At 43.7% G+C, this 70,541-nt stretch overlaps 2 protein-coding genes, 1 long non-coding RNA gene and 2 other non-coding genes across 5 annotated transcripts; 4 read left to right on the top strand and 1 right to left on the bottom strand.

Annotated features, from left to right (window-relative positions):
* The first annotated feature begins 20,056 nt into the window (after positions 1 to 20,056).
* Rnf149 (ring finger protein 149) lies at positions 20,057 to 45,475 on the top strand. The gene is made up of 7 exons (XM_021172305.3): positions 20,057 to 20,634; positions 31,429 to 31,679; positions 32,626 to 32,694; positions 36,075 to 36,157; positions 38,431 to 38,527; positions 41,154 to 41,346; positions 44,271 to 45,475. The coding sequence occupies exons 1-7, from the start codon at positions 20,187 to 20,189 to the stop codon at positions 44,312 to 44,314; spliced, it is 1,185 nt and encodes a 394-aa protein (XP_021027964.1). The 5' UTR covers positions 20,057 to 20,186; the 3' UTR covers positions 44,315 to 45,475.
* Positions 23,618 to 23,747, top strand: LOC115032439 (small nucleolar RNA SNORA33). Its single transcript, XR_003838116.1, has one exon. It is a non-coding gene; the product is annotated as a small nucleolar RNA SNORA33 (small nucleolar RNA).
* Positions 45,476 to 48,117: 2,642 nt separating the features above from the next.
* Positions 48,118 to 48,228, top strand: LOC115032524 (small nucleolar RNA SNORD89). Its single transcript, XR_003838180.1, has one exon. It is a non-coding gene; the product is annotated as a small nucleolar RNA SNORD89 (small nucleolar RNA).
* Positions 48,229 to 51,606: 3,378 nt separating this feature from the next.
* Cnot11 (CCR4-NOT transcription complex subunit 11) lies at positions 51,607 to 61,102 on the bottom strand. The gene is made up of 7 exons (XM_021159339.3): positions 60,431 to 61,102; positions 59,245 to 59,409; positions 58,372 to 58,524; positions 56,698 to 56,900; positions 54,586 to 54,788; positions 52,018 to 52,114; positions 51,607 to 51,937 (listed from the first exon to the last, which is right to left on the bottom strand). Exons 1-7 carry the CDS (start codon positions 60,927 to 60,929, stop codon positions 51,740 to 51,742), a joined length of 1,518 nt encoding a protein of 505 aa, XP_021014998.1. The 5' UTR covers positions 60,930 to 61,102; the 3' UTR covers positions 51,607 to 51,739.
* Positions 61,103 to 61,161: 59 nt separating this feature from the next.
* LOC147006026 (uncharacterized) lies at positions 61,162 to 67,209 on the top strand. Its single transcript, XR_015046920.1, has 3 exons — positions 61,162 to 61,271; positions 63,092 to 63,329; positions 65,876 to 67,209. It is a non-coding gene; the product is annotated as an uncharacterized LOC147006026 (long non-coding RNA).
* Positions 67,210 to 70,541: the final 3,332 nt, after the last annotated feature.

Below are 70,541 nucleotides of genomic sequence, written 5' to 3'. Positions count from 1 at the left end.
CTTTTTCACTACTACATCCCCATCAGGGTGGTCCATGTGCTACAGGCCCGACACTTGGCTGTCCCGTACTGAGACATCTGTATTTACCCAAAGCAATAGCTTACATTTGAGGAGAAAGCAGATAACTGGATCAGTAAACTGCCTGCCATGAAGGCACTAGAGCCTGAATTCAGATCCCCAAAACCCATATAAAAAGTGTGGCATAGTGGAGCATGCGTGTAACCCCAGCCTTGGGCTGATGTGGCAGAGGCTGGTGGCAGAGGTGTGGAGAGAGGCAGATGAGGAGCTGGTCCTGGAAGACCCTGGAGAGTGATGAGCTTCTCTGTGGAACAGCCTGTTTCCAAAGACTTGGAGGGCAATGGAAGCAGCCACCTGATGCTCACCTCAGACCTCCACGCACACGCACAATTGTGTGTCCATACGCCGCCCCCCCCCATGCACATACCATACACATATACAACACAACACAAACATGAAAGTATAAACACACACATACACAAAGAAAGTAGTTTGGGAAGTTTATAAATTTGACAACTCATTCCTAAGTAATCAATGTATCAAGTAATTTTTTAAAAGGAAAATTAGAAAATACCTCTCAATGAACAAGGTGTGGTGACATGGGTCTGTAATCCCAGCCCTTGGGAGGTAGAGTCAGGAAATCCTGATTCAATAACATCCACACTATGTATCAAGTTCAAGGGTAGCCTGGGGTACATAATATGTTGTATCAAAAAACAACAGCAGAGCCGGGGGTGGTGGCGCACGCCTTTAATCCCAGCACTCGGGAGGCAGAGGCAGGCGGATTTCTGAGTTCGAGGCCAGCCTGGTCTACAAAGTGAGTGCCAGGACAGCCAGGGCTATACAGAGAAACCCTGTCTCGAAAAACCTAAAAAAAAAAAAAAAAAAACAGCAGAAAGAAAATACAATGACTCAAATGACAAAATGAAACTGTTATACAATGAAGGCAGTACTTAATGAGAAACAACTTTTATCTTTAAAAATATAGAAGAGCTGGGTGTAATGGTACAGGTCTTTGATGCCAGCACTTAAGATGCAGAGGTAGGCAGATCTCTGTGAGTTCAAGGCCAGCCTGGTCTGCATAAAGTTCCAGGACAGCCAGAAATACCCTGTCAGAGAGAGAGGGAGGGAGGGAGGGAGGGAGGGAGGGAGGGAGGGAGGGAGGGAGAAAGACAGACAGAGAGAGAGAGAGAGAGAGAGAGAGAGAGAGAGAGAGAGAGAACACAACAAACTCCAAAGCAAGTAAAAAAAAAAAAAAAGACTTATCAAAATCTAAAACAGAAGCCGAACAGTGTTGGTGGCGTGGTGTTCCAGGACTTGGCAAGCAGAGACAGGTGACTCTGAGTTAGAGGCCAGCCTGGTCTATAAAGGGAGTTCCAGGACAGCCAGGGAGCTACACAGAGAAATTTATCTTGAAAAAAATTAAAAAGGTAAAAAAAAAATTTTAAACCTACAACAGAAATAAGTGAGTCAGACAAAAGAGAAAAGCCACCAGAAGATAAACCTTCACCCATCCTGACAAAACAAGAAGATTCCAATCATTATTATTGCTGAATGGGTTATCACCACCAAACCTGCAGAACTAAGAAGAATTCTAAGGATTAGCACTAGCAATTATATCACGATAATGAGATATTCCAAGTGGAACAGATTCTTAGAAGTACAATTTTAACACATTTACACAATGGAGATGTATGTATCTGCCTGGCCTTAGACATGTGTTCCCAAGGGTGTACATGAAGAAGCGTTGGGCATATTCTCAAGAGTGACTAGTGACAGGTGACGATGTGGCTCTGTTTATCCTCCGTGTGACTGCTCACTGACTTCCACTGCAGAGTGGCTCTCTCTCTCTCTCTCTCTCTCTCTCTCTGTCTGTCTGTCTCTTTGTGTGTGTGTGTGTGTCTCTCTCTGTGTGTCTCTCTCTGTCTCTGTCTGTCTGTCTCTCTCTCTGTCTCTTTGTGTGTGTGTCTCTGTGTGTCTCTCTCTGTGTGTCTCTCTCTGTGTGTCTCTCTCTGTGTGTCTCTCTCTGTCTCTCTGTCTCTCTGTCTCTCTGTCTCTCTGTCTCTCTCTGTCTCTCTCTCTCTCTCAAAGAGGGTATTCCTGCCTGTCCTGGAACTTTATGCAGCCCAGGCTGGCCTTGGACTCACGGAGATCTGCCTACCTCTGCATCTTAAGTGCTGGCTAAACACGACAGTGTGACTCCAACAGCATGCTTGCTTTCTCTTCTCCTCTGTCTCCCTCCTGGCTGATGTGGAGGCTTCCGGCTTGCTCATCCTGCTGTCTTACTCACAGACTCATGAAACCATCCTCAGGCTTAAAACAATACTTTTTAAAAAAGTTATTAAGCTGAATAAAAGAACTTTGCCTTTTCTTCTAAGCGGCCTCTGCACCAGTGGCCCGTGGCGTGAGAATAAGCGACCAGATGCATTTCTTATTCCAGGTCAGCCATGTAGCTCACACGGTTGAAGAGAAACAAGTTTCCCACCACGGTGAGCATTGCACAGGGCTTTGCTGAGACAACCTATCATCAGTAAGTGACTTAGAGTGAGGAGCTGAAGAATTTAACAGATTACAGCCCTTTTTATGAGCTTCTGTCAACCATTTACAAACCTGCACCTTGATGGGTTACATGGGATGCTGCAACCTTGTCTCACCAGGATAAGAGAGCCTTTTACATCAGCATCTCATTAAATACTCAACCTCATAATTGACAAAGTGTTTATGGATCCACTTGGGGCCATTTGCGAGAGACTCTTATTTTCACGAGTAGAAGCTATTAAACGAATAAAAATCGTAGAAACTAAGGTGATTGGCTCTTAAAGACAAAGCTTAGGTCTCCAGCGCATTCCAAATAGGTCTTATAAGACCTCTCTCGTGTGGGACATCAAGGTATAGCTGGGGTCTAACAACAAGTAATATGCTCTTGTTCGACCCAGTAGCAATGTCTTAAGAAACCCACTTGTGTTTGCCTGGTCCTGCACTGTTCAATAAGCTCAATGTGGCTGCTGGCTGTACACGAAGTGAAATTCATTCTAACAGAGATGAGTGGTGTGTACAAAGCACATCTTAATTCCCAAGTTGTTACCAAAAAATTTTTACATTGCCCACCTGTCAATATGTTTGGAATATGGTGGGCTGAGTAAAATGCATTGCTAAGAACAGATTTCATCAACTTCTTTCTGTGTTTCCACGTGGCTACTAAACACTTGTGTTACACACAGGGCTATATTATTGCTGTATTGGATACCCAAGGCCTAGTCTTCTCACAGACCATTTGGCCTGGCTAAGGAAGGACACAAAGATATGCAGAGCCAAAAGGTTCATGTAAGCATGAAGACTCCACATGGAGAACTAATGCAGAATGAAACGAGGGATCTCCGAAATTTCCTTTTTCTTTCTTTTTTGTTTTCTTCTTCCTCTCCTTCTTTTGAGAGAGTCTCACTATACCCTCTCAAAAGGTAGCCTTAAACTCTCTATATATAGAGAGAGGCATGGCCTTGAACTCACAGAGATTCTCCTGTGTCTTCCTCCTGAGTGCTAGGACTAAACACACACACCAGTGCAGCCAGTTCGCCACCATCTATCCTGCCCTTCTGCCCTCCCTTCTCTTTTTCTTTCTTTTTGTGTTTTGTTTGTTTGTTTTGTTTTTCAAGACAGGGATTTTTTCCATGTAGCCCTGGCTGTTCTAGATCTTGCTCTGTAAATCAGGCTGGCCTGAAACTCAGAGATCTGCCTGCCTCTGCCTCCCAAGTGCTGGGATTAAAGGCCTAAGCCACCACCAGCCTATCTCCATCATTTCTGGACACAGGCAATGTTCATAAACTAAAGAGTTGGTTAGCAAGTTTATATGTATGTGTGTGTGTGTGTGTGTGTGTGTGTGCGTGCATGCACACACACACACACACACACACACACACACACACACACACACACCATGAAAACAGTTGCCCAGGCTTGGACTTACCTAATTATAATTTGACTCAGTTCCCTCAAACAGATGTTTGAAAACGTCCCAGTTTGTGTCCTAATGTCCAACATCACCAAATTACCCCTTTCTGTGATTTAGTGCCACATTTATGAGCTCTTTTATTAGCATTTATTTTAAACAGAACTGGGATCACTGAGGGCCCTCTCCTTACCTTACCCTATGGTCAAGTGCAGTCCATCTAGATCTACTGTGGACCTGGACTCCTCACAAGTCTCAGGGCCAGCCTCGACTGTCCAGTTTGTGTACAACCCAGCAGAAGTTCAGCATTCTCTTCTGACACCCCCACAGAAGATAGAAGGTTGGAATCTTTGACCGGCTCACTGTGTGACAGCCTAGAAACACGGGACCTTTGGACTCCCATGTGTCCTTTGCTCTCTCCCTCCCTCCCTCCCTCAATACACATTTACACAGTCTGAACAGAACCAGAGAGATTTTTTAGCACTACCGATCTAGATTCAATTAGGTTTGTTACATTCTGTTAGGGAAAAAAAAAAATTAAATGCGTCTAAAATTAGACCTAAGCTCAGAGAAATTTTATTCAGAGTCAGACCAGCAGCACAAACAGTTAACAATTATACATGACACTCACTGAAGTCCTTTCTCATAATGGGTTGGTGAGGGTGTTTGTGGTTTTCTGTTGTAATATATTCATTTATTACTGTTTCTCGGGGCATAGAAGTCATCCCTCAGACATTTGGATTTCTTCCTCAAAAAACAATTTTTTTTTCTAATAGAAATAAAGTCTACATATAAATGTGATCAGGGCATTTTATTAGTAGGACCCAATTTTGTAATTCTAAAGTGTTAATATTAACTTTGAAATACAATCTCATTCTCCCTGAGCCCATAACACCCTACAAGCAGTCCAACCAATGCTGGGCTGAGCCATCATTTTGCCTAAGGGACTTTTGTAGAGCAGACAGCCCAGGCTGTTAAAGATTCTTCCATCCTGCTGGGCAGTGGTGGTGCATGAGGCAGAGGCAGGTGAATTTCTGAGTTCCAGGCCAGCCTGCTCTACAGAGTGAGTTCCAGGACAGCCAGGGCTACACAGAGAAACCCTGTCTCAAAAAAAAAAAAATATTCTTCCATCCTTTGAAAGGAGGAGGGCAAGGTTGCAGATCCTCCCAGGAACCTGGAGTTAATGAGCCCTGCCCCACTTACAGCTCACAAGAGGAGGTCCCAGAGCCTTCTAACAAGTTCTTCAGGTAAGGCCTGTGCTCATAAGGTGTGAGAACTGGCAGAGAAGACGAAAGGGCTCCAGAGACCTGAGGTGGTGCATCTTGGACAAGAGGAAGGGGAGAAATCAGCCCACAGGACTTACAAAGCTCAGGGCCACTTTGTGAGGAGAGACATTGAGCCTACTGATCTACCACCTAATTACATTCCTAAGTAGAAACATATTCAAGTAAATGTGTAAATATAGAGAGCGCCGGAGGGAGGTGCGGGGCAGGGGGAGGACTAGGATTCCTGACCCATCAAAATCATCTCCTGTTCCTATATCCAAAGATAACCAGGAGACCCTTCTCACCTGAGACATCCAGCGTAGCATGCAGCCACAAGCCAGTTTGTTTTTATATAAAAGAATCCAAACACCACCACCGCTCAAAGGCAGAATCAGAAGCTATTTGCATATCCGATGCTGTAGACTGAAATTCTTCCTCCAGTACACATAGTATAAAGTCAACAAAGGCTGTTGAGATGCTGGAGGGAGACGGGGGGGGGGGGATGTCAGGCTCTCCAAAGCCTGACAATCTGAGTTTGATTCCCCAGTGGTAAAAGGAGAAACTCAACTGTCTCCAGATGTCTACTGACCACCATACTTATGCCATGGCTATACAATATATTTTTTTAAAAAAAACAATGAGACAATAGATGATGTCGATAATGTTTAAATTTTTCAGTTGGGGATTGTGAATGAGTCTCTCTAACTTAAGCCAATCTCCCTTTAAAGGCATTTCTTTGATTACGAACATCAACCTAAAATGACTGTCAAACAACTAGATTGTCTCCGAAGACTGATTAGCTTCTTTAGGAGTAGTGCTGACTGGAAACGCATGTGGTATAACAAAGTCCAAGTGTATTCAAGTCTGAGTCTATTAAAGCAAGAGGAAGTTTCTGAAAGCCAAATGGGGAAGAGTGTGTAGGTCTTTCTGAAACTTTACCCTTGGCTGGATGGGCCCATAGCAAGAGTCACTGCAACCCAAGGCTGGACAGGAAGTTGCTGAACAGTCATCATTGCAGAAGGTTTTTGTGTGTGTGCAGTTAGGGTGGCCTCTGTGCGAAATCCTGGTTGCGGCAGTCTTTTGTGGATAGCTTTTTTGTTTGTTTGTTTTGCAGAGAATGCATGCCTGAAATCTGCTCCTTTTTGAATTCCCGGCCTCACTCATTCACCATTTGTTTTCTGAAGTTTCCTGAAAACCAACAGCATCTCCGTTCTCACCGCTTTTACATGATGACCAGAGTGGTTGGAAGAGAAGTCTGTCAAGTTGCTCCATGGTTAAGAGCATTTTCTCCTCTTGAAGAGGACTCGAATTTGGATCCTAGATCCAAAGTCCTCTTCTGGCACTGATGGGCAATTCGAGTACGAGGTGCACAGGAGCACGCATGGGGACGGGGGCAGTATCACAAACAAAATAAACTTTAAGACTTAAAGAAAAAAGGAATGGAAAGGATTAAGGTCTAGGGAAGGAGCCACGGGCACCGCGTCTGGCACAGAGACTGGTGAAATGAAGCCCTTGGAAGCAGCCCAAGAAGATGGGAGAAAGATAAGGTTTTCTTGGAGCAGCCCCAAAAGCATCCCCAGAAGATAGGGAGCCAGATGAGGGTTTCCAGCGAAAACAAAGAAGAGGAGCAGAAGCAACTCTGGAGCTAAAAGCTAAGGCTGTGGGGACAGACCCCTAGCCATAGAAGGAATTAAGAAATCTGGGGGGAAAGTAAACTATTCCTTGTACATTTGATAGCAGTGACCATCTTCCATTCCTATTGAAGCAGCTGGATTCTCTACCATAATATCTTTTCCCACCTATAGCTTGAATGAAATTTGAGCCTGTTGTGCATTTAAATTAACTTTTGTAAAAAAAAAATTCCCCAAAATATGACACAATGCCTGGTTGTCTCTCGTTTTCATCATCCAGCTGCACTCAGCTAGGCTTGGAATTTAGAGTAAACCCAATCTGAAATCCTTCCAGAACCTGCTCATTCACCTCTGTAGCACTCTGAATTCTGGGGCACCTCAAGAAGGAAGCAGGGGGAAGGGAGGAGGGGAAGGGAAGAGGGACTATTTTGGCAGTATAATTAAAGCCTCCCCATGAAATAATGTTTCTGCCTGGAGCTGTAGTTCAGTGGGATAGCACTTCCACAGAAGGCACAAGGCCTGGGTTCAATCCCCAATACAGGGAAAAATATTAAAAGTGAATTAAGGGGGCTGGAAAGATGGCTGTTCCAGAGGACCCAGGTTCAATTCCCAGCACACACATGGCACACACAAATATATATCAAGCAAATATATATTACCCTCACACAAATATATATCAAGCAAAACACCAATGCACATGAAATAAAAGTAAAGAACTTTTTTTAAAAGAAAAAAATGAGTTACATTTTTAATTACAGTTTTGACAGTTGGCACTCTCAGAAGAGTGATAATAAATTCCAGCTAATACAGGTGATCTTCCTGCCTCAGTCTCCCTAACAGGTGGAGTGACAGACACATGCCACTATGGCTGAATGAAAGTCAGTGTAAAAGCTATGAAACTTACATTATTATTATTATTATTATTATTATTCATTCTATGTATTTGAGTACACTTGTAGCTGTCTTCAGACACACCAGAAGAGGCCAACAGATCTCATTACAGATGGTCATGAGCCACCAAAGAGTTGCTGGGAATTGAACTCAGGACCTCTGGAAGAGCAACCAGTGCTCTTAACCGCTGAGCCATCTCTCCTGCTTGGTCCATACCCTTTTAAAGCACTATGATAGTTACTGTTTTCATTGCTTATACAAAAATGCTGGACAAAGGCAGCCTAAGGAAGGAAGTGTTTGTTTTATCTCATATTTTGAAGATACCGTCCATCACAATGAGGAAGAAATAGTGACGGACTTGAGGAAGATGGCCACATTGCAACTACAACCGGGAAGGACAGCATTGATCTTCAGCTCAATTTCTCCTTTCCATTCAGTCCAGCATCCCAACTCACAGGTTGCAGCCCATATCCAGGGTGAGCTTTCTCTCTTCGATTAAACTTCTCTCGAAAATCCTCGAGGACACAACTAGAAGTATGAAGAACTAGAAGTATCCTTGGCAATCCAAAGTCTGGCAAAATTGACAAAGCAGATTAGCCATGACGAGCTCCATGCACATGTCAACTTGGAATCTGAATGCTTCACTGAACATCACAACATTCTAACCCCACATAGGATCCTGGCTGTCTCACAACTTGCAGTATATCCACCCTACCTTCAGGAGTTCACAGAACCTGCGATTTCATCAAGAACATTCAAAAGCCTAAAGTCAAGACAGGGAAGGACACTACGTGCTCATTAAAGGGAAACCCACCCAGAGGAACTTTTTGTTCTAAACGTGTATATACTAAACGCAAGGGCGGAAGAGAAACACTACTACAGCTAAGCTCACAGATGATCAAGTCCAGTCCACAGATCAAGTCCAGTCCACTGATACTGCTGGTCTTCAGTGTCCCACTCTCAACAGCTGGTGGACGAGAAGGTGGGAAGCTAGATGGAGAAACACTGCAGTTAAAGAACATCATGAATCAGATGGACATAATGGATGTCTACAGAACACTCTACCCAAATATTAAAGAATAACTTTCTTCTCAACAGCCCACGGAACTCTCTCCAAAATTGAGCACACATTATGGAATGAAGCTAGTTTCAACAGATGTAAGACAAGTAATATCCTCCATTCTGTCTGATCACCGTGGATTAAAGCTGGATATAACAGCAGTAGACACAGAAGACTGTACATACACTCATGAAAGCTGGCCAGTTCACTGCTGGATGAAAATTGGGTCAAGAAAAAAAGGTTTTAAAAAATGAAAACTTTTTAGCATTGAATGAAATGAAAACAAGATTTACCTAGACCTATTGGACACAATGGATAAAGACAGTTCTAAGACAGACACGAGCCCAAGGCACATAACACTAAGTACTTACATCAGAAAATTGGAGAGATATTGTTTTAATAACTAAATGACACACTTGAAAGTGCTAGAAAAAAATGAAAAATTATTTCATTTTATTAATTTGGGTTTTCTCTCTTTGCTTTTAGTTAATTTGGCTAAAGTTTTGTCAATGTTATTGATTTTCTAAAAACACAGACAAGCAAACCCAATAACTTTTTGTCTCACTGATTTGTGTTTGTCTGTTTCTATTTCATTGATTTCAGTCATAAGCTGAATATGGTTATTTATTCCAATGTCTTTCAACTTGTGGGTTAAGATCCTTTTATATATCATATATATTGTATATCAGGTATTTACATTAAAATTAAAAATGGTAGCAAAATTATAGTTATGAAGTAGTGTCTTAGTTAGGGTTTTACTGCTGTGAACAGACACCATGACCAAGGAAACTCTTATAAGGACAACATTTAATTGGGGCTGGCTTACAGGTTCAGAGGTTCAGTCCATCATCATCAAGGTGGGAACATGGCAGCATCCAGGCAGGCATAGTGCAGGAGGAGCCGAGAGTTCAACAGCTTCATCTGAAGACTGCTAGTGGAAGACTGACTTCAAGGCAGTTAGGATGAGGGTCTTAAAGCTCATGCCCACAGTGACACATCTACTCCAACAAGGCCACACTTACTCCTAATGGTGCTGCTCCCTGGGCCAAACATATACAAGCCTCCACAAGTAGAAATAAAATAATTTTAGGGTTGAGGAATCACAACAACTAAGCTATACTAAAGGGTCACAGCATTAGGAAGGTTAAGAACTACTGATTTAAACAAACCTATACGCACAGTGAAATAGAAGTACTGTCTAAAACTCTACTCCCCTTTGAACCAAAAAAGATGGAATTAACACAGAATGGATTTTTGTCAGACTTTCAAAGAAGTCTGTCAATATACCTCAAATTATTCTACAAAGTAGAAACTAAAGAACATTTCCTAATACTGTGGTGTGTGTGTGTGTGTGTGTTTTCAAAACAGTTGTCTCTGTGTAGCCCTAGCCGTCTAGAAACTCACTCTGTAGACCAAGCTTGCCTCAAACTCACAGAGATCTGCCTGCCTCTGCCTCCGAGGGTGCCACAACCACATGGCTTCTTAATTCTTTTTATGAAGTATCCCGTTACCAAAACTACACAAAGATGCCCCCAGAAGAAAACTCTACATCAATATCCCTTACAAACAGAGACGTAAATGTTTTTAATAGAATACTCTCAGACCAAATTCAAGAACACATAAAAAGATTACCCAGCAAGATAAGGGTGGCTTCATTCCAGAGGAAAGGGGATGGCTCATCTATCACAGAAACAGCAAGGGAGACCGAGGAATTACAAACAGGAAAGGAAGAAGTCATAGTATGTTTGTTTGCAGAGGACATAATTTTATGCATTAAAGTCTCCACCAGGAAAATTCTACAACCTTCAGCAAAGTAGAAGAACATAAAACATAGAAATCAGTGCCTTGTCTATTTACGAATAACAAAAACTGAGAAAGAAATCAGGGAAACACTACCTTTTACAACAGCATCAAACAATCGTCTTGGGATAACTGGAACCAAGCAACTGAAAGATTTGTGTGGCAGAACTTATAGACGTGGAGGAAAGAAATGGAAGAAGACACCAGAATATGGAAAGACCTCCTATACTCATGGATTTGACATATCTATAGATTCAATACAGATGCCCATAAAAATTCCTACACAATTCTTTTGAGAAATTGAAAAAAAAACCTTCAACTTAATATAAGAACAGAAAAACAAAAACCCCAGTAGAGTTAAAATAATCATGAATAATAAAAGACTTCAGGCTATATCACCAGGTTTTAAGTTGTATTATAGAGTTATTAATAATAACACGGTATGGACATAAAGACAGATATGTTAATTAATGGAATAGAACTGAAGATCCAGGCATAATTCCACACACCTCCAGAGACCTGGTTTTTGACAAAGAAGCCAAAAATACACAATGTAGAAAAGGCAGCATCTTCAACAAGTGGTTCTAGTTAAACTAAAGGCTTCATATAGAAGAATGTTTATCACTTTGCACAACACTCAAGTCCAACTGGATCAAGAACCCCAGTGTAAGGACAGACACCCTAAATCTGACAGACAAGAAACGGGGAGTGGGCTTGACCTCATCCTCACAAGGAAGGACTTCCTGACCAGAACACCAAGCACAACACTTAATAAACAGGACCTCGCCTCCAAGGCTTCTCTGTACAGCGACTGATGCCAATGTTCAAACAAAGAACAGTCTACGGAATGGGGGAGATCTGTGCTAACTATATGTCTGACAGAGGGTTGGTGTTCAGAATATATGAAGAACTAAAACCCGAACAGCGAGGAAAAGAGTAACCCAATTTAAAACCCATTTTAAAGTGAGGCTTAGAAGAGAAACAGAGGTCTCCAAAGATGAAACCCGCTTTAGATGAGCATCACTTTAACAACGCTCAACGTCCTTAGCCAGTGGGAAAACGCCAACTCAGACTACTTGGAGAGTTCATTTTCTTCTACTCAGCAGGGCCAAGGTCAATAAAAGCAAAGGACAGTGAACGCTGAGGACGATTTGGAGGAAGGGGAACGCGTGTTCATTGCTGTTAGGTTTGCGAGCTGACACAGCCACAGTTAGTGTGGAAGTCCCTCAGGAAGCTGTAAAAATGTCTTCCTCATTAGGCACATACACAAAGGCCACCAGGTCTTCAGATACACACTTGCTCAGCCGTGTTCATTACTGCCCTGTTCATAATAGTCAGAAATTGGAAACAGCTCAGACGCAATCAATTGTTTAGTGGATAACAAGAATGTGGTGCATTTACATCATGGGATATTTATTATTCAGCTCTTAAGAAAGATGAAATTTGGAGGTAAAGGGATATATCTAGGAATACTTATTCTGAGTGAGCTGGGACCCCAAGAGACAAATATTGCATGTTTTCTTTTATAGGTGGGTGTTAGCCTTTGAGGTTTAGATGTCTGTGTTTCCATCACAGTAACCACAGATGTTAGGGTGGCCTAATGATGCTTGTATTCTACTGCTAACTTGGGTCCCCCAAAACTGTTTGCCCCAAAGATGAAAAAGTCTGCAGCGTAAGACATGGAGGGACCCTGGTCCCAGTTAATTCTGATTGGTAAATAAAGATGCCAGCAGCCAATAGCTGGAAAGAAGAGACATAGGCAAGTTTGCATTTTTCAAGGGCTTGGAGAGAGAACAGGGAGGAGCCTCCACTGAAGAGGAAGATGGTTGTGAGCCATCATGTGGTTGCTGGGAATTGAACTCAGGACCTCTGGAAGAGCAGCCAGTGCTCTTTACCACTGAGCCATCTCTCCAACCCCACAAGTAGAACTCCTTTGCCACCAAGTAAAGCCTCCAGTGCCAGGAATGGGTTATCTTACTGAGTTGTGTTGACCAGAGGGGTCCCATAGACCTCTCTCTGAATATCACAGGCTGCTGCCAAGGCTACTCTCCACAACCTAATGGTATGGCCATTTGAGCAGAAGGCATCGTTGACTTGTGTCTTTGAACATGGAGAGATCAATCTGGGGGCTCATCTGGAAGCTTCGCCCCTACTGACTGATATTCATGTTTCTTTTCATGCTACTGGAGGAGAAAAGAGACCACCCAGCTGCAAACGCTGAGATCTACAACAGAGACCTACTAAAAGGTATACTCGTGAGATATTGGTACAACTGATACGGGAGTTTCCATCCCCTTCACTGCTTGACTTTAGGGCTGCAGTGTGAGATGGAGCACTGCTAAAGTGACTGAGAACCCGAGACCACATAAGTCAAGGACCTTAGGGAGAACCTATTATTATAATTCTGCTAAAGGGACTCCTAAAGATAGATTGCTATACCTATAGATCAGCACATTGCTGGAATCTCATCTGAGAAGCTTTTTCTTGAAGGAGATGCTAATTAACACAGAGACCCACAACTGGACAATGTGTAGAGAGTGGTAGACTTTGGAACACTCAGTCCTAGATGTAATGTCGTTATCAAACCCCTCCCCTTAAGGCTTTGGAATCTATGAGGTAGAGGAGGCAGAAAGACTGTAAGAAGATGAGTTGATGAATGACTCCAAGGAACCAGTATCTTCCAGACACGACTGGACTGATGCACAGAGGAGCTCAGAGAAACTCTGACAGCACGCACAAGACCAGGTTCAGACCAGACACAAATCCCAGAGCTGAGAAAAAGATTCGGACACAAAGCTTAACCAAGACTCACACCTGCTGGGAAAGAAAGACTCAGTTTTCTGCACTGGGAGTGTCAATGGGTATGTTAACCTCACATCAGGGTAGGCTCCCTGACCTGGAGTGGCTAGCCAACACAAGGCAGACTCCATGTTTTTTCTGTGGTTTTTGGTTTGCTTTTGTTTGTGTGTTTGTTGATTGGTTGGTTGGTCTTTCTGACTGGCTTTGTTTATTTGTTTTGATTTTCATTTTTTTGTTTGTTTGTTTGAGAGAGAAATCAGGAGGTGGAATGGGTAGAGGGACCGGGGAAGATCTGAGAGGAGTTGAGAGAAAGGAAGAAATGTTCAAAATATATGAAAAAAAATTGAATAGTCTGAAGCCTCTTCTGAAAAACCATCTTTAAGTTTTGAACTCCAGAGTAAACATTCCCTCTCCAAAGGGGAAGAGTGGAGGCAAAGCAAGGAAAGACAGGACCTAAGCAAGACTGGAACCCAGGGGAGCAAGCAGTAAATCCCGACTATTCGGGTCCTGTGGCTGAGACTCATGACGCAGTCATCTGGGCTCCAGATCATCTCAGCCCCTCCAGTTCTGCTTCTTGAGGCACCCACAGCCTCTCTTTTGGTGCCACCCCACTTAGGTCCAGCAGACATTTTTCACCTGACAGCCATGTTCTTGACATGCCTGTGCATCCCGACAGCCATGTGCATGACACCCTGGGATTCTGTCGAAGCTTGGGCTCCATCTTCCTGGCCTTTTAAGCCTATCAGGTCATCCTTGCTGGAATTTAACCATATGGCACACTATCTTGTCCCATTGGCCTTCTGAACTTAGGTGTAAGCAACTAGAACTCTCTTACTTTATATGTTGCTTGCCTGCAAAACAAATACTGCATAGATAACACTGCCCAGATCTGCTACCAGCTTGAGATGTAACCTGCCCGGTCCCTTGGACCACAGCTGCTGTGCCAATTGTAAGCCTTCTTGACTTGCTCTTGGGAAACACACTGTTAGGTAAGCATTTTAGAGCAGGGGAGTGCTAAGGTGACTACGTAAGTATAGACTCTCTTTGATAAATCATTTCTCTGTGGGTGAAATGAGTCGATTCAAGCCGAATTAAAGTCCATAGACACAGGTTTATTGAGAACTGCTCTTGGGCAGGTTCTCTGGCAAGAACAAGGCCAGGGAAGTTGCTATGGGGAGGGAGACAGAGGGGAGGAGGAAAAGAAAGAGAGAACGAATGTTTACATGAAAGAAGCAACAGAGGTGGGAGTGGGGGACCAAAATGTCTGGGTTATATAGGAAAAAGCCTCTGGGGGAGAGGAAGCCCAGCCTGTGGGGTGGGAAGTTCAGGGTAGAGGGTGAGGTGTGCCAGGTAGGGACTGAGGGATGCTGGGAGAACCTGGAGGCCAGGACCACTTTGGTCTGTTAAATATGGACCTCAGCTGTTTGTCTTGGGTCTGAATCCCAACCCTCTTCTTTCTATTAATCTACATTTTCTCAGGTTGGAGCCTTTGTTGATGAATGTGGTCTTGCTAAGGAGCGATTGTCTCAGGGAAAAATGTGGATTTCTTTTTAGTGTTGCCAATCTCATTAACAACTACAGAGGTATTGTTGGCAACCCTTGGTCCACAACTTCAAATCTGCCCTTAGCTTTCCCTCAGCAAACTGCATACTTCTACATCATTCTGTGCTCACTGTAGAACTGTATGAAAACTGCGAGTAGCAGATGCACCGCAGCCTGACTGCTTCAGCCTAATATAAACTTGAAGGGATGGGCAGAGTGAAGCCAAATTGTTGGAGTAGAACACCAATGGCCTCTAGCCCAAGTCCTGAGAGCCTTTGTCCCCTGAAACATGATTTTTCTCTAAAGTCCCACAAGCCTGGCCCATGGAACTCAGCTTACAGAATTCCAGGGATTCTGGATTTCTTTTTTTCTTGTTTAAAGCTCTAAACTCTTCCACATTCCTCCCTCAAAGTTTCAAAGACCTTCAATCTATAAGGTCGGGTTGATCACAGCCACAATCGCACTTTTGGTACTGCTTTTCTGCGACATACACTTTTCTTGTTGCTGTGACAAAAGTCCAGAGTCTATGATTATATGGTAGTGGCATGCGCAGGGGCTGGGAGCACCTGACAGTCCCATGCCAAGGTGCCCCCCCCTCCTTGAGAAATCAGGCCATGCCACTGACCTTGTGTGAAGGAGGCTTATTTGGAGGAAGGGGAGAGAGGGCTTGGAGGAGAGGTAGAGGCAGACAGAGGGGAGCAGAGCCAGGAGGGCAGAAAATGGGGGTAGAGAGAACAGAAAGAAGAACATATGGGAAAAGAGGGGGGAGGGAGGAGAGGGGAAGGAAGGAGAGAGGGGGAGGGCGGGAGGGGGAAGAAGGGAGAAAGATAGGAGGAGGAAGGAGGGGGAGGGAGGGGGAAGGGGGAGGGAGGAGGGGGAAGGAGGGGGAGAGAAGGGGAAGAGGGAGGGAAGGCGAGGGAGAGGGGGACAGAGAGAGAGAGAGAGAGAGAGAGAGAGAGAGAGAACTGGTGGGGAACAGTCTTTTATCTGATGCCACTGCACTTGGCAGCAGCTATTGCTAGGTCCCCAGGAGGAGCCTAGAGGAGTCTCTGTATCCTAACACAGATGAGGGCTACTTAGAGCATGAAGGGCTTCCGCTGCTCACAGTTGAGGGTCCACTCTGTTGTGTATATATGGGAAGTAACAATGTTAGCTGTATGGGGCAGCTAGTCCCACCATCTCTGCAGACTGGAAGCAGAGAAAGATTCACTTTATTGTTCTGCTTGCTTTCTTACTTTTTAATTCATTTTGGGATCCCGGCCCATGGGTTGGTACCACTCACATTCAGTTAAACCTCTATCTTCAGATAAACCTTTCTGGAAACACGTCACAGGCATACTCAGGGGTGTGTTTACGCGGTGATTCTAAAGACAATCAACTTAACAAAAAGTAATACTCATGAGTAAGTATTAAAATTATTATAAAAAATTATGTGATGTTTGGTGTGTCCTTCAGAGTGATGTAACAAGAAAAAGGAAGTACATGCCAACCTAAAATTGACAGCCACACGCTGGTCATTCTTGAACCTAAGTTAGGAGTGTGGACAGCTTCATTCCGTTAGCTTCTCTACTCTGAGAACTATTTGAATGCTCCTGTACTAAAAGGCAAGGATCTCTCTGTTCTTTCCCTTCCAAAAATAAGGGTTGAGGATAAGCCTGGTCAGCTCTTCCACAGAGGGAGAATTGGAGTGGTATGTGAAGTCAGGATACAAGAAGGTCTCGGAAGTGTGAGTCTGAGGCAGCACCTAACAGCAGGGAAAGCCAGCTGGGGCTTGGTTTGATGATCAAAAAGTAAGAACCCAACAGGAGGTAGTGGCGCATACTCTAATCCCAGCACTTGAGAGGCAGAGACAGACAGATCTCTGTGAGTTCAAGGCCAGCCTGGTCTTCAGAGTAAGTTCTAGGACAGCCTGGACTATGCAGGAGAGGAGGGGAGGGGAAGGGGGAGGGGAGGGGAGGGGAGAGGGGAGGGGAGAGGGGAGGGGAGGGGAGAGGGAAGGGGAGGGGAGAGGAGAGGAGAGGAGAGGAGAGGAGAGGAGAGGAGAGGAGAGGAGAGGAGAGGAGAGGAGAGGAGAGGAGAGGAGAGGAGAGGAGAGGAGTAAGGGAAAGAAAAGAACGAGTAAAAACCAAGAAGTTGTGCAGGGACCAAGAGCTCAAAAGCATTAAAGGCTGCCTCATTAGTCCATTGGACTTCTTTGAGTGAGTGTTTAATTAATCATGAGTTCTGTACCATGGAATAGTAAAAATCTGCTTTATTCATATGACAAGTGTTTGCATTCCATCTAACCTCTACCCAACAGTTACCTGGCAACAGCCAGGTAGGCCTGACCCACTATAAAAGGGACTACTTGCCCCTTCCCCCTCTCTTGTTCTCTTGTTCTCTTGCTTTCTTGCTCCTGCTCTGCCCCTTCCCCATTCCCTTCCCCCTTCTCTTTCTCCATGTGCTCATGGCCTGCCTCTCTCTCTCTCTCTCTCTCTCTCTCTCTCTCTCTCTCTCTCTCTCTCTCTCTCCCTTTCTCTGCCTCTACTACCCTCTTAACTCCCCTCCCCATGCCCTGAATACACTCTATTCTATCTATTCTATACTATACCATCATGTGGCTGGTCCCTCAGGGGGAAGGGTTGCCTTGGCATGGGCCTGCAGAGACACCCCCTTTCCCCACACCTCACCACAAACCCCCATAGAACATATCCCCTCTTCTCTTTATCTTTTTATAAACACATCATTGGTGGGACTGGGATTTAGAAACTCTGCAGGTTTGCATCCCACTCCAGCTATCACATGGAGATTCACACTCACTAGCCTAGAACTTGGAAGCCCCCATTCCCCACTGGTCAGAGTAAACTTACATCTGCATGCTCCCAACATACTGCTAGTTGAAGCTGGCACTCGAAGAGAGCAAGCAAGAAATCCTGGCCCTTATGAAGGCCCCAAACCTTATTTCGAAATCAGTATTGGTAGCATGAGATTAATGTGCATACATATTATGCACAAGTGACATGGGAAACCGAGCTTCTGTTAGCCCATGGTCAGCCAAGACAGGTTTTACAGAAGAAACAGCTGAGGGGTTAAAATTTCAAAACCAATGTAGTGTTTGCCAGAACAAGAGGCAGAAGGAAGAGGTCATTTCAGGAAGAAGGAAATAATGTGTCAGACAGCAAGAAACCACAGCGCTGTGTTCTGGGAACTTCAAGCCTTTGCATTGCTGAAGCACAGCGCCAGGGGTTCTCGGGAGTGTTCCTCAGGCTGAAACACACCATCTTATTCTGGGTCTAAAACATGGGAAAGGCCTTAACCTGGAAATCCTATTGGCCTTTAAAACGCGCTTTCCTAGGGCTGGGGCAATGGGTCAGTGGTTAAGAACCTACGTTTGATTCTGAGCACCCATATAGTGGCTGGCAATAGTCTATAACTCCAGTTCCAGGGCTACTCAAGGGGCATAAAACATACATGGTGCACAGATATATATGCAGGCAAAACACTCACATACATAAAATAAAAATAAATACATTATTTTAGTAATGGGAGTGGGAGAAGAGGTTTAACTTTAAAGCTACTCCTAGCTGGAACTCAGGCTGTGTCTCATACCACAGATGCAATCCAAAAGATTAAAAAGAATCAGGTCTAACCTAAAACATATTGGTCTGGGCCCCAACAAACTACTTCTTGTAATTATAAACTCTTGCACAAAGAAGGAAGACTAGTGAGTCCATCAGAAATCAAAGGCCTGGACTTCATTTCCAGCTCCTTAGTGGTTTGTTTGGTAGAAATAAAGAGACGGACGATGATTTCACGAATCACACAGTTTATTGCCACACAAAGGGGACTTTTGGCATTTGCTCACACTGAGTAAAGGGGGGGAAACAACATGAGCAAGCCTCACAGGGAACATGGTTCAGAAACTCGGCAGCACAACGGCATAGTGAGTGAGTTTTGAAATCATGAGTTCAGTTGCTCCATCAGAATCGAAGCAGGCCTCTGCTGAAAGTCCAGTGTAATTAAAGACTTGGTGTTCCTTTATAGAACTGGTTCTCAGGAGAAACTGGTTTGACCAATACAACAGAGATCTGTGAGGTGACCTGAGGCCCCTCAGATAAAAAGGATAATGTAAATCAGGCTTAGGGATGAGTTGAAGGTCTTTCACAGTATATGCCAGTGTGTGTATGTCTTCAGAATAGTGCCTAACAATGTATAGCTATGCATTAAGCCCATCACTTTAGTGTCCACTTCTTAGGTTTAAATACATTTTGATATTCAGTAGCTCATATATGAAGAGGTATTTTAAATGTCTTTTGATATTTGGTAACTCGTGTGTGATGTCTCCTCAGCGTTATGGAGAGATCTCCTGTGTTTATTCGGGTCTAGTCAGACTTCATATTCTTCAAAGGAAATACCTTTCAAGTTCGCTGGGGTTGATCTACCAGAGCATCTCAAATCTCAGCTCTACTCAAGATTTTACCGGAGCAGAGTTACCATACATGCATTTAACTATGTTTAGTGTGTTCAGGATCTTTTAATGGTACACTGAAAGTATCCACCCACTGTGTTATCGAAGGACTATCTATCAGCCACCATTTATCTCCAAACAAATCCTTTCCCTTTTTTTTCCCCCCTTTTAATTAATGTAGCACCTTTGTCTTTGTCCAAACAGAGGCACACATAAACTAAGGAGAAGGAAGAAAGGGCTCGAAGGGAACCATTGAGAAAAGAGCAACAAAGAACTTAATCTATTACAGAGTTGGTAACAAAAGGCATCTGGACAACTTGACTTAGAGGTTTTTGTTATTGTTTGTTTGTTTGTTTAAGTGGTTTAGGCAGCCAGGCCTTTGCCGCGTGGCTTGCACAGTCAACTCCACCCTCTGAGAAACTTTACACAACCGCAGTCCCACGCTGGCCGACCCGGAGCGCACAAACTTCCCCAGACTTGGGGACTCTGGCAGCAGCGTTGCACAATGCTCAGCAGCATCTGCAAGCTTCAGCTCGGCCGCCCACAGCCCTGCGGCACAGACCCTGGCGCCTGCGCACTCCTCACGCCCGCGGGCAGGGCCCCACCCCTTCCGTCGCCACGCCCCGGCCACGCCCCTCCAGGTGCGCGTGCGCCGCGGGGCCGCCCCCGCCGCGCTCGGCGGTCTCTCGCGGGCCGCCGCCGTCTCCTCAAAGCTGCGGGCCGGCTTGGAGCGAGCTGCCTCGTTCTGCCTCGCGCTCTTCTTCCTCAGTAGCCCGGCCGGGCGGCCATGGCGGCGCGGCGGCGGCCCGCGGCCGGCGTGGGAGCCCGGGACGCACTCGCGGTGCTGGCGCTGGCCTTGTGTGCTCCCGGGGTGGGCGGCGGGGCGCTCGAGTGGTACTCGGCCATGGTGAGAATCGAGTACGTGGACCCGCAGTCGAACCTGACGGTGTGGAGCGAGTCGGAGAGCGGCCGCTTCGGAGAAAGCTCGCTCCGGGAGGAGAGGCAGGGCCTGGTGGGCGTCCCGCGCGCGCCCGCGCCCGCGGAGGGCTGCGCGCCCGACACGCGCTTCGTGGCGCCCGGCGCCCTCGGCAACTCGCCCTGGGTGGCGCTGGTGGCGCGAGGCGGCTGCACCTTCAAGGATAAGGTGCTGGCGGCGGCGCGGAGGAACGCCTCGGCCGTGGTGGTCTATAACCTGGAGAGCAACGGGAACGCCACCGAGCCCATGTCGCACGCGGGTGAGCAGGCCGGGCGCTGGGCCGCTGGCCGCGGCCGGGGCGAGCCTGGTGGTTCCCCGGGTGGTGTGGAGAGGGAAGTGCGTGCACACGCTGCAGGATCGGAGCTTCACCTCGGGAGGGTGCGAAAGCTGGGAAGGGCCCTCGGCCGGGGAGTAGCAAACACACTGGAGGCAGGTCCTACCGAGTTCAGTAAGTCTCCAGATTCCCGAACCCGGGACGCTTCCTAAGGTCGACTCACCGACTCCCAAAGTTGGTTGAGTGGGGAGTGTGTAGGAGTGGACGGCTGGCGCCGCCAGGCTCGCATTGTCTCTTCACCAACCTAAAGTGATGGCTTCGTGGCTCTTCGTTGTGGTTTCTTCCTCTCGATGAGGCGAATCTGAGTGTTTTCAAAACCCTGGGTCAGAAAACCTGGGTTTTCTTGCTGTAGTTTCTCTCACGACGCATGTAGGATGATCGCACTCGCTCCTGGTTTGGACAGTTTGAATTCAGATGAAATCTTTTTTTACTGTTTTCATTGAAGGAAAGAAAGGCCTTGCTACCTCTGCCAGGAGGCCACCCCTAAACACGCTGTTCCAGGGACAGACAAGGATGAGTTTGCAAAATGTCATCCTTGGGACAGAGTTCTCTCCGGGGACCCAGAATTTGATTGTGTTTCTCTTGTGCCTTCTAAGATCACATTAGCTTTAGGCATCACACGGTTGACTCATTCTGAATTTCCTGTGATTAGGGTTTTTAAGTTTCTGCTGCTAGCTAAGACACCCTCCTCCCTGTACTGCATTTTTGTTCTCGTTCTGTTTCAGTGTGCATGGGACACAGAGCTTATAAAGACAGAAAAGTGACATTGGACTTGACCAATTTTTTTTTTTACACGGTTGGGAATGATGGCCATTTGATGACAAGGAAGTGAGCTACGAGTACAGATCAACTCTTTTTTTTCTTGGTTGACTCCAGATTAGGAGAGAAATGGGTATAAATTGCAGAAGCATAGAAGGGTGAAGTAAGAGAAGGTAAGGGACACTTGAAATGGTGTGAAAGTAATCTGCTAGAATGGAGAAATGTCCAGAGAAGTTGGGTCTTTAAGAACCCAAGAGTTTGTTGGCTGTGGACCACGGTGGTGGGTGAGAATAGACTGATGTCCCTGCGGTGGTGTTGACTCAGGCAGTTAGTCCGCTGACTGCAAATCAGCCTAATTGTCACTGTCCACACACCATCTTTCCACAAGGCTCCTGAGAGATCCTAGCATTCCAGGTATATGTTCCCAAGTTAAGTCTGTCAGCGAAGATAGGCCAGTGTGCTGTGCTGCAGCCGACTCCTCGATGTTGGGTGTGTACATGTGTGGGTGCACGCACATCTAATGTAGACAGTTTTCTTTTCAGTGACAAGCTCATTACCCTACAATTTTCTAACTCTACCCTTCTGCATTTTTCGATAATGACATTGACATCCTACCAAGCAGACACCTCTTGTTCTAAACATGGCTCAGCAATCTTTCTTGTTTATATTGTTGACATATAATTTATCTGGACCCAGGAAAACACCTCAATCATGTTGACTAGAATCTTCCTGTGGGGGGACACTTCTTTCCCCATTATCTGCCTTCTTTATAGTTTTCTTAGGATAATAATAGTTGCCGTTTTTTGTTTTGTTTTGTTTAAAGGGAGGGTTATTACCTTTTGGAAAATTCATGAAAGTACCCATGCAAGTGACTGAATCTTCCTGGAGTCCCTTTAAGTTAGATCCCTAAAGAAACATGCAAAAGCATTTTAAAACGTGGTCATTTATTGCTTGGTGACCTACAGGATGTTTAGCTACATTCCTGTCTTCCCACATTCTAGAAGTTTTCCCCACATTCGTAACAATCAGAAATACCTTGAGATTTTGCCAGAACTACAGGGAGCAACAAAATTATCTAGCATTTTGAACCACTGGCCAAAGGAAAATTAATTTGGTAGCAGTGTGATTGATAAACAGGAAAAACTAGAAATAAAGTTAGACCCTTGATCTTCAGCTGTAGACACTGCAAAGATGGAAAAGTTAGCTCTCATAGGACTTAGTCCATTTGGGTACCAGGTATTGATAATCTGGCACTTGAGAAGAATTAAGATGGGAGAAGCCAGCTTTGACAGACCTTATTTAAATTTGATTGAAGGTCATTTTTTAGAGCCACTGAGGCTGTTTAGACTTAGATTGGTTTCCTCTGTTTAGTCAAAATGTAGCTGAAGCCTGGAAAACCCACTGATTGAGCTGTTCTTAGTGCTTACGTGTAACACTGGATTTCTATGAAACAGGTAGAAGTGTGCTTCTGAAAGTGAATACGGATAACCTTCCTAAGTTGAAGGGAATAGTTTTCCAGTTCTTCTGAAACTCATTGCTTCTCTTACTGGAATCTAGCACTACATAGCTTTTACATTTTAAGTCATTATTGAAATGGAGGATTTTAAAGAATCAGTACTTTAAGATCACACTCTCAGAACAGCAGTAAGGACTTACAGTTATACCTTACATTCTAACTTTAGCAGACCTAGGTTTAGCAGCTCCTTTGGGCCAAGCATTGTACCTGCTTGTTGGAAATACTTAGGTGTCTGCCTGTCATGGGTTTATGGTCTGTCAGTAGTGATAAACATAACTTCACAGGCCAGAAAAGTTTATACTGAACTGAACTATAGGCACAGGTGCTTAGAAAGCCTATCGAGTGGCTGGGTGTTGGTGCCCAAGATAAGTTGTAGAAATTATCTTGACCAAGATAGGGGAAAGCAGATAAAAGCCAAGCCATTAAGGTCTTAGAGTTGAACTTACTGTAGTTCTTGCAGGTTAATAAGTAACACGCTCCTCCAGCTGAAATTTCTTCGCCATGACGTTTTAGGTATGACATTTTACATCCTTGAATCTTACTTACTATGTGCTAAACAATTGGCAGGAGGTTGGAGAAAGGGCTTGAATTGCATCAAGTCAAAGGGCGTTACAGAGATACAGAAGAGTATCTTAGCCAGCCCATTAATCTGTTTACCTGAATGGTCCTGCAGACATTTAGAAAAAACTGGCAATGGTAAGACCATATTACAAACCTTAAAGATTACTCAGGTCTTTTAAGACCACTGAAAATGGCCACAATATTGATGGGAAGCATAAGACATAAATTAAAATTTCACTGTGACTAGTTCTAAGAACTTAGTTTTAGAAAAAAGGAAAAGAAATAACCAACTTTTAGAGAAGCCATATATTAAGAGATAGTCATTTTGTACCGGAAATGCATATTAAATGGTCTTTGATGCATAGATAATTATTGATTATATGTAATACCATGCTCTCAAATGATCTACAATTTCACATTTGAATTTAAAATATATCTTGGTGCCATACGGAGCCAGAAGTGGCATCCTAACAGCCTCATAGAAGATGGGGCCAGCTAAAACAGCTCCCCAGAAAGATCTTGACTGACAGGTTCAGGATATTAGGAAGTCGTGTATATGTGTGGTAGGTGGGCTTAGGACTTGTGTGTAGCAGAGGTAGTGTTACAAAAGACTAAAAGGTCTGAAATAAACTCACATGGAAAAGCTGCAAAAGAGTTCTCTCAGCAAGAGTGTTCTGCACTATTTACAAGAAATCCATTTTTCGGGAGGAGGTAGAGGTAAAGAGTTTGTTGTTTGGTGTTTTTATGTTTACTTAGGATAAATAGCTCATGCTGGTCCTTAGCTTTTCTCTTCATCTCCTTATTAGTTTATTTTTATTTTGTGTGATGAGTATTTTGTCTACATGTATGTCAGTGTACCACATGCATGGCTGATGCCTGTGAAGGCTAGATGAGGACCCTTGGAACTGGGGTTATGTCCTGGGACTCACCAGGCCTTCTGCTGAAAAGCAAGTGTTCTTAACCACAGAGCCATTTCTACAAGTCTCTTTTCCCTGAAAGCCCCCAAATTTTTGACAAAACCAAATTATACAAAATATTTATGATTATATAGTGTTCCATTGTGAATTTTGTCCTCCTCATTCAACCTAACCCAACCATCCAAAAATTTCTATTTTGTATAACAAGACACTTACTTTCCAGATTAATTTCCTCTACCCTAACTCCTCTTGCTAGGTCATTTCAGTTGTAGCCCTGGAAGACAAGCCTGTTTTTCAAATCCACTCATTCATAAAGAAACCTTCCATGGGTCATCCCTGCTGTATGCCTCCAAAACCTGATAAATTGGACAGGAGGTACTTGTCAGTGAGGAGAGACCTATAAAGAAATTAGACATGGTGTGTGGAAGAGTCCTGCCTGAGGCTGGGGAGACCAGTGGTTAACTGTGAGTGCTATTTTGCAGAGGCCCCCAGGTCACGTCCCACCTCCATAACAGATGACTCACAGTACCTGTGATCCAGCTCCAGGAGGTCTGAGTCCTTCCTCTGGCCTCCTTGGGCACATCACTTGAATGCATGTGTGTGTACTCAACACACAATTTTAAAAATTGATGACAGTGTCTACAGGTGGAGCAGGAGTCACTGTAGAGGTTAAACTGGGCTTGTGCTACACCTTGGTTTTGTTGAGGATGCTCCAGGGGAAGAGAAGTGACTAGAATGTGGTAGTTTACTTATAAAAAACCCTGAAATTATAGGAGATTCTTTTACTGGAACTTTAAGATCAATTATAGCTGCTAAATTAGTTTTCTCCACCAGAAATTTAACCTTCTACTTTAAATATTTCAGTAGTTCTTATCTTCTTCAAAACAATACTAAAGTAGACGTTAAAGCTATTGTACAAGTGTAAATCTTTACCACTGTGTTTGTTTAGTTTTTGACAAGGTAGAAAGGAGAACACAAAAATGTGAGAAGAAAACAGTTACCATTTATTTTTGGCATGGGAAAACTTGAAATTCTGTTAATTTGGCCTGGTAAAAATACTGTTCTGTATCTGTTACTCAAGCAGGTTTATGGTGATACTATGTGCAATGACCCTGTGCTCAGACAGAAATAAAACAGAAACTCCCCCCCCCCCCCCCCCCCCCCCCCCGGGCCTGTCTGCCTCGGGGAAGGTGTAGAGATTACTTTGTGGGTGAGATGGTGTAAGATGACCTTTTTAGTCAAGCAAGAATAGATAACAACACTAAGCCCCGGGGAAGAAAAAGAATAAAGGCTTGCTTCATCTGTTTCTTCTCTATGCTTTCTGTGAAGAAACTCTCTTGTTTAGCTGGTCTTTTTTTCCCTTGTACCAATGTAGGCACAATTATACAAAATTACCTGAGCAGATTAGCTCTTTCAGTGTGTGAGGGAAGGTAGAGCTTATGCATGAGCTAGGTTTTGTTTTGTTTTTTAACCCCCTTGCCTGCTGCTTGCTCAGCTGCCTGCCCTGCTTTGAGAATTGTTCTGGGTATATTGATCAGGCTGGCTTTGAGAACTCCTCTGCCTCAGCTTCCTGAGCAGCTGTGATTACAGATGCTGGGGCACCTGCAAATGTGAAAAGCGAGTCCCATCAGAGTACAAAAGGTTGCCGTGACTTTTACCAATTTACAGTAGGTCCTGAAAGCAGTCTTGCTGTTGGCACTGTTTCACAAGAAGCCAGCCCTAGTCCTACTTAATGCCTCTACAGGCCACAGCTTTAAAAAATACTGTATGTTTTTCACTCAGTGAACTAAGTGTGCTGTTTTCTCATCTTGGTTAACTTTTCACTTTCTTCTTCATTCAACAAAATGGCCTGTTTTTTTAGTAACTTGCTAAGCTAGACTCATCACGATCTCAAATATAGTGTTTTAAAGATTTATTTTCTTTTATTTGAGTTTCTTTTTTGCATACTGTATTTGTGTACTGTATGTCTGCAGTGCCTATGGAAACTAGAAGAGGGCATTGAATCTCCTGAAACTATAGTTACATAGATGATTGTGAGTTCCTTGTGGGTGCTGAGATTTGAACCTGGGTCCTCTGGAACAAGAACCAGTGTTCTTAACCACTGAGCCATCTCTCTAGCCCCTCAAATACAATTGTAAGATGATTTTATAACCTAGAAAAACTCCTTTCATAAAACTTTTTCTATTCTTGAAGATAAAATGTAAATATTCCTCTCAGGGAAAGATTTCCCTCCAAACAAGATTATCCCTCATATCTATAGTTATTTGTGTTCTAGTTGCTTGTTAATAAGTAAGTGGCAGTCCAAAGAAGAATCATCCTCAAACTAATTTCAAACAAACAAACAAACTGAAAAACATTCTCTGAGCAGTTTGTCCAGGAACACACATCACCCTCTGGCAGTGAATGACAAGGTGAGATTTGAACACAAGTCTGGCTCTGCAGCTGCACACCCTTTGGAGAAGATTCAAGGAGCGAATACTGACTTGGACTTGAGTTTTCTGACCATGAGAACCAAATAGCATTTCCAGGTGGCGTGTAACACTGAACATCTCCCTGAAGGTTTTAGAATGACAAGATAGCAGCTTTCTCCTTTAAGTGAAATGTTCAGTAATGGAGGTTGTTTACACACACACACACACACACACACACTCACTCACCCCTCTGCTCACCTCGTCACAATATTATTGTGATGATACTGGCACCAGAAATTGTATCACCTGGTAATTATAGAATGGAAGTCACTTGGGATTCTTTATGAAAGCTTTTAGCTGGGATGGCAGCATTTTAACATTGTTTATATTGAAATGTTCTAAAGTTTCTTTTTTTAATAAAAAGGATTTTAGCAGCCCAGGTGGTGGTGCGATGTGCCTTGGAGGGCAGAGACAGGTGCATTTCTGTGAGTTCCAGGCTAGTCTGGTCTACAGGGCAGCCAGTACTGTTACACAGAGAAACCCTATCTTCAAAAACAACAACAAAAAAAGGCTTTTAGCTTGTACCTAGTAATTTTGGGTGTCTTATAGCTGTGTCCCAGTTGTTGCTATACATGTTTCTGGACTGCTGAATGCTCATTTCCCTAGATATAGTTAGTACTTGCTTTCAGGTATGTCTTCCCAGTGACACTAGGGACATTAATGCTGAGGGTTAAGCTCAGACTGGTTCCAGTATCACCTTGCAGGCAGAGGCCACCTTAGAAGGGTACCCTTCTGGCATTTCAGTAACAAAGTTCCTGTGGCTAAGATCACAGTGGAAATGCTATGGACTCTTATGTCTCAGTAAGATAACATAGTCGATGCTCTGTTTTCACCAGATGAATAAATAAAAAAAGAGAACATAATGTTCAAGGTGTAGTTAAGGAAAAGGTTTATTGTAGATGTGAGCGAGAGCACAGCCGGACTGAACTGGGCCATGAGAGAAGAGAGAGAGGGGAGAGGGAGAGGAAAGAGGGCTGAGAAGGCTGAGAAAGCCAGGAGACCAACAGTACCAAGAGGACCAGAACCACAGTGGCTGGGCTTTATAGGAAGGGGAGCTGGGGGAAGGGGGAGCAAGCCTCGGGGCTGGAGAGGTCTCTCGGGCGGGCAAAAGCCAGCCTGGGTGACTGGAACAGGTTCTTGTGGGTAGGGAGAGACTTCCACATGTTAAATAGGCACCTCAGCCATTTGTCCCAAGTTTCTTTGAGACCAAACTATTCATAGGACTTTCTGCTCTGCAAAGTGAGCCTCCTCCATCCAGAAACTTCAGACTCACCTTAGAACCAGTCACAGCCTCTAGCTCTTCAGTAGCCTTCCGTGGGTCCTCTGTTGGGATGGTTAAGGAAGTACTTGGAGATTTAAGGATAGCAACTTTACCTGTTGTTTTTCTTCTCTTGAGTGTTGTCAGAGCTACTGCTTCACCCTGTGCACTTATGTACTCTGTGCCATTATAGCCCTGTCATTTTGATGGACACTTAGATTGTCGTTGCAGGCCCTTGGTGGGGGAGGGGAAATTGGAAATCAAGGGGAAAATGGCAAATCAAAGATTTGTTTCATAGGTGCAGAAACTGAACAGTTCCCCTCTTTTATATATGTCCGTCAGTGTTGTCATGGCTAGAGCTAGAGAAAGACTTTTGAGAAGCATTCCTGCAAGTGTGGAAGAAGCAGCTTTTTGTACCACTTGAAAGTTGTACCTCCAAGTGGTCTCAGTCGTGATATTTGGGGAGTCTGGTTAAGTATTTTTGCACCATTTAACCTACACCAGAACTTTGTTATTGCTTACCAGGGAAATGTTCATGTTGTCCCCAAACCTAGGCTTCTGAATTCTTTTATCCCTATCAGTATGACCACTAGCAAAGCACAACCTCATGCTGGTATTGTCTGCAGCACAGTCAGTGAAGGAGCCAAAGTGCGTTTGAAATCTGGGCATACTTAACAGCCAAACTTGGCAGGGCTCTGTAGACTCAAGCTGGAGGCATCCAGCAACTTTGAGACCTAATGGATTTCTTTAGATCTCTTTGTCTTACCCATCTTTGTTACTGGGGAATGAAACTGGGGTCTCACACACGGTGAGGACTTTGTCTCATTCATACAGCATGAAATAAACACATTTTTAGAGAGGTGCTTGGGTTTAAATTCTGCCTCTCCCACGCTAAGTAAGCACACATGTACCATTGAGGTCTCCCCGGCCCCTTAGACACTGTCCTGTCTGTCCTTTGCACTTAGTTTGGTTTAATATCAGCTTGTTCAAAACTAACTGAGAGAGACAGTCCAGTAGACTGGTTGGCATGGATAAGTGGATTTAAACTTCTTTTCTTGGTCTTAAAGAGAGTCAGCCTTCTGCCTAGTAAGTGAGCACTCAGGCCGAGCCATCCCCCCAACCCACTCTAAACTTTTAAGAAGCAACAATGGTAAGTTCAGTTATACTTTCCAACTCATATCACCTTATTGTGGTTTCTGTGCTTGAAACTTTGAGAAGGGATAGTGAAAAATTCACAAGTTTTCTGTAAGAAAGCTTTTTTCTTTTCTTTTCTTTTTTTTTTGGCCAGACATGATAGTGCATATCGTGTCTAGCATTTAATTTAATTCTATCATTTTCAGGAGTCAGAGGCAGGAGAAATTCGGGGCCCACTATGAGACACTCTCAAAAAAAATTAAAAAAACCAAAACCAAAAGAAGCCTTGTGCCTCTGTAACACACTATTATGGGGAAGGGATGGAAAGGCTACCTTTGTATTTGTCCTCTCTGCATGCCCAGTCACTGTCCTGAACACTCAGATACCTGCCTGATTTTACTCGTGTTGGATTCTGTCTTATTGGCACGGGGGCTGATCTCATTGAAAGATTCTGGAGTTTGATATTATCAGGACATCTGTTAGGGTTTTCTGAAAAATTAACACAAAGTTGTTCTTTCTCTTATAAAAACTACTTTGTTCTGCATATTATATCTATTCTTCCCAAGTTAGTCATTTGTTACTTTAACCTTGACTTTGAAAAAGTTTTTATTTTCCTATTGTCATCTCTCCCTCCTTTCTCCCACGCCCATCACAGCTATTTAAGAACCTCTAGATGGATTATTATAACTGAATTTTTTTCCCTAATAGTACATATTGTAATTCTCTTCTTTTAGTTTGTATATTTCTTTTTAAACATTTGCATTTTTGATTTACTAATTTATTTTTACATGCATTGTGAGAAAAACATACAGATTTTCCCCAATATAATATCCATTTGCCTTCATCTTGTTTTTAAAAATAGTCCATTTTCCTTATTGACTTGTGTTATCACTTGCTATGTACTTTTTTGTGTATTTGTGTGTATTTCTGGACTTTCTGTTCCATCTCATTCTGTGCACAACTTTGGCTGCTACCACCATGCACTTAATGCTTTACCTGTAAAGCATTGTCCAGGGTTCGTTGTTTAAAAGGCATCATCATCCCTGGTCATTTCTTAGCCCCTTTGTGACTTTAGAGGGAATATCTTTGGTTTTTTGGTTTTTTTAAAATTTATCTGTTGATATGTTGTGGTTGCTGTATTTATAGCTAGAGTTATAATAAACTGAGGATTTCTGCCTCTTTTCTCTCAGGTCTTCAAAGCAGGGTTAAGTAGTCGTGAGCATAAGCTGGGCGGGGTAGTGCACACTTTTAATCCCAGCTCTGGGGGTTGGGGGGGGGGCAGGAGGCAGGTGGATCTCCATGAGTTCTAGGCTAGCCTGATCTACAGAGTGAGTTCCAGGATAGATTGGTCTTCATAGTGAGCCACTGACTTAGGAAAAACCTGGTAGTGATCACAGAAGAGCTCTCACAGTCCCTCTTTTTTTTTCTTTCCTGAGATCAGGTTTCTCTGTGCAGCCCTGGCTGTCCAAGAACTCACTCTATAGACATGTTTTTAATTCTGATGGACATGTTTGAAGAATTTTACATTCATATTCATAAGTGAAATTAATCCGTGTGATTCTTTTGCTTTTTATTACCATGTTTGATTTTATAATCCTAGATAGACATCTTTATAGTTTTGGAGTTAAGCAAGTACTCTACCATTGAACCCCAACCCCCAGCTCTTGGGTTTGGATTTCTGGAACAGGGTCTCACTGTGTAGCTGGGCTGGCCTTCACTGACTGTACAGTCCAGGCTTAGCTTAAAGCTGAGTCTGCTGTTTCCACCTCTGGGTTAGACTTTGACCATGTACCTGGAAGTGTCCTTTTCTTATTTTTAATAAACTGGAAAGTTTAAATACACTAATATTTTGTGCTTCTTAAAGGTCTGATGATAGAACCATCTGTGAATCTTCACGGTGTCATAGATTTAGGGAGAACAGTTCCTGGTGATTTTCTCACTTCAGTCAGACTCTGTTCTCTTTTGGAATCAGTTTTGGCAGTTGATGTTTTTCTGAAAGTTATTCATTTTTATTGAAGTTTTCAAATGTGCACTTTGATGAACATACTCTTAACTTTACCTAACTTTTGTCTTCTTTTTTCATTGCTTTGTCCTTTTGTGCAGGAACAGGAAACATAGTTGTCATTATGATTAGCTATCCAAAAGGACGAGAAATTTTTGATCTGGTGCAAAAAGGAATTCCAGTAAACATGAGCATAAAGATTGGTACTCGTCATATGCAAGAGTTCATCAGCGGTCAGTCTGTGGTGTTTGTGGCCATCGCCTTCATCACAATGATGATTATCTCATTAGCATGGCTAATATTCTATTATATACAGCGTTTCCTATATACTGGCTCACAGTTTGGAAGTCAGGTAGTTATGGATAATTTCATTTTGATTTTTAAATGATAGCTCATAAATATAATCTATATACTACTTGAAGTTAAATTTAACCAAACTAATTTTAGTTTATTTATTGAAGTCATATGACTTTGATAAAATTTTTAATTGGGTTACTTTTTTATACATTTGGTCTCTGCAGGTACCTGTACCCTCTGTCTTTATGTAGACAGAGGGAACTTGTCAAAGGGCATGTGAGCATGAACACGTGTCCATTTTCTGCTCGACATAAGGCCGAGGGCTGCTTTGTGTCTGACAGGCCATCAATCTGAAGGCAGGCTTCCTCTGTAACAGCACAGAGAAGAGCCAGAGGCTTCCAGTGGCACACTAGGACCTAATGCATAGTATGGTTCCTGGCCTGATAACCAGGCAGGACTCTTTCTTCGCAGGTACCATTGGTGGAGAGTGGATGGTACCTTCTTCCTGGGCATCATTACTTTTTGCCAATATTTAAGTGTAGGAATTGTTTTCTGGAAGTTGAAAAAGTGTGGCTAAATGACAATTTATGATTAGAGTGCTAGAGTTCTTGACTTCCATTTCAATGTCACACACACACAAAAGGGTATGGAATTAGAAGCATAGGTTGGGGATATGGCCCTTGGTAGGGTGCTTGCTTAGCATTTGTGAGGCCCTTCATCTTACTATTGCACATTAGCAAGTAAGTAAATAAATATATTCTTAGCTGGGCATGGTAGCTCAGGCCTGTAATCCTGGATTGCTTCAAGCTCAAGGCCGATCAGGGCTTTAAAGTGAAGCATTATATCTTAATAATGGTAATAATAATAATAAAGTAGCTTATATGTTTATATGGCTCTTTTGTATATTAAAAGTTAATGTTTTTTTCTAAGCTATTTTCATAAATTGTAGTGTGTGGGTTACTTTAAACAGACTATTTAATAATACTGTTTTCCTCCCCAAGAATCATAGGAAGGAGACTAAGAAGGTTATTGGCCAGCTCCCTCTACACACTGTGAAGCATGGCGAGAAGGTAATGCCTTCTTGTGCACTGTCTGTCTCACACTGGGGGATGTTTGTGTTGGAGGAGGATTTCCTTCTCAGGCTGCTGTTCGGCAGTAACGAGTCTGATGCTCGTTAGGCCTTCATGTGTGTGTCTCAGGTCGAAAGGAGAGTTGACAGGAGTATGATGAGTGAAGGGCCGTCGTGGCAGCCCTTAGTTACATGTAAATGAGTTACAGTCACAGAACAGTGTATCTCAGTGGTAGAGCTCGTGCTTAGCTTAGCATGCATGGACTCCTAGATGGCTCCAGCACCCCCTTCCCAAAAAGGTTAAATGAGTTCAATTTGATTTAAATGATAGCTCCTACATTCTGTGTGCTTACTAATGACAGTGTGCCAATATTCCCGACTTTGAAAGTCCCTGTAGGCCCAGTAAAGACTATAAAGATGCTGGGCTTTTTAAAAAAAGTGTGCACCTGAGTTCTGTGAACATTTTGTTGAACCTGAGTCTGTGTGTGCATTCTCTCCAAGCCCCTCAGTTCCTGCGAGGATGTACTGAACATCTCTAGAGGAGAGAAAGGAGATTTTTAAAACAACATGTTTAAAAAGGAGCCATTTTGACCCTCTCAGTCAGAGACTAAAAGCAGTTAAGTAGCAGTGCAGAGCCTGGCTGCTCGGATACCCGTAGCGGGAAGCTTTGCCAGAATTGTCGTAGCGGCGTCTTCTGCGGTGCTGTGCTGCCTTGTACGTGCTGACTCAGGTGCTCTCATACTGCTCAGTGCTCTCAGGAAGCTCGAGCCTCACCTTCCAGTCTGCACTTCTCTTCCTCTGTCCACATAAAGGACTTTCTTTAAAAGATATTACACTTAGGGCTTTTGGGTTTAAAAAAAAAAAGAAACCTGTTATTATGTCTTCTGTGGTATATTTAGGATTAATATATGCTTTGGGTTATTCCTTCCCCAATAACTTTTGTTGTTGGTTTTTTCGGGACAGGATTTATCTGTATATATATCCTTGGTGTCCTGGAACTCAATGTGTAGACCACGCTGGCCTGGATCTCATACAGATCCGCCTGCCTCTGCCTCCCAAGTGCTGGGAGAAAAGGCGTTCGTGCGCCACCAAACCCAGCCCCCAGTAACTTTTACACTGTAACATAATGGGATTTTAATAGTTGATGCAAGGTACTGATTTCTTACTCTGCAAATCACCAAGTAAGTTTCCAGTTAATAACTAGTCGTGCAGAGTATGTATAGAATTTTTCATAAGAATTACTAGAAAAGGTCCTTCTAGTAATTTATAAATTAGATGCTGGTCTTAGGCTGTGAGAACTGATTTCTAAAAATGTATTTGATCTTCAGTTCATTTGCAGGAAGGAATCAGTACCTATTAAAACTGCTGTACTTGCTCCTCCTGTTTTCTCCTCTCCTTAGGAGGGAGTCTCATCCCTTACGTATGAGGAGACAGACTCATGTGTAACTTGTTGAGAATATAAGTAAATTGATACTATTCTCTTCCTATACCCAACATTTGTTCAATATTTCCTATACAAAACATTTGTAAGATACCAGGAACTTGTTTTAAAACTGTCAAAATAATGTTTAACAAGGCTTGGTCTGTGACATACACGTCTGGATTGGGAGTGTTTTTACACTGTGAACTAACACAGGGACATGATTGTGTGCAGTCAGCATCTTACCCAGTCCTGAAGACAAGTGATTATTTATTTTAATTTTTGTGGATTTATTTATAATGTATAAGCTTAAAAATTATTAAGAAATTTTAAAATGGCTTCCTGTATAATATATGATATATAAGTGAAAGTATTTTGTCACAACATATAATATTTTCAAAAAAGATATATTTTATGTATGCAAGTCTACTGTCACTCTCTTCAGACACACCAGAAGAAGGCATCAGATCCCATTACAGATAATTGTGAGCCACCATGTGGTTGCTAGGAATTGAGCTCAGGACCTCTGGAAAAGCAGTCAGTGCTATTATCTTCTGAGCCATCTCTCCAGTCCACAACATAGAACTTAAGGGGCTGGAGAGATGGTTCAGTGGTCAGGAATGTTAATTGCTCTTGCAGAGGACCTGACTTTGATCTATTGCACCCGGATCAGCTCAGAACCACCTCACCTGCCTCTGCCTCTGCCTCTGCTTCTGCCTCTGCCTCTGCCTCTGCCTCTGCCTCTGCCTCTGCCTCTGCCTCTGCCTCTGCCTCTGCCTCTGCCTCTGCCTCTGCCTCTGCCTCTGCCTCTCCATGCACATGCTGTGCGTAAACTCGCACAAGGGTACTATATACAAAAATAACTAAATGTTTTCATAAAATACCACAACAGAGAGTTTCAAATGCTGTTATAAGTTAATTTTAATAGTCTCTGGTAATGGTATTATATCCATACAAAATCTGGTTTTTACTGCTTCCTCATTAATTACTGCTAAGGATATATTTAAATAATAACTCAAGGGTAGTGGGGCTGTGTTTCGTAATGTGAAGTTGCCAAACATGGCAGCCTCAGGAGCACATGCTGCGTGAGGTTCTGAATCCCTGTCTCAGAACCTCAGCTGTCCTGGCTCCACTGACACGTCCTAACTCATAGAAAGCCTAGGACCTGTAGACTCTTAGGTGTAGAAGTAGCGCCAATTCTCCCACCCTACTGCTAATAATGTCTGTTTCTATACATTTCTTCATGTTTTAGGCAAAGGTGTTAGCTCATTCTAATTTGGGGCTGGGAGTTAACAATAATGAAGTAAAATTTTAGATGTGTAGCCATTGTACTTTCTCTAAGTTATAACTGTTCTTTCAGAGATACAAATTTCTTCTTAAATAACTCCAGAAACCAAATGGCTTATTTGAATATTCATTCCCTTTATGCTTTATATTTGAAAAAAAAGTTATTTTTTCATCATAGCAGGTGTGGCTGGAATGTAGTTAGCTTCCTAGAGTGTTATCTAGCATTGAAAAAGCCCTGAATCCATTGTCCAGCCCCATAAAACTGGGCCTGGTGATTCCTGAGTACAGTCCAGATGTTTGGAAGATGGAGGCAGGAACATGAGAAAATCAAGGTCACCGCTGGCTACACAGCGAGCCTGAGGTCAGCCTGGGACTAAGACCTCTAAAAACAGAGTGATTTGCTTGTCTGTAGCCCTTAACCATCTAATACTTCTTCAGACGCTTAGTATTCAAAACGCTGTTAGTGCCTGGGCTAGGCAGACAGTGGTTTTCTTTCCACCTTTCATTCAGTTTCTTTAAAAACTGCTAGCTGGAAGAAGGAAATGTGTTTTAGGTTCCGGTTGTTCCAGCATAGAGTAATAGGATCCATTGTTTTGATCGGTTTCATTGTTTTCTAACTTATTGTTGCTGTATGTGCAATGTGTGTACATGTGACTCTCCCTCTCTCTCTGCAGGGAATTGATGTCGATGCTGAGAATTGTGCAGTGTGTATTGAAAACTTTAAAGTCAAAGATGTTATCAGAATCCTGCCATGCAAGTATGAATACTTTTTTCCTACTAAGATACTGAAAATTACTTAACAAGTTTCACTGTTCTGACAAAGAGTTCCATGTTCTCTGACAAGAAGTCATTATGATCTTGAATTACCTCATCTTTCCTACTGTCTTCAGAGACCTGTAGGTGACCACTAAGAGCTGCTGTGCGTCTTTGTCTTTCATTGGCTTTTAAAGTCTTACCAAGGCTCGCTTAGACTCCTGCATACACCCAGTAATGCAGAGCACATGCTAACTAAAAGGAGCAAGAGCGTAGGGCTGAGAGCCTTCAAGTGGCCCAGAAGCAGGGTCAGACCCACAGAAGTTTGCCTTTACTTATTTGCTGAGTGTAGGTTCCTTTCGAAGCTGTAGAAAATGAGTACCCTCCCTTTGCTGAGGTTTCAGTAGCACAGATGCACTTAAAACTGGGAAGTAGCCATTTCATTTTTAATAATCTGTTATTTTAACTGACTTAAAACATTTTGTTTAAAAAAATTGCTGATTAGCCAGGAGGTGGTACGCTCAGACCAATACTTGGGAGACAGAGGCAGGGGAATCTCTGAATTTGAGGCTAACCTGATCTACTGAGTGAGTTCCAGGACAACCGGAGTTACACAGAGAAACCCTATCTCAAAAACATACCTCCATAAAAGAACTGCTGATTAGCAAAGGGGCTTGTTTTATGTATAGAACTTAGATGTTTTTCTTAAAAAAAAAAGTCTAATAAATGTCAATTATACTTTACATATTTTAGAATCAAGTTGCAGAGTACTGTATTAGCTTCTTCTCTTTAATATTTTACTGTATATATGGTACTTTTTAGTAGATTGAATTCTTGATACCTCTGTTGAGGAAATAGAATGAGTTCCACAATAATAACAGTTCCCCGAGGCACGCCTGGCTAAATTCTGTCAGTGTGCATAAACGATCAGCACGTGGGCATTTAGTGAACTGAGGTCAGTATAGGTTGATCATGTTCTGCACACGAGCATTGGAAGAGTTTTAGGCTGGTTTTAGAACAGGTTTCAGAGTGATGCTCAAGAGTGCACAGAAGAGAGGTGGGGGGAGGGGGGGTGCTGACTGCTGCACTGAGCTCATGCTGGACCTGTGCAGATGTGTTAGCTGTGCACGTTACTTGCTCTCCTCATTGGAGTTGTTATTTTGTCCACTTTTCTCCTAAGCAGCATGTTAAAACATCCCCAACAAAACTGAAGTTTCTTTCTTGTTTTGGACAATTTCTTCTGGGTCAGTGAGTTTTAATTTGTGGTTGAATGACAAACTGAACTAGAATGTTTCACAATTAAGAACTACTATTTTTTTTTTTAAGAATTACTATTTTAATGGCACTGGCAGATTTTTGTTTGAAGAAAGCCTTCAGCAGACTGGTTACAATGAGTAGTATATGTGGACACTGAACAGCTGATGGTGTAGGTGGAGAGAGTCGGAGACACGCAGCTCCTTGTGGTCATGCTGTCTAGTCACACAGCTGGGGTTTGAGCTCTGTCTGTCTGGTTTCAAAGCCTGTAGTTCACACATGTAGGAGGGGCAGGAAACCAAGATAAACCAACAAGAAAAGAAAGTGTGTGCACCTTTCTGGTAGCACAGATGTTTATTCAAGAGTAGGCTTATAAAATGTGCAAATGGAAATAACCATTTTTCCTGCCCCTCAGATGATTAATATATATTTCCACTTGAGTCACTTTATAGACTTGAAGAAGATATTATCAACTTGGGATTAGTTTATTGCTGGTACCTTATTTGTGGGCTTTGCTAGCCTAAATGGTTTAGAATAAGTATTCTACTAAAGCACATGAAAATGATTGGGCATTGTAGCGCTTAACAGAATCCTAGCACTTGGGAAGCATAGGTACAAGAATTCTGAGTTCAAGGCAATCCTGGACTACATGGCACATTCGAGGCCAAATTGGGTAACATAGCAAGACCCTAATCTCAAAACCATAGACTAACGCTCATACACACACACACACACACACACACACACATATGATTTAGTATGTGGTGGAAATAGATCCACCATTTTTTTGTTAAATGAAGAGCTTTCACTTTATTTAAAAAAAAAAAAAAAAAGCATCACTAAGTCCAAAATCTTAAGTGGGAAATCTTAAGACTGGAAAATAACTTAGACAAGTGGGTAGACATCATGTTAATGTGTGGTTGGCTCACTTTATACAGGGTATGTTGGTAAAATGCGTTATTTCCTTTATAAGATATTGCAAACATTTATTTTAAGACATTAATACATACTTAATTTTTTTAGGCATATTTTTCATAGAATATGCATTGACCCATGGCTTTTGGATCACCGAACGTGTCCAATGTGTAAACTTGATGTCATCAAAGCCCTGGGATATTGGGTTTGTTACGTTTTTGTTTATATTCAATCTCTACCCCAGTTCTTCCTGAGTATCTCACTTTTATTACTGACCCAGAGGCAAGACGAACAGATGAAATATTCCTTCTGATATCCTTACTGTTACTTAAAGAAGTTTTCAGTATTTAAAATGAATGTGTAGAATAGTGCACATAAATCAGTGAACTGAGTTTATGACAGAATACTATATAGCCTATGAACATCTTCCCCAATCTGCAACTAGGAAGTATAGTTCTGCACATGCGAGCATTCCCTGTGTGCGTGTGTGCTTATGCATGCGTGGGTTTGTGCATGAGTGCAGGTGCTTGCATGTTTGGTTTTATGTAAACTGAGTCATAGAATGTATGAAATAAATAGAGGTGCCACCTATATCTTCTGGCTTCAGAGACACATTTTACACATACTATACCCAATAGATTCTGATATCTGCTCTCACTTTTTATGGGCTCCACAGTTTTTTGTTTGTTTTTTAGACTTGCATGTACTCTATTATGCCTCAAAATACTATTGATAAAATTATAACTTATTTTAGCTAACAATATTTGAAGGACTGAGAATAAAGCTCAGGGTGCTTGAAGGCCTTGTGCCAAAGTCCTGGACTCAATCTCCCTATCACATAAACTGGATGAACATTGTATACAACTTAAAACTGTTATAGCCATGTATGCATCTATAATGGTGTCTCTAGGAGCTACGCATGGAACAGGGCTGGCTTCGTGGGATGCAGGTGTGACAGTCGCCCTTTAGCTTGGTGTGGCCCCTCAGGGAGAAACTGTTTCATCCAAGGATGGCTGTACTACAGCCTCATCCTGCTTTGTCCTGAAATGTGGCTTCCTTATAGAATTCCTAAACTTCCTCTATTGACAGCTTTTCATTATCTGTCCCTTTAGCCTGAGATAGCATATCTCCCTCATGGGCTTGGTTCATGCCCTCTATGTGGAAACTGCAGTTCAACAAGAGGTTGAGTCTTCATGGTTCAGAATTTTAAATGAGAAAACACAGAGCTTGATGAATTGTTTTCTTGACAAAGTCTTAATTCCCTTCCTTAAATGCACTGAAGCTTATGCTCAGTTGTCTTTTTTGAGTGATTCTAAACCAGCTTTTCCACTCTTGACATTTATGTGAGACCAATTTCTGTTTTAGCTAAGCAGAGACTCGCATCCTCGTACATTTTGTTCAGAGAGTATAGGCCCACTTATTTCATATATTAGAGATGAGTCTTCATTTTATATGAGGTTGAATTCTTTCCTTACTAGAATACAGAGAATGCGTGCGTATGTGGCGTACTTTGTGAAGGATAGGAAGCTATTATAACTTCAGCACTGGGGGTGTGTCTTGCTTGTAGTGTCTCCGTTTCTAGAGGAGGGCCCATTTCCCTATTACCAGTAGAGTTCCCAGAGACTCTTAAGACTTCAAAGCAGTCCTTTGGTTTGCAACCATATCCACTACATTCATTGAGCAAAAACTGATCAGACAAATGCTGTCTAAGATGTTAAATTGAACTTGGCTCAGAGATAATCACGGTATAGTCCCTTTACTAGAACACGGATTCTTGGGGATTTCACTTTCAGGCCAACGGGGGCCAGTACATATCCAGAGATACAGCACAGCAAGGGAACGTGGAAGATGCCATCTGGGTCAGAAAAGAAAGAGTTTATACTGCCTGTTGGACATGGAGAAATGGAGGACTGTATTTTAGTGGGACTGCTGAGGGACTGTCACCTCAGTACGTAGTAGGTGGATGGTGTGGCACAGGGATGTGAACTCAGGTGGAGCTTGGTGGAGAGCTAGGTTTGCGAGCTTTGTTGAGAAACAGATTGGGATGAGGCTAAACAGGAGTTGGTATTGTGACATTTCAACAGGAATTTTGCTTGATGTGTCTAGGATGTCTAGTTACTGGTGAGGGAAGAGGGGGTGGTTTTAAAATGCTCCTAGGACAGAGCAGAGATGTCTGAGTGCCTGTGAACCCACGCTCACAGCCTACAAACCCTTAGTCACTTTCCAGCAGTTTCATCCACCCACGTGCATCTGTGGCTCTTAGGTTAACCAGAAAGAATGTCTGAGACACTCACCCACTGGTGTTGGGGCTTAATGGAGTGTGACTAAAGGAGTCTCTGGCCATGCTTTCATTATCTTCCTTCAGTGCAACAAAGAGAAGGAGGTGGGAGGGGAGTTGGAGACAAACCACAGTGGAGAAAGGACACAGAACAGATTTTTAAAACAGAAAAATGGAGCCTTCAGCTATTTAGAGCCTCTTTGTCTCTGACACCCTGGTGCTATGCTGTAAAATGGCCCAGGGCTGCCGCTGGGGCTGCTTGGGGCTGCGGGAGCAGCAGTGAAGCTGTACAGACTCTGCAAGAAGACAGTTTCAGGGAGTAGCTGCTTTGTTTAAATCATTTAAAGGGTGAGATACACTTCCATCAAGTGGAGAAACTCTCAGAGGAAAACAAAGCAAACTTAGTAGGTCTGACTGACTGGATACAGGAGACGGTGGCTTCCCACCCCAGTTCCTTTCGAGAGCCAAGATATCGCAAGGGAATTTACTAGCAGAATGACCCCACACTGGTCATGTCACTGAGAAAGCCATTGTCTTTTGTTTGCCTCTCAAGGGGGACCCTGAGGATACACAAGAGCTACCCACCCCAGAAGCTGCCCCAGGAAGGGTTTCTGTTGGAAATCTGAGTGTGACATCCCAAGGTGAGGAGAGGAGTGAAAGCAACCTTCCATCATCTTCCTCGAGCGAGTCTGGGCCGCACCGCCCCTGTCTTAAAGAAGATGCAGGGGAGGACACAGCATTACTAGGTATGTGGCTGCAGATATAAACCCACAATGTTACCAGTGAATGGGGCAAGATGGAAGGCAGGAAAATACTGGCGCGTACATAAAAACCACAGGCCCCCACTTATAGATACCATTTCAAGCTTTTGATGCATACATTCTCAAGAATGGGGGGAATATCACACAAATGCTGTTTGGTAAACTGTTCTTTTAATGTATGAAGTTCTTTCTGTATCAATCACTTGGTAGATAAATTGTTATGACCAAGTTTTTAAATTTTCTTTTGTGTTGCTCAATTCATGTCTACATTTTCAGTGGTTTCTGTAGTCTCGTCGTATTGTGTAGCATGTGGTGAGGTCATGGTCTTCTTGCAGCTGCTTCTCAGCTCAGCTGCTCTTTCTTACTAATTCTTAGTTAACTTTTCTGATGTCATGACAAAACGCCATGACCAAAGCAACTTAAAAGGAAACATTTATTGGCGCTCACTGCTTCAGCAGATTAAGAGTCCATGATCCTCATGGTAGGGAGATGGCAGCAGGCAGGCATGCCCTGCAGCAGCTGAGATCTTACAGCTTCTCCACAGTGAGAGGAAGGAAGGGAGAGGGACTGGGCCTCCTTTCCAGAGGCAGGGGACCAAGTAGAGGAACACATGAGACTGTGGGGCCATTCTCATTCAAACACTAGGTTGTAGAAATGCTTTCTTTTTTTTTTTAATTGTAGTGGGCCCAAGTAGAGCCTAGGGCTTTGGACTTGACTGATAAGGTGTACCTCCAGCCCTTTTTTAGAACTTTTTAAGTTTAAATTTAATATGGAAAGTACAAGACCTTTGTCAAATATTTTGTCTCCTCTCCCTCAGTTTCTTTATTTCTTTGTGTTGGGAAATGCTAATCACAAACACTGGCATTTGGCCATATTCCAGTGACTAACTTGTGTATTCTTAGCCTCTGTGTGCTTTTCTGTCTTCTTATGGCATGTCTAAATAGGAAAGTCTTCTTCTTCATGGTTGGTTATGGTTCATTAGAGAATTACTGACCTATGTTTTGGTAATATTTGTAGGGTTTCTTTTTTTTTCCCCCCCAAATTCCTTTTTGAAACTGTGTCTCATATATACCAGGCTAGCCTCAAATTCCTTAGATAGCTGAAGATGACCTTGAACTTTTGATCCTCTGATCCCACCTCCCAAGTGTGAGATTATAGGCATGCATTACCACACTGGTTTCATGCAGTGCTTGGGATCAAGGTTGGGGCTGTGTGCATGCCAAGCAGGCCCTCTACCAACTGAGCTACATCCCCATATCTGCCCCTTTTTAATTAATTTATTTATTGGGGTACCCATGTATGTCATCATGTAAATGTAGAAGTCAGGGTAACTGAGGAGTCAGTACTCTCCTACCTTAGTTAGGTTCCAGGGATAAAATTCAGGTCATCAGGATTGGTAGCAAGAACCCTATACTCCATGAACCATCCTGCTGGCCCCCTCTTTGGTATTCTTTAAAGATTAATTATGAAGTTATTTTGAGCCTGGTGTGACAGTGCGTAACTTTAATCCTGGCACTTTAGAGGCTGAGGCTGGAAAATCTTTTGAGTTTGAGGCTAGCCTGACCTATATAGGGAGTTCCAAACTAGCCAGGGCTACATAGTAAAACCTTCTCTCTAAACAAAAGAGAGTGTGTAGAGATTGCTCTGTGGTTAAGAGCACTGGGTGCTCTTCCAGGGGGCCTGCGATCCATGACTAGCACTCACATGGTGGCTCATGGCCATCTGTAACTCTAGTTCCTGGGGTGTGATACCCTCTTTAGCCTGTGCAGGTACGAGGTGTGTATATTGTATCCTTACATACATACATAGAGGCAGAATACCCATATACATAAAATACCCATATACCCATATACATAAAATACAATTTTTACTTTGTCAATTAAAAGAAAGTCCTACCAACATTTTTTATTAGAATTAAAATAATCTATAGATAAAATAATTTGTAGATTATTTTAATTGAGAGTAATTGATGCTTCTAATTTTGAATTTGGCTATCCTGAATAAGACTTCCAAAATAGCAAGATTAAAATTGAATCAGATTGTTTTTTAACATGTTTTGGAAAACTTACAAGAATGGTTAGAATTTTTATTGTATATGTCGGGAGGGTGGGCTACATGTGTGTATGCAGGTGTAAGTGCAACAACGTGCATGTATTCTTCTATACACACACATATGGGTTTTTGTTTTTTTGAGACAAAATCTCCTACTAGCCTGGGACTTGCCTTGTAAAGCTAGGCTGACTGGCTGGGAGTCTCTGGTCCATCCCTCTCCACGTTTCTTAGAGCTGGGATTATAAGCACACTATTATTATAAGCACACTATTACAGCCAACTTTTTTTATGAGCGTTCTGCAGATGAAGCTAAGGTAGAAGGCACTTTACAAGCTTAACCATCTCCCAAACCCCTAGAACTTACGTTTTAAACCAATATTAGAGGAAAGAGACAAAGGAATATGGTGGCTCCAGGGAATGGATTTCTCAGGATCATAAAGCTGGGCCCTGATCTCTGGCTAACCACATTACAAAGCAACATATTCAACACAGTAAGGAATTTTGCTTTTAGGGATCCTTTTGAGTCAAACAGTGTATATACTACTGTGATTTGAGTCCAGAAAGAAACCCAATTTCTTTCCTCAAGAGCCTGACCCCACTTGAGATGTGTAAACAGAGAGGTCCTTTAAGGACAGTCACCAGATGAATGTTGGCTCAGATAACACTAGTCATACTTACTAAATGAAGGATATTTCTATATTTCTCTTGCTGGCTGTGTTTGAAACGGGTTGTCATTTCTACATGTAAGTTTTATTTAAATGTTTCTATAATTTGTTTCTTGAATTATTGTCTCCACGTGTGTAACTGAGGCTGGACAGACCGACTGACCTAGGATGGCTTTTGGTGCTTTGTTGTAGGAGCCGGCAGGAGTGACCCTCAGCATGGAGGATCCATATGCTAGCACCATCCTCACTGACAGCCTCACCGACAGAGCCTTGGCTTGAATACAGGACATTCAGTTTTTTACTCTAGGGCATAGTTCGTATACTTGAAAACAGTGGATTTTATTTTACTTTACCTTTCAGATTCAGGTTTGATATACAAAGGGCTGAGATATTTTATTCCTAAAAGACTTTTAATTAGCCTTCATCTATTTATCTACTAAATTATGATGTCTATCATAAATTTTGTTGTATCAACTGTCACAGATGTGTGTGGAGGGGTTGTTTCTGAGTACTAGACTAGCCTCTGTGGTACTATATATAAAACAAGATTCTGTCTCTTGGGCTTTTTAGACAAAGCTCACCGAGTTGAAGTGTGAAGTGTAGTTCCTTATTGATCACATGAACGTTCCCTGAGCAGAGACTGTCGAACTTGGAAATGAGAAATCTTGCCGTGGGCAGTGGTGCATACCTGACCTGCAAACTCTGGCTGAGGCGCGAGGAGCTTGAGTTCAAGCCTGCTTTGGGCTGTGTAGCCAGACTGCTACGAAGGGGTTAGGAGAGAGAGAGAGAGAGAGAGCAATCAGCTGGCTTGCACTGTGTATCTGCAGAGCCTTAGAACCACACATTCCTCCTTCTTATGTGCAGTTGTGAGAAGAACACTAGATGATTTTATGATTTACATTTCTACCTTTATTGCCTAATTTCTTTTCACACTTGGAAGGAGAAGGGAATTTATCCATGTTTTTCTACAAACTAAAAAAAAAAAAAAAAAAAAAAAAAAACTGGCAAAAAATGCCATATTGCATGTTAAAAAAGCATTAAAATATTGATTAAGAAAATCAAGTAGGCATACAGTAATGTCTTTAAATGATTAGTATATTTTGGTGGATTTAATCTTTACAATTAAAAATACTTAATTAAAATTTTGATTTTGTTGTTAGACTAAAATAACGTTTTCCTAAAGAGATTTTAAGCCGATTCAATACTGTGACCTTTTATCCTTTTTATCCTTCTTTCCTGTTTAATGTTCTTGCTGGTGAAGTCTTTGAAGACTGTTGTCTAAATTCTGTATAGTGCTTAGATACATACTTTGAAGAGCAAGGAGTCCTTTGTTGTTGATTCTAAACTTGTGTTGTATGTCTACTTTGTAGACAAAAATAAATGCTTATTGACAAAAATTTTTCTATGTGACGAATTTTATTTAGCATAATCAGCCCTAACATTCAGCACAAAAAGTTTACAGAGAATAGAAAGATCATTAATGTAAGCTAGTCTTTACAAAAAGGGAAAAAAATATGTTCTTGATCAAAATATTTTACACTTCAGTGATAAACGGAGAGTGTTTTTTTAAAGGGGACTTTATGTATATGGGTACTTTGCCTGTATGTACATCTGCGCGTCATCTACAAGCCTAATGCCAAGGGAGGCCAGAAAAGAGTATCAGATCTGCTGGACTGGAGTTAGAGAGGCTGGTGAACTGCCGTGTGCGTACTAGGTATTGAACCTGAGTTCTCTAGGAAAGCTGCCAGTGCTTTCAGCCACTGAACCATCTCTCCAGCCCAAAAAAGCCTTAAGAAGTTGGTCTCTGCCTGACAGCAGAAGTCAGTAGAGGTCACTGTTCCGGGTGTTACCTTTGCATTAATGCCCTCAGCTGAAGCTGCCTACAGGACAGGAGACAGACATGAGTCAGGAACACATCAGGTCTGTTACTCTACCCGTGAAGGCTTCTGCCGAGTAAAAGATGTGTCTTCATAGCATGAAGTTAGGAATAAATTCATCTTTCTCAGATCTATTTTCCATCTTCTCCAGGACAAAGCTTAGTTCTTCGTCTTTCTTCACAAGTTTGTATGTCAGCTACTTCTTGATCTAAATGAGACCGTTCCTTCTAGTTTAACTAGCTGTGACCCATTTTCTCCATCTGCCATCTTTGTCACTGACTGCCGAGAGATGCTCCGATCGTGTCCTCACTGATTGTTTTGTCACCTCTGGGACCAAGAGTAGTCACAGGAGCCTTGAGAAGGTACTGGGAACTTCTGGCAGTGTGTGAACCGTCTGGTGTAAGGATGGCCAGGGTAACCCCTGGGGTTCGGGAAGGAGGTATCAGATTGGTATAGAGATTCCACTTGGCATACTCAGCATCTGGGGAGGTCTTTGGTGGTCCTGCTTTCAGGGACAAAGGCTATGATGTAGAAATGACAGGATGGAGAACACTGAGAAAGGTCCTTCTCCAAATACTACAGTCATGACCTAAATAAACTCCAAAAATCTGACAGATGTTTTTGCTCATGTGGGTTGGTTCCCTGGAACCACCATCATTACCAAAAAACGAGTCTGGTACAGTTTTAAGGGTTTGTGTAGGGTAATAAGGAAAGTTTCATGTCATGTGTCTATTTGTATGTGGACAGCATCTCTCAGAGCTGGCTCTGGGACAGCACCATACGCTGTCTTCACAGGCAGAACATGAGCACCAAGGGCTTGTCCCCAGGTCTCCAGAAAGCTGCAGAAGCTATCCTAACACAAAGCCAGCACCAAGAAAATACAACTTTAAGGCTGAGTGTATCCATAGAGCCATTTCTAAGGCATAGTGTTTTATAAAGTGTCTTACCAAGCTATTTTTCTCCACAGTTTGATTTTTTAGCTACTCATAGTAAAACATGTGGTGAATTTTACTGAAAGAAATGTATGACCAGATGAATATGAGCTGTTGAAATAGAAAGTCTTAATTTGAGCACTTTGTAGAGAGTTTCAAAGTTGGTTTTACAAATTATCACCAAACTTCATTGTGTTCAGTGCAAATAGGAAAGCATGAATTAGGTATCAAGTAGATTAGTGCTATGTTTTTAAGACATACTGGAGAAAATGCTATAATCATTCTAACAGCTAGTCATTACAGAAGACCTTTTTTTTTTTTTTTTTTTTTTTTTTTTTTTTTGGAGGGTGGGGGGTTTTGAGACAGGGTTTCTCTGTGTAGCCCTGGCTGTCCTGGAACTCACTCTGTAGACCAGGCTGGCCTCCAACTCAGAAATCCGCCTGTCTCTGCCTCCCAAGTGCTGGGATTAAAGGCGTGCGCCACCACGCCCGGCTTTTTTATTTTTTTACTAGATATTTTCTTCATTTACATTTCAATTGCTATCCCAAAAGTCCCCTATACCCTTCCCCCCGCCTTGCTCCCCTACCCACCCACTCCCACTTTCTGGCCCTGGCATTCCCCTGTACTGGGGCATATAAAGTTTGCGTGTCCAATGCGCCTCTCTTTCCAATGATGGCCAAGAAGGCCATCTACAGAAGACTTTTTCTTTTTTTTTTTTTTAAGATTTTATTTATTTATTATATGTAAGTACACTGTAGCTATCTTCAGACACCCCAGAAGAGAGGGTCAGATCTCACTATAGATGGTTGTGAGCCACCATGCAGTTGCTGGGAATTGAACTCAGGACCTCTGGAAGAGCAGTTAGTGCTCTTAACCACTGAGCCATCTCTCCAGCCCACAGAAGACTTTTTCTAAGGCAGGGTCTCACTGTTTAATCTGAGTTTGAATTCACCATCCTTGTGCCTCAGCCTTTCCAGCAGTGAGATCACTTCAGACTAAGCAGTGATGTGAAGACTGGAGGTAGTGTCCACGACACAGAACTGACACGGAAATTGTTTGCTGTGGTTCCTGCTCTCCTGGCTTTCACTCAGCAGTACTGACTTTGGCTCGCCCAGCAGAGAACTGGAACTGTGAGCACATGGTCTCACTCACTTTGCAGGTACTTGTCTCTCACATGCTGAACTGACTGGGGTCCTGGACCTTCTTTCCCAATGACTGCTTCCCATGGCTGCTGAGGAGTGATGACAATAAAAGGCCGAATTGCAGTGTCTCCATCAACAGTTGGCTCTCTGAGCACACGATGACAAAACCTCCTGAAGCGAGTCACTGTCTGACCTCAGTGATGCCAGGGAAGCTTCCTGCCTGAGCTCAGCTTCCGGGGGGGGGGGGGGGCCGGGGGGGCACACAGGAACAGCCTTCCTGTGCTAAGAAAAAGACAAGCTACCCCGATCAAGCACTGTCCATGTACTTTTAGATACACTTAAGGACTGATAGCTAAATTTGGCAACAATTTCCTTGGGGAAAGTTGATGTCATATGCTCAAGAAAGGATGAGGTTTAATCAGTGTCTCTAGTATTAGAACTTGAGGATAGTTAGGCAAAAGCAGTTTTTACAGATCAGGAAAAATTGCTTTGCCGTTTCCTAAGCACTAGCTGTGGGCCTGAAGTAGAGATAGCTTTGTAGTAAAATACAATGTTGTGCTTTTATGATTCAACACATTAGAAAAGCTACCTATGCCTTTTCCAGCTCAGCCTTGCTTCTAAAGCCTTAGAAACATTGGTCAACATTTCCAAAAATAGCATTTGCATCACTCATTATAGTGAGGTCTCTGCCATGTACCCACCTGCCTCCTCCTATAGCAAAAGTATAGGACAAAATCACTAGTTGAAGTATCTGTGCCCAGTCATTGAAAATATGAGGGACAGAAGTCCATCTTTTTGACAGATGATAGGCTGTGTGCTGGGAAAAGCAGTATTTTCTGTGAGCCCATTGTATTACAAACCTCAAACTTTCCTAAGTCTTGGATATTCCTAATATAGACAGTAGTAACGAGGAAAGAGATCAGGATAAAATGAAATCAGCAGTGTATCTTAGTAAGCAGTTGCTAAGATTTGATGAAGATGTAAAACATTTTTCCTAATTACTGATACCTCAGATACCCTTGTTACCAAGAGCTACTCAAAGTGTTGCATGTACTGTTGCATAGATTGTAAGACACGGGTCCACAACTAATTAATATAGAAAGGAGTGTGCTACTTAAAATTAGGTATAAATGAGATCATCCCTATAGATTTAGTGGTCTTCTGTAGAGTTGCTTAATTAAATCAGTAATAAGTTAGTGTTGAATTATTTAAGTGGTTATATTTTGGGATTCCAAAGTTTTTTTTTAAATGTTCTATTCTTAAAATGTTACTGATTAATGTTCTTTTCTTTGAACAGGTGATTCGAAGACTTAAGTTGGATTGAAAACTTCGATGAAGTTACTTAACCTATATTAAACTCAATTAATAAACTTAAAAGTTGATTGTGGTTACTCAGTCTCAAGATTATAGATCTTGTTGCCCAGGCTACTCCTAACTTTCTGGGTTAAAACAATCAGGCTGTAGCTGGGATTACAGGGCTGCACCAGTAAACCAAGAGCCATCTAAGTGGCGTTATAACCTTGATTTATGTACAGCTAATGTTTGCCAAGCACAGCCTCTCTTTGTGAACAATCTTGATTTTCCTAGTGAACATCAAGACTGTGATCTTGACCTTCCTCATTTTTGGGTCCTTATTTGAGACATTTGTTTGGGATTCTAAAATCAACAAACAACTTGCAATTTTCCTTGTTTTTAGATACACATAAGTATGAAAACTTTGAGTTGCTTGTGCCTTTTTGCTGCAGGTTTCACTGCAGGGATCCCTTCCAAGCTCCTACCTTATTTTAGGGGGCACTGTGTTTGTCTTGACAAGTACTTTTTTTTTTTTTAATGAACGCATATATAATGGATTACCATCTCCTGTTGTAAGCTTAAAGAGGCTGTGACAGGCTTTATGGACAAATTACATGCTAAATCAAGCCCTAGGGGGTTTTGTTTATGGATCCCACTTGTGTCCTTGTTGGCTGCAGAGTAAAAGTGTTTTACTAAACTCATGGACATCTTGATAGGATACTTGTCATCTACGAAATACATGTTCAAGAGCCACACAACCAACTTTTACAAATAAATGCACACATATAACCTCCCCCTAAATAAGAAACTCTTAATATCTTTTTTGTAAATTATTTTATTTACATTTCAGCTGTTGCCCCCCCCATCCCACTCCTACCCCCACCCCACCTCCCCCCTTCCCAGAGGCCTCAAGTCTCTAAAGGATTGAGTGCATCTTCTCCCAGAGGCCAGACCAGGCAGTCCTCTGCTGTGTATGTGCTTGGATCAGCCATGGTACTGCTTGGTTGGTGGCTCAGTCTTTGGGAGCTCCCAGGGGTCGGGTTTAGTTGAGAATACTGCTCTTCCTATGGGTTGGTCCTCCCCTTCAGCTTCTTCAATTCTTCCTCTAATCCAACCATAGGGGTCCCCAACTTCAGTCCAATGGTTGGAAGTATCTGCATCTGGCTACTGTCGTTTTAATTACATTTTTGATTTTGTGTTGGGCTGTGGCCATAGCTAACCTGAGCTACAAGACAGACATGCCTATCAGCTGTAGAGCTTGTTGCCCACAGTGAGTCTTTGAAACTTGTCATTCTAAAACAGTGGTTTGTTCATGGGCTGTTGTTGGCCCAGTGCCATCTGTAAAATAGCAGTGGCCACTACAGAGCATTGAGAGAAGTCAGCTGTCTAGTTCAGAGAGGGTCACTCCTACAAGGGTGCAAGGATCATTGTTTCTTGTTCCTTCTCCACTGTTAGGAGATTTTAATTGTACAGTAAGACAAAATCACCAAGCTTGGCTTCCTTTAAGTCTTGCTGGATATGGGAGAACAGATTCTGTCCCCATAAATCGGTTCTAGAGATAACCTCCATAAAAGGAATTCTTAATAATTTCTTTAAATATGTATGTCAGACATTTTTTTTTAAAAAGGCTGGATTTGGTGGTATACACCTTTAATCACAGCATGCAGAGGCAGAAGGAAGGATCTCTGATTTCAAGGCCAGCCTGCTCTACATAATGAGCTCTAGAATAACATAGATGGACCCTGTCTTAAAAAAAATTAAGGCACACTGTCCCAGGTACTGACTGTTCTACCTCCTCACCAAACAGGCATCCTGGGTATACATTTCTGGTGTGCCAGCTCGTATTTGTCCTTAAGACCACAAAAACCACACCCTTACTAACTGTGATTAAGAGAGAAGAATAAAATGCCAACTCTCGAAGCCTGGCGAAGTGCCCATGCTTGTTAGTGGGCCAGGAACACTGTTGTCAGAAATGCGCATCCCTGTTTCACACCTTGCTTACTAAGAGCCATGCTCACAGTAAATTCTCAGCGTCTTCACTCACTCTCACTGACCATGCTTCACACTAGAAGCTACAAAAGCAAATTCCTGGTTTTTCAGAAACCTACAGTTTGTTTTCTAAAAGAAATAGGTACTGTGTTTTAAATTCAAAAGAGCAACACCTACACCTTTCTTGCAATAACTATTTTCAGAATAACTATTCTTCATATGGATTGTCATCAGCAAGAGAGCTAAAAGATACATTTCTCCAAGTTCTCACCAAAATTCATCCATGGGAAACATCTAGGAAAAAGGAAATTTTACTTTAAGTAAATAAAGTCATTTATATTTCTTAGGTCAAGCAATCCACTCGAGTTACAAGTTTAAAAACCAATCCAAGTACAGTTGAACAATAGAAGGGAAGGTCTGGTGAGGAGCTATTTTGATATTTTGGTCTCTGAAGGCGTTTCCCCAGTATCCAGTGTCTTCAGCAACCGGAATAGGCCTGCTGCTTCCCGTATCCTACTGAATTCAATGCAGAAGGCCTGCACTTCTATAAACAAGTCCTGCACGTTAATAATTTTGTTACGGATCAAAGACTGGAGAAACACACACACAAGACGCACCAAACGATTCTGGAAAAGAAAAAAGGAACAAGTTTTAGAAACTTCTTTTCTTGGCAGATGACAATGTTATAAGCATTTACATCACTCACCTGCATATATTTATCCTTAATTTGTTCACAAGTAGAAATGCAATTGGATATGTATAGGTGAATAAATTCAGGAGGTAGGTCAACAGCTGTAGTTAGTCTGTTTCACAAAAGAGAAATCTGAGCTGTTAACTGTGTTTGCTAGTATTAGAAAGTATTGTAATCATGAAGTCAAGACTTCCCTGTGATCATCTGATGATAACTTATATGACCCAATTCTCTAGTTTTAAACCCAAGAGCCACAGGCACTTAAACCTCTGATGCTTCTGTTAAGTGTGCATCACGAATTATACTCTCTAATGATCCATTAAGCAATTAGTATCTATCCCTGAGTGTGCCTGGCAGGATCATTGTCGGTCATAGTCTCCCAGCCTCAAATAACCAGCAGTTGTTGCCATCACTTAAAACTTAGAGAAGTCCTGTCAGTTTAAGCACTATGAGAGGCAGCGTGTCTGACAGAACCACTTATGATCAGACTAACATAGAGCCTTGAAGAAACATGAACCTGGCAAAAAGCCTTGAAAAGTTACTTAGCTGATAGGAAGCAAAAAGGCCTTCCTGAGAACTGAGCAAGATAAACAGGCTTGGAGTCAGCCATTACACAGGAGCAGCAGCTGTGTAATAAAGTTTAGAGTCCTTAAACCCAACAGAGTTCTTCCCAAACGAGTAAGTGAAGTACTAAGAAATGGAGTCAGGTAAGAATTGCACGCTGAGTTCAAGTTCAGCCCAAGAAGCATTTCAACACTGGGCTGGCTACTGCAAACCTTTTTCTGAAAAGGTAAATGAATACATGCTGCCTCTTCTACATCTATGCATCCTTAAACTAAGGCACTGAAGTACCTTAAGAAAGCTACAACTGGGCTGGAGAGATGGCTCAGCCGTTAAAGGCTAGGCTCACAACCAAAAATATAAGAAACCTACCAACCAAATCCCAGCACTCGGGAGGCAGAGGCAGGCAGATTTCTGAGTTTGAGGCCAGCCTGGTCTACAGAGTAAGTTCCAGAACAGCCAGGGCTATACAGAGAAACCCTGTCTCAAAAAACCAAAACAAACAAGAAAGCTATAACAAGCCACCATACCCACTGAGATCTGTGCATCAGCAAGGCTGCTTAATACTTGGAAAAAGCCAGGACTACAAGAGTGCAGTGAGGGGGAATCCATGAACACTCAGATTGCTCCATCCAAAGACAGAACTTAGCCAATGCAAAAACAGAAACTGTGCCAGGCAATGGTGGTGCGCACGCCTTTAATCCCAGCACTTGGGAGGCAGAGGCAGGCGGATTTCTGAGTTCGAGGCCAGCCTGGTCTACAAAGTGAGTTCCAGGACAGTCAGAGCTACACAGAGAAACCCTGTCTCGAAAAACAAAAACAAAAAACCCAGCAACTGCAACTAGTAAAGGAGGTGCCAGCAAGGAGAGGTGAAACAAGCAGCAAGTTTTCCACAAGTAGTCAGGCAGCTCTGCCAATGACAGTCTTACAAAGTAACTGGAAACCCATGCTGCCTTTCCTCGACCAGCCCTTTCTTGTGCACAGAGCTACCAGCCAAACTATCACCAGATGACCAGACATTCCTTAGTTCAAGTCTGAAACAACTGCCAACTTATATATGGATGCTCAAAAAGTTGTAACCTGCTTCACACCCATGATTCCAGCATTCAGAGGATGAGGCAGACAGGCTGCTATGAATTTGAAGCTACTAGGATACTATGAGATCCTATCCAAAAAAAAAAAAAAAAAACCCTCAGGGGGGAAAAAAAAAAACTCAAAAAAAAAAATACCCCATCTACCTCACTACATTTAATTCACAATTTACCTAAACAATATCTGTAAGGAAAATAAAAGACAAAAACTATACGGAACACATCAACAGGGGAACTCATTCTTTCCTTGATGTTCAATGAGCAAAAAAAAAAAAAATCAAGAAAGAACTGGGAAACTGGGTGTGCTGGTCCGCATCTTTGATCCCAGCACTTGAGAGTCAGAGGTAGGTGGATCTCCATGAGTTTGAGGCCAGCCTGGTCTACACAGTGAGTTCTAGGACAGTCAGGGCTACACAGAACAACAAAGCCAGGAGAATACTAGTAATCACGACAGCCTGCCTAGATGACCAGTTCTGAGACCCACATGTGCAAGCTGCCACTACTGGCTGCCAAGGAACATAAAACCTGATTTTGTAAGGGGCAAAAGACAGTGAAGTAAATTCAACAACTGAGGGCTGGTGAGATGGCTCAGTGGGTAAGAGCACCCGACTGCTCTTCCGAAGGTCCGGAGTTCAAATCCCAGCAACCACATGGTGGCTCACAACCATCCGTAACGAGATCTGACTCCCTCTTCTGGGGTGTCTGAAGACAGCTACAGTGTACTTACATATAATCAAAAAATAAATCTTAAAAAAAAAAAATTCAACAACTGAGTTCTTACATATTGAAATCAAATTCATATGCAGTGAACACCAAAGATTAGTCAGGGTAACAGAATCAGACAAGGGGAGAAAAACTACTCCAGCTTTTCAGACTTCTGGATCATATAATCAGGGCCTGTGGACCCGCTCGGTGGAACATGAGAACTTACCGATTTACAACTTCCATTGAATGTAAGGACATGTCCATGTTGACCAGGACAGAGAAATACTCCGTGATCTGGCTTGACTGCATTAGTTTCAGCAGCATTTCTATAGCCACTAAAGGGTTGTTCTCCACTAGATCTGGAAGTTTCGCTGGAGTAAGGCCAATGTGATAAACAAGTTTGGGATCTTTTTCCAACTCACCGAGGAGCTAAAAAAAAACCAAGTTGAGAGGTTCTTGAGTTATGTTAGAGAATTTTCCTGTATACAAATAGAAGTGTTTTATATAAATTACAAAAACTGTCTTTGTTAATTTGTTAAATTTCTTCCCTCAAAGCCAATACTATGTTTTCATTTATTTTCAGATCTGAATTGCAATGGCACAAAAATAAACAACAGTTTAAAAATCCATAGTCATTCTTCCTCTAGACATGATAAGCCTTGGTTTTGTCTAGTAATATACAATATGACAATAGGGTCATTCTTAAAAATCTTAATTATCAACTTCTCCCAAAACACACAACCAAGTTGATTGTGGTGGCACACAAGTAATACAAACACTGAGGCAGGAGTCGCTGGCCTTGGCTATGTAATGAGCTCAAGGCTATCTGAGATATATGGCGAGACCTTGTCTTCATTTTTTCTTAAAAAAAAAAAGCCACACAGAACTCCATAAACTAGAATAATTCAGAACAAGAGCCATGCTCTGTCTTATCCAGAAAGATAACAGAACTACTCTAGAGAGGGACAGAAGAGGAAGTCTTCTGTCTTCCACCTATAGTACTTTACAGCGCCAATCACACCCACGCTTTGCATCTAAGAGATGGGAAAACATTTTTTTTCCTGTGTCCAAATACATACTTTTTCTTTCTTTTAAAAGTTCATTTATTTTGCTGGGCGTGGTGGCGCACGCCTTTAATCCCAGCACTCGAGAGGCAGAGGCAGAGGCAGACGGATTTCTGAGTTCAAGGCCAGCCTGGTCTACAAAGTGAGTTCCAGGACAGCCAGGGCTACACAGAGAAACCCTGTTTCGAAAAACCAAAAGGAAAAAAAAAAAGTTCATTTATTTTGAGGCTAGGTCCCTATGCCCACACTGGCTTCAAGCTCCCTGTCTCATGGAGCCTGGCCTATAACTGCCAAGTCTCAATCTCTCGCCTTCCACGTGCTAGGGTTACAGGCATACACCACACCCATCCCTCCTAACTCTGTGTCTTTATCCACTTGTGGATTCAACACTGGACTGTTTCATGATCATCTAAGAGCAAACAGAAAATACAAACAATTGTTATTACATCATTTAAAATATTGGGGGGAGGCTGGGAAATGGTTCAGTGGTCAGGAGCACCTGCTGCTCTCTAGAGGACCAGGGTTGGTTCCCAGCACCCACATGGAGGCTCACAACATCTGTACTTCCAGTCCAGAGGATCTGATGCCTCTTGTGGCATCTGTGAGTACTGCATGCACATGGTACACAGTTATACATGCAGACAAAACACTCACACACATAAAACAAATCTTTTTAAAAATCCGTTTTTTACATGAAAAACTAGGTTGGAGGTAACAGTATCTTCCTACGAGTTCTAACTTGAAAGTGTGGAAATCTAATAAAATCTACAGCCACCTGGCATCTTTGCTCTTCTTCCTCAGGGAATCCATCTAGTTTTAACCTTGGTTAGCAGGAGAGATAACTGTAGTCTACCAGCAGACACTGTAGCTAAAGTCTAGAGCATTCATTCCCTGAACCTCATTTTTATAAAACATTAATAACTCCATACACCCTTTAGAGCTGCTGTCCAGCCTGATGCAGCAATGCAGACGATGTGGCCGACTGATTCGTACCTGGAACAGTGCTGCCAACTGAACAGTGATGCCAACTCATCCTAGCCTACCTCTCTCCGAGACAAACTCAATAGAGTCTAGTCATCATTAGGCCTCTTGTCTCATCAGAGCAAAACTGTCAAACAAGGAAAGGCCAGAGCACAGCGGCTGGGATTGTGAAGCCCTCTGATGCTACTTCCGCTGGCTCACATCCACAACTGACTGCTCACTTACTGCTTCCTGGGAAGAACACCCTGTGATAGGCACAGAGGGGACACTGTAATACAAACATACATATATACCTGTGTCTGTTGGGGAGACGACAGGGGGCTTTTGAAGGCTTTCGCCATGATCCGCTTGATCTCCACACCAGTGCTGTTCTTCACACACATCGATCTGTCCCACTGGATGGCATGCTCGGGTTCTGTGGGATTTAGCCAGGCCAGTTCATCCTCACAGATGTGGAGAGGGGGTGGTGGGCGGATAAACTCTGGCCGAAAGTGGCCTATAATGAGAGTAACACATGACTGTTGGTGAGCTAACAATTGTACGCACCCTATATGCATTTAATGAAGTACAAGGGTACCTTTAACAAGGACATGTGATAAGACATTCTTCAAACAGTAATGATATAAAAAATCAGAGTTCCACGCTCAAATGATAGCCGAGAACAAATGACCACACACACACACACACACACACACACACACACACACACACACACCATCAGCATGATGCCAATACAAGTCTGTTTTTCAGAAAGAGGAAAGCATGAACATGAACTGAGTTTTAATGCAAGCATATCCACTTAGGCTGAGGATGCAGGTGTCAAATATGTAGATGCAGATGATGATGATGACAAGATAATGATGATGGTTGTTTTCTTAAAATCTCCTTGTGTCCCCGGCTGTCCTGGTATTCACTCTGTAGACCAGGCTACCCTCAAACTCACAGAGATCTTCCTGCCTCTACTTCCCGAGTGTTGGGATTAAAGGTATTTCTCATCGCACTTAACATAAAACTAAAATTTTATGAGGTTTTTTTCCCCCTTATCTTTCTTTTTGTGGCCCCTAGGACCTCAGAATACTAAACAGAGTTCTTGGGGCTATCCCCACAATTCAAGGTTGACGTGTAAGTTATCAATTATCGACACACTAAAGTAAACTAGTCAGTACTTCTGAACTAACATCATACTTCATTTGGTTGCTCCACAGCTGAAAAGCCAGAAAGAAAAGCTAAAGCCTCAACAATCACAACCACACAGCTTGCCCCCAGTGGCTTATTATGTTCTTGTATAAACACTTGCACCCTAACTCCAGTGACCCACAGTGCTATGCCCAAATGACCACTCTCAAGAAAGACAACTTATACTATGTATCTCAGTACTTAACAAGACAGACACCCAGCTGTCTATCCAGCTGTGGGCCCTGCCTGCCTGCCTGCTAAGTCCCACAAAAGCCCAGGAGATGAGAACTTGGTAATTTCCACTGAACTGGGACACAGGAACTCCCACTCCTCTCGGCTGCCTCTAGTGTACAGCAGGGAGTTCTCTCTGTCCTGAGAGCAGATCTTACCCAGTCCCATCACTAGCCTTCCAGAGAGCATTTCCACAGAGGACAGAGGTGGGTTGCTGGATTATGGATCCTACTCTCAGCCCAGGATGACCAGGGCTCTAAGGTCATCCTCTGCTACACAGGAATTTTCTAGGCTACTCTGCACTACATGAGACTATCTCATTAAAACAAACACAGTCATTTTGATAAAACCTGAATTTTTATCTGCAGGCATGTGTGTGTATGGGGGGGTATGAAATAAGCAATAAACATCCTAGTGTATAACTGGCTGGGGTCTGTCTGCTATATTCTAGGCAGCAAGGCAGTTAGTCTGTCATCAGGTACTGTAAGAAAGAAACTTAAAATCCCTAAGTGCTGCTAGAATATAAACCTGAGAACATAAGCAAACTCCCATATACCTACTTTCAATAGGTGGTTTTGGTCCACTGACTAAAGACTCTGTGATCCGAGAGGCAACTGAGCTGTCAAATCCAGAGTTGGAGGAGTCTGGGTCTGGGTCACTGAGGATGCTTGGGAAGCTGGCTTTGCTCTGGGTTGGCAGCTCAGACTGACGCTCTGGAACAGATTCAGACAAGAAGCATTTAAAGCATTTAAACTAGACCTTGTAATCCCAGCACCTGGAAGGTGGAGACAAGAGTCAAGAACCCAAGGCCAGCCTGGGGGGTGGGGGGTTGGGGGGGGGAGAGGCAGGGTGGCACAGAACATTTTAAAATTGATAACATCGTGAACAGATCAGGAGTACAAAGTAAATATCTTTAATTCCTATAAACCAAACAATAATAATATTAAAATAACTCCAAAAGAGAAAATGGAGTGAGGTAGATGGCAGGGAGGGAGGTGCGGGGCAGAGACCAGGCTGGGTGTCAATCAGAAGCACAGAATAAGGAAACAGAAAGGAGAGTGAAGGAGGATGCTGGGGTACAAGGGTGTGATCTGTGATGGGGACTGGAGCCGGCCTGGCCTGGGGCTGCATGCTGTAAGCCGAGTACTCGGGAGCCAGCCAGTAAGAGCTCAGTTAGAGGCCAGCATGGTCTACCCAGCAGATTCCAGGACAGCCAAGGCTACACAAAGAAACCTGGTCTCAAAACAAACAAACAAAAGAGGGGGTGGCAGACAGGGAGACAGGGAAAGGACAGGGCAGGACAGGGCAGGGCAGGACAGGAGAGGATCAAACAAAAACAGCAGAAATGTAAATTTAAAAGAAAAAACTTGTTGATTTTAAACAGGGGATCTCAAGAACCGACAAGAATGTCCCAATCACTGGCCCTCCCTCACCTGCCAGGGCTAACTGAAGGCCGCTAATGTCCACAGATTGTCCCATGTTTCCAACGTCCATCAAGGCAATCTGGCGAGGTGTCTTTTTGAACAGTTCCCTTGGGGGTGCCAGCATGAGCTGGGAGAGGAAAAACTTTTCTGGTGGAGTTATAGGAGGCAGGAACCCTGCAAATAAGAATGCAATGCTGGTTTCTCTCCAATGGGTACTTGTAAAGTTTTAAAATTTAACTTTAAAAGTTAACTGGAAACTTTGCTGCTTGCCACGTGGAGCTATTCTTATGATTTAAATGTAACTGAGTTCCAGTTAATCGAATATTCACACTTAGTATACATAGTAATCCATAAACAAATATATCAATATATCACTTGAGATTCTGTGATCTATGGAAATGTCAATGAAACTTATGGTTTTAATAGCTGTTGAGAACTTTTTGTTATCAAATACTTAGATTCCTACAAACTTTAACATACTTAAAAAAATATATATATGTATATGTGTATATATGTATATGTACATATGTACATGTATGTCAGCCTGTGAGTGGTACAGCTGTCCCAGAGTCCTGGACTAGGCTCATGGTATAGAGGAAGTGACCCTGGGTTCCATCCACAACAACAAATTTAGGGGTGCGTCCTCAGAGGTAATCTATGCCTATGCAGACATTCCACAATACTGCCCAGGACACATGCATCTTTGAATGGTTAATTAGAAACGACTTCATCCTCTCCTCACTCGACATTACAGCTAACCAAGGAGTTGGCTGCAAAGACTTTAGATGTTGTGGTAATGTGGACTTCAACCTGCCCCTTCCTCAGGTTCTTAATACCGACTTCTTTACTCGGAGGCTTAAAAAAAGGGGTAAACTCAGTGCCATTGGCTGTAACTTCGCATACCTCAGGACCTTACAATCAAGAATGAACCGTATCTGGCATACTAAAATATGTCCAGCCCGTTGGTGGGCTTGTACGATGCGTTGGCTTTTTCGATTGGGAGGGATCATCTGGAGTGCAGTGAATTTGAAAACAAAAACAAAAAACAAAGCTTGCAACTTCTCACTACCCCTCCCCTATTTTAGGGAAAGAAAGTAATGGAAACGGAGGGAGGGAGGGTCGATCCCCTCCAAGGAGGCTGAATGTCCCTAGCTGACGACCCCCCACCCCCAGAACAGCTGGCTGCGGGACGTACCTGAGAGCGGGGGCCGGTCGGGCTCCTGGCCGCCGCGGGCGGGCGGCGCCGGGTTGAGCAGGTGCGCGAAGCTGGCCGCGAACGGGTTTGCGGCGAGCGGCTCGGTGCGGTACATCTCCCAGAGCAGGTAGAGCGCCGTGAGGCGCTGCGCCGCGCTAGGCAGCAGGTCCGGCTGCTGCAGCAGCATCACCAGCACCGAGCCCAGGCGGAAGTGGTCGGCCTTGCTGAAGTAGTGGTGGAAGGCGGTGGACAGGCCCTCGAAGGTGCTGCCGCCGCCCGCCTCCTCCGAGATGATGCTCAGCAGGCTCGAGAGCTCCTTCGGGGTCAGGCTCATCCTGCCCGCGGGGCCTCCAATCCCTGGCCCGGGGCCGCCTGCTCCGCCTCGGCCTCCGCTCGAGCCCGCCGGGCCGCTCCGGAACGCCGCTGCCTCCCGCGCCCCTCTGGGATCCGCTGAGGAGAGAAGCCGGCCAGACGCCGCGCTCGCCCCGCCGCCGGGCATCAACCTCGCCCGCCTACCCCGCTTCCCGGCCGAGAGGCCCAAGGCGCCGGCTCGCTGCGTCCTCCCGCGGCCGTAAAGCGCACCCTTCCGCGACAGCGTCGCAAACAAAAACAGCGCGTAAGTCAGACGAGCGGAACGGAGACACAAGGCGGACAGACCGACGACGCAGGCCGAGCGGAGGTTCCGGAGACGCGGGTGGGCGGGACGCCGTGTCCGGAAGGGGCGGGGCGCCGTGGAGGGCGGGACCGCGTGGTCTCAGAGCTGTCCGACTGGTCCTTCCCTGCCTGAGTGATGTAGAGACCGCCGTTAATTGCCCTTAAAGCCCTCGGAAGCGATCCTTGGGTGAGCGACTGTCATCAGCATCACCTGCTAGCTACCCTGTGCTAAAGAGTGGCAGCAGCTGAAGAGTTTTCTATTTACCGCTGAAATTCTCAGCGGTAAATAGAGAATTTACCCGGTGATGGGTATGGCGCATATTTTAAGGGTCTCTTTAGTATTACTGTTAAACCTGTGGAGGGGTTCTGCCAATGAACATTGCAATCAGCAGAAAATATAGCTTACCAAACGGGGCAAATGATTCAAATTACCTCTACTACTATTACTACTACTATTATTATTATTATTAATTAGTCAACTATGTTCTCTTTGAGCCCTTTTACATTGTATGTTCTGTGATACTAGTTATACTAAAACCCACTCATGCTAGTTATTGTCATAGCTTATTGTTAGTTGATAACTTAAATGTTAGTACAGTATGGGTGTTTCAAGATGTTTTAAGGTATTTGAGCACAGCGCGCGTTACCCGCCAATAGAGCTGATTTCCACTAAGATTAATACCAAGAGCGTCTTCCCTGTTTCCACTGGGCTTGTTTCTAGGGTTTCTCTGCCATTACCACAAACTGAGTTCATTTTCACTGTAGAACCCACTTCCTCTCCCTTCCTGAGGCTGAACGTCTGGAATGGGTTATATCAGTTCTGCCATTCACCTTTGAAGCATCAAGGGGAGAATTCTTCCTAGTCTTGTTCTAGCTTCCGGTGTTATCCAAAGACCGTGGCTTATAGCAGCACGTTTCCTTAATTGTTATTAAGTTTCCAACCGGGACTCCCTGCTGAGATGCATATTAACATATCAAAGCTGACCCTGCAGCCTGGGTTTTTCCCAGCATCCCTCAGTTCCTACCTGACAGGCTATGGCTGGCACACCCCTCTCTCTCTACCCTGAACTCTGCAGCCTAGAGGGTGGGCTACCCTTCCACTACAGGATCTTCCCTATAGAACCCAGACTTTTTTTTTTTAAAGATTTATTTATTTTTATGTATATGAGTACACTGTCGCTGTCTTCAGACACACCAGAAGAGGGCATCAGATCTCATTACAGATGGTTGTGAGCCACCATGTGGTCACTGGGAATTGAACTCGGGACCTCTGGAAGAGCAGTCAGTGCTCTTAACCACTGAACCATCTTTCCAGCCCTAAACCTAGACTCCCAGTTCCTTTTATACCTTTGGACTCCTGACATGGTCCCCCCTTCTCCCCACATGGTCCAGCTCAGTCTAGTCATGTCCACTCTGGATGCCCCTGCCTTTACCCACACTCTGTGATGTATTTATAAAAAGATAAAGACAGGGGAAATATGTTCTATGGGACCAGCCACACATGGGATAGTATAGAATAGAGCTTATTCAGGGCATGGGGAGAGGAGTCAAGAGGGTAGCAGAGGCAGAGAAAGGGGGAGAGGAGAGAGGAGAGGAGAGGAGGGGGAGAGGAGGGGAGGAGAGGGAAGGAGGAGGAGGAAAAGAGGCAAGCCATGAGCACATGGAGAAAGAGGGGGAAAAGAAATGGGGAGAGAAACCGGGCGGTGGTGGCCCACGCCTTTAATCCCAGCACTTGGGAGGCAGAGGCAGGTGGATTTCTGAGTTTGAGGCCAGTCTGGTCTACAAAGTGAGTTCCAGGACAGCCAGGGCTACACAGAGAAACCCTGTCTCGAAAAACCAAAAAAAAAAAGAAAAGAAAAGAAAAGAAACGGGGAGAGAGCAGGAGCAAAAAGCAGGAAAGCAAGAGCAAGAGGGCAAAAGAGTGAGGAGGGGCAAGCAGCCCCTTTTATCTCCCCCTCCATGCTGAGGAGCAGTCACATCCTTTCCTTATTTCTTTTCTTCATTCAGTCGCATCTCCTCTAAGTTTCTCTGTGGACCCCTGCTACAGAAGGCTGTGCTCTGGGCAGCACATGGTTGTTGCTGGGATTACCCACACGAGACCCTCAGAAGATGGGACCCACTAACATTCACTGTGGAAGGAAAGTGGGCTTGTGAAGTGCTACACTCGACACACAAGGCCCTGCTCCTCCCAGGATGAAGAGCATTTACTGGTTGGTGGGTTAGAGACTGAAGTGGTGCCAATGCCGTAAGTTGTCTATACTCCTGTGGGTAACCCCACCTCATGCTCCTGTAAGTTGTCTATACTCCTGTGGGTAACCCCGCCTCATGGTCCCGTAAGTTGTCTATACTCCTGTGGGTAACCCCTCCTCAGGCTCCCGTAAGTTGTCTATACTCCTGTAAGTAGCCACCCAACTGAACTCATTGATTCACCGAGGTAAGTAAACGTGAGGTCTAATTTTGGTGCCCTGCCAGGGGTGAATAGATAATTGTTTATATCATCCCAGGAAAGACGGGGACATAAGGGGAACCAAAGATAAGCCGGGCACTGTGGCACTCACCTTTGATCTAAGCACTTGGAAGGCAGAGGCAGGCAAGATCCCTGAGTTCCAGGCCAGCCAGGACTAAACGCTATCTTGAAATACACCAAAACTAACAAACAAACAAATAACCCAAGGATGCATCTGAGAGGAGCCTTTGCATTGTCTCCCCTGAGTGCGATGAGACCTGCGACTGAGCTGAGCCAACTGAGCTCCTTCTGAGGAGGAGCAGAGGCAGAGGCATCTGGAAGAGTCCAGAGTGAACTTGACCCTGAGCTGGGCCAGGGAGAAGGGGAGGGGGGGAGGGGAGAGGGGAGAACCAGGAGACCAGAAGATCAAGAGGCCAAAACGACTGGATTACATTGGGAAGAGCTACTGGGGAAGGGAAGCCCAGCCCAGTTCCTGGGTTGGAGAAGATTAGGGTTAGGCATAGGGTAGAACAGGCATAGGGTACGCAGGCCAGATCATATGGCAGGTAGGGACTGCGGGGTGCTGGGAGACCCTGGCAGCCAGTGTCAGCTTTGAGATGTTAATAGGAACCCCATCAATCACCAATCAAAAATACGCACACCCCCCCCCCATACACAGACGTGCCTACAGGTCTGTCTGATGGAAGTGGTTCCTCAGTGGAGGTTTGAAAGAACTTCTAGTTTCTTTGGAAAGTCAGTTATGTCAAATGATGTTTTGCTGGGACACACAGGTTTCAGAAAGATGTCTTGCAGACACGTGAAAGAATAGTTTGTGTCAAATTGTCAAAGAGTTAAGCAGCACAAGTGAGCCCTAGCAAATAACTTCCAAAGTCAGTGTACAAGTTCACCCCTCCCCCAGCAGTGCATGAGAATACCCCCACCCCATCCCACCCCTGCCCATCCCATCCCACCTCCACCCACAGACTTGACTTTGTAGCCATCTCTGCTGGTGGGCAGTAAGATCCAGGAGGCTTTTAATTTTTACTTCCCACCCAGGCATGGTAGCTCACGCCTTTGGCCTCAGTACTTGGGAGGCAGGGACAGGTGGACTGACCGGGTGAGTTCGAGGCCAGCCTGGTGTACATGAGTAGCTCCAGGAGGGTCATAGTTGATGTGTTTATAAAAAGATAAAGAGAGAAGGAACATGTTCTTTTTTTGGTTTTTGGTTTGGTTTGGTTTGGTTTGGTTTTGGTTTTTCAAGACAGGGTTTCTCTGTATAGCCCTGGCTGTCCTGGAACCCACTTTGTAGACCAGGCTGGCCTCGAACTCAGAAATCTGCCTGCCTCTGCCTCCCAAGTGCTGGGATTAAAGGTGTGTGCCACCACGACTGGCTCATTTACATTTCAAATGCTATCCCAAAAGTCCCCAATACCCTCCCCCTGCCTGGCTCCCCTACCCACTCACTCCCAGTTCTTGGCCCTGGCATTCCCCTGTACTGGGGCATATAAAGTTTGTTAAACCAAGGGGCCTCTCTTTCCACTGATGGCCGACTAGGCCATCTTCTGCTACATATGCAGCTAGAGACACGAGCTCTGGGGGTACTGGTTAATTCATATTGTTGTTCCACCTATAGGGTTGCAGACCCCTTTAGCTCTTAGGTACTTTCTCTAGCTCCTACATTAGGGGCCCTGTGTTCTGTCCTATAGATGACTGTGAGCATCCACTGAGAAGGAATATGTTCTATGGAGGTGTGATCAGGTATGGGGAAAGGGGGAGCCTCTGCAGGCCAATGCTGAGGTATCCCTTCCCCCTGAGGGACCAGCCACACAACAGTATTGTATAGAATAGAAGAATAGAGTTTATTAAGGAGTTAAGACGGTAGTAGAGGCAGAGAAGTAGAGGAGTAGAGGCCGGCCATGAGCACGTAGAGAGAAGGGGGAAGGGGCACAGGGACAATGGGAGCAAGAAGGCAAGAGACCAAGAAAGGAATGAGAAAGGGACGAGGGGGCAAGCAGCCCCTTTTATAATGGGTCAAGCCTACCTGACTATTGCCAGGTAACTGTGGGGCAGAGTTTAGACAGAATGCTAACAATAGTTATGTAACAGTCCCTGTCTCTCTTTTTTTTTTTTTTTTTTTTTTTTTTGGTTTTTCAAGACAGGGTTTCTCTGTATAGCCATGGCTGTCCTGGAACTCACTTTGTAGACCAGGCTGGCCTCGAACTCAGAAATCCGCCTGCCTCTGCCTCCGGAGTGCTGAGATTAAAGGCGTGTGCCACCACGCCCAGCAACAGTCCCGGTCTTAAACAATGTTTGTTTGTTTTTTTTTTACTTCCCTCCTGTTTTAGGGTTTTTCTTGCTGTGAAGAGACATCATGACCAAGGCAACTCTTATAAAGGACAACATTTCATTGGGGCTGGCTTCCAGTTCAGAGGTTCAGTCCATTATCATCGTGGAGGGAAGCATGGTGGCCTGCAGGCAGACATGGTGCTGGAGGAGCCAGAGTTCTATATCTTGATTCACAAGCAGCAGGAGACTGGGTTCTACACTGGTCAGACTTGAGCTCATAAGGCCTCAAATCCCGCCTCCACAGTGACCTTTCCTCCAGCAAGGCCACACCTCCTAATAGTGCCACTTCCTGGGCCAAGCATTCAAACACTGAGTCTTGGGGGGGGGGGCAACCTATTTAAACCTCCATACCTGATGACTACTTAAAGGAGCCTTTATTTATGGGCATGTGCTAATCTTCTCTTAGGGTTCTCATCACAGCTCATCATAGCCTTCTGCCTTTTTACAGTTGTCTTCTTTCTTATTGACTCGTATGAGTTTTAAAGCTTCAGGCATGACTCCTCTGTAAGATTTATGTATTGCTAGCGTCCTCTCCCAGTATGTCCTCTTTTTACTCCGCCAATGGCTTCCGATAGTTGTATTCCTGACTCCCCGTGGCCAAATCTGATACACCAACAGAGACAGATGATCGCAACATGCTGCTAAAATCAGCCACTTCAAAGGGGCCCAGAGGCTGCCTCGGTTCTGAGGTAGCTCACAGCAGTGGTACCTATGTCTGGGTGCTGGTTTTTTCAGCATCAGTGGCTCTGAGGGCAAGGAGGCTGGGCGTGCTGATGGGCTTATCCATCTTACTGATAACCTTCGATCCCAGGTCTCCACTGCAGTGCCTTGCCATGGTGACCAACCAAGTCACCAACCCTAACTCCTTGTTTCTGATTGCAACTGGTATTTTGTGGTTCTTCTTATTTTATTTGCTGTGCACGTGGTGTTTTGCCTTTATGCCGGCTGGATACCATACACATGCAGTACCAATAGAGACCAGAAGAAGGCACCAAATGCCCTAGAATTAGACAGTTGTATGCCTCCATGCCGGTGCCAAAAATGGGTTGTGTTTTAAAAGTGGATGGCAGTGTTTGGGAACTTCTCGAATCTTTAGGGGGTGGAGCCTAGCTAGAAGAAGCAAGCCAGTAGTGCTAAGAATATTTATTGACTCTTTCCTGTCTGCTCTTCTGCCTCCTGCCCACCATGTTGCAAAGGGCTCTGCTCTACCATGCCCTCCTTTGCCTGATGGAATGGCATGTGTGAAACCATGAGCCTTGTTCCCTGAAGCTGTTCTCCCGAGTGCTGTGATCATATCTCTGCAAAGGTCACTGGAGTGCTGAGTAGTGGGTTTTTTTTAATTAATTTAAATATTCTTATCAATTAATTAATTTTATGTGTATGGATATTCTGTCCGCATGTATGTCTCTTGCGCACATCCGACTCGCCAGCAAGAACGAAGCTGCAACAGGATCCTTCTGCACGAGAGACGAAGAGACCCCAAGCCCAGAACTGGTGCTGCTTATATAGGCCTAGGAGAGGCGTGTCTTATACCTGGATTGGTTGTGCATTCTACCTCATTTGCATGTTCCTCATCTGATTGGTTATTCTCAGTACCTCACAAAACCTCATTAACATACCTCATTTACATGTCTCACATCTGATTGGTTAACTCTCTTAGTACTTTGCAGAGCCTCATTATCATGCCCGGGCCAGGCAGTGTTTTGGCGAAAAAACTTTACTGCATAAGTACGCATTGGTTGTTTGCCCAAACTTATGCGTGGTGGCCAGCAGTAGCCTGCACCACCCTGCAACCGCACATGTGGCTTCCCACATATGTCTGTGTGCTAAAGTGGGTATCTGCTACCTGATGAGAGCAGAAGCAGATGTCGGGTCTATGTGAGAGGGGAGAACTGGTTCTCAAAACATTTCTTCTGACACGCCATAGCATCCATGTGCCCACAGCTATGCACACACACAAATAAAAAATAAAACTTAAAGAAATAGATCCCCACCCTACACACACCACATGGCTAAATATATAAATACCATGGCAATGCTATATTCAAGAAGAATAGCTGTTAGTGTTTGCCCAGGAGTGGTCCTGGTTTGTTCAGGAAAGTTTTGGTCTCTTCTGTTTTTGTAGTTTGAGTCTGGCAGTGTTCCTCTCTTTGCGTTGCATGGAACAGTCAGGGAAGCATGAGTATTAGCTGGCCACCTGATCTAAGTGAGAGCCAGAGCCATCTAATCCAAGAGAGGGCTCATCTAAGAAGCTGGAATTCAGTCCCAAGCAAAGGCCACCCTCTCATCCTCCCATGCATTGATCCACACAGCAAGTATGGCAACCAGAGGGAACAAGGAACTTTCATCTCAATGGATCTCGTTGTAAGGGAGAAATGGGATTCCGGTGTTGATAACTCAGAACAGCACACGGAGCACAGTCAGATCCTCTCCACAGTCACGTGTTGCTGCCAACATAGTGTGTGTGTGTGTGGGGGGGGGGGGGGAGTTTTGTTGCTCTCAGTGCATTACTGCCTCCAGCAAATGGTCTTAGACCTTATTACTGCATTACACACACACACACACACAGACATAGATACACACCACACAGATACAAAGACACACACACAGAGACATACACACAGGCACATACACCCTCCACACATAGACACACACACACACATAGCCTCCACACAGACAGACAGACAGACATAACATAGCACACACACAGAGTCAGAGACATCAAAGATTCTCAGAAAGCAAGCAGGAAATAACACAGTGTGTCACCCAGGGCATAGTGAGACTGGGTACATTGTTCTTAGAGGTCAGTTAATTCTGGACAAGCTGGATCCAGTATGGAATCTGAATGACTGCGTTGTTTTAAATGATCTCAGAGCACATTGCCTGTAACTTGGTTACAGGGTAGGTGAAAAGTCTGATGTGTAATGGCCATATCTTCTCTCAGACAAACCATTCCCACCAATATACAGAAAAACGTTGACACTTTATTTATTTATTTAGATTTTGTTTGTACGTTTTATTTTTTGAGACAGGTTCTCAGAGTCTTTCCGACTGGCCTGGAACTCTATGTAGACCAGGCTATCCTCCAGTTCACAGAGACCCACCTGCCTCTGCCTCTCTGCCTCTGTCTCTGCCTCTACCAACTGCTGGGAGACCACACCCAGCCGAGAGCCAGATGACAGACTAAATGCTCAAGTACATCTTTTCCTCTAAAGACAACCTTCACGTTACTTCTTCTTTTCATGGTGTTCTTTAACTTTGTTCACATTCAGACAAAGTTCTATCTACATTAGAATAACAACAATTCCCAACCCACTTTGTGCCTGAATGGCTGATTTCAAGTCCCCATTCACAGATCAGATCGAACTTTGTTAAAGCTGGATTTTTTTTTTTTTTTAGTTTGACTGATTGTTCTTTTTTCAAAATCCCTACTTCTTTGTGGTGAATTCTCCATTTACATCCACAGTGTCTTTCTGACTTCCTTTAACTCCTCGCCTCTATTCTGTGAGCTTTCATTGGTCTTTTGATGTTAGTTTGTTTTTTGAGTGGGTACATGCATGCATAATTCATGTATGCCAGGAGACTGAGGACACCCTGCAGGGCTCACTTCACTCCTTCTAATACGTGGGCCCAGGGTTTGAACTCAGGTCTTTGGGTTTTGGCTGGAAGCCCCTTTACTAGATGAGCCATTGGAGGTTTTTGTAATAATTCTCTAGAATCCTTATCGGGCAGGTGGGCACTCTGTTTTTTCCTTATCTTACAAGAAAGTAATTGAAATTGTTGTGTCTCTTATGTGTGTGTGTACATTTATTGTGTTCCTACCTTGAGATTTGTGTGTCTGGTGGGCTGAGATTTCTACTGTTTTTTTGCGGATGGCTTTCTTTTGAAGGTGTGACTTTGGGTATCAGCTTGTTACACAATGTTGGTGTTATATAACCGGAGTGGTTATTATAGTATCATTTCCCGGTAGCTTTGTGATTAGTGGCATTGCAAACTGCAATGAATCTGGGAAAGCCCCCTGCCTTTGTGACCAATGCAACTGTCAGGATAGACTAGCTAGCTGTCCAGGCAGCTATGGCATAAACAGGAAAGTGTACCAGGGTAATCCTCAGAGACTATTTTTTTTACAATACAAACTGCCCCTACTCGGGTAAGAGCTTCCTAGTCCCAAGCAGCATGGGACTAAGAAGCTGTGTCAGGAGCCACAGCGCTCCCTTGTGGGTGATCTCATACCTACCGCTAAAAGCACTGTGTGCTCAGACAAGGTACACCATGCTCCTTGACTGGCAGCCAGAATCATAGTGTTCCTATGTATTGCTTTGGTGGGAGAAGTAAGACGTTAGCATCCCCACAGCTTAGACCTCCTTTGGCTGTGCACTGTCAGGGCAGCCGAGGTGCTTGTGCATTCATTATGATGGGTGGGAGCTGTATGGGTGGCTGCCATCAGTCCTGGTACAGTGTGAGACACATTCAGCTTGTCTGCACCCTGATCTCAGAGGACAACCTCCCTGGTCTTGTAGTTCTTCAGGGTGACACCTTCCATGTCCCTCCATGGTTGCAACAACTGTAGCCTGCAGTGCAGAACACCAGTGAGTTTATCAGAATAACTTTGCTGGACAAGTTGGGTTCTCAGGACAGCTGTAGAGTTTGATGGGACTCATGCTC

Source organism: Mus caroli, unplaced genomic scaffold, assembly GCF_978045245.1.
Source record: "Mus caroli unplaced genomic scaffold, Mus_caroli_1 scaffold_1, whole genome shotgun sequence".
NCBI classification, from domain to species: domain Eukaryota; kingdom Metazoa; phylum Chordata; class Mammalia; order Rodentia; family Muridae; genus Mus; species Mus caroli.
The sequence above is the reverse complement of the archived record's forward strand: the minus strand, read 5'-3'. Positions and strand labels throughout refer to the sequence as shown.

Coding starts and splice junctions, on each gene's coding strand:
- Rnf149 (XM_021172305.3), top strand. CDS start 20,187: ATGGCGGCGCGGCGGCGGCCCGCGGCCGGCGTGGGAGCCCGGGACGCA. Junction 36,158..38,430: donor ATCAGAATCCTGCCATGCAA/GTATGAATACTT, acceptor TAATTTTTTTAG/GCATATTTTTCATAGAATAT. Junction 41,347..44,270: donor GGAGGACACAGCATTACTAG/GTATGTGGCTGC, acceptor GCTTTGTTGTAG/GAGCCGGCAGGAGTGACCCT.
- Cnot11 (XM_021159339.3), bottom strand. CDS start 60,929: ATGCCCGGCGGCGGGGCGAGCGCGGCGTCTGGCCGGCTTCTCTCCTCA. Junction 59,410..60,430: donor CGACCGGCCCCCGCTCTCAG/GTACGTCCCGCA, acceptor TCTTATTTGCAG/GGTTCCTGCCTCCTATAACT. Junction 51,938..52,017: donor TTAAGGATAAATATATGCAG/GTGAGTGATGTA, acceptor TTTCTTTTCCAG/AATCGTTTGGTGCGTCTTGT.